General features: G+C 42.2%; 2 protein-coding genes and 2 long non-coding RNA genes across 4 annotated transcripts in view; all 4 read left to right on the top strand.

Annotated features, from left to right (window-relative positions):
- The first annotated feature begins 22,994 nt into the window (after positions 1–22,994).
- On the top strand, positions 22,995–24,718 carry LOC121755969. The gene is made up of 2 exons (XR_006040884.1): positions 22,995–24,332; positions 24,444–24,718. It is a non-coding gene; the product is annotated as an uncharacterized LOC121755969 (long non-coding RNA).
- A 7,750-nt stretch (positions 24,719–32,468) lies between these two features.
- Positions 32,469–34,197, top strand: LOC121755924. The gene is made up of 2 exons (XR_006040881.1): positions 32,469–33,811; positions 33,913–34,197. It is a non-coding gene; the product is annotated as an uncharacterized LOC121755924 (long non-coding RNA).
- A 14,601-nt stretch (positions 34,198–48,798) lies between these two features.
- LOC121754461 (glutamic acid-rich protein-like) lies at positions 48,799–50,650 on the top strand. Its single transcript, XM_042149818.1, has 2 exons — positions 48,799–49,500; positions 50,348–50,650. Exons 1-2 carry the CDS (start codon positions 48,799–48,801, stop codon positions 50,648–50,650), a joined length of 1,005 nt encoding a protein of 334 aa, XP_042005752.1.
- A 20,971-nt stretch (positions 50,651–71,621) lies between these two features.
- LOC121756112 (bifunctional UDP-glucose 4-epimerase and UDP-xylose 4-epimerase 1-like) overlaps positions 71,622–72,089 on the top strand; it is a 2,441-nt gene continuing 1,973 nt past the window's right edge. The window contains exons 1-2 of the mRNA XM_042151573.1: positions 71,622–71,954; positions 72,029–72,078. Coding sequence (XP_042007507.1) covers positions 71,757–71,954; positions 72,029–72,078 — 248 coding nt within the window. The 5' untranslated portion in view covers positions 71,622–71,756. The remainder of the gene's footprint in view (positions 71,955–72,028; positions 72,079–72,089) is intronic.

Raw genomic sequence — 72,089 nt, 5'->3', positions numbered from 1 at the left:
GATACTTTTGACAGCATGGATGATGGGAATAAGGACATCAAGTGCGGGAAGGTAGTGCATTACCCCTCTTTGGATAAGTTGGGTGTTCGAGAGCAGTTCCTAGCCTATTTGCATGCACTAGGGTTTGAGTGGTTGCTGCCGAATGGAAACCCAGATATTTGTGTTAGGCTTGCGAAAGAATTCTTCACTACATTCAGGTTTAGGGTAACTACAGATTTAGATGAGGTGTCTATAAGTTTTAGGTTATTTGGAGGAGAGATCAGTATGAGTCTGATCGAGTGGACGGTACGGCTGGGGATGTGCAGTCTTGAGGAGGCCATAGGGCCAGATTGGAGAAATAGGGAACGAGGAATCCCCCGCAGACATGTAATATCCGAAAATGTTGTTTTTTTTAAGGAATGAAATTTTTGTGTATATCTTGTTTAAGATATGGTTTGTAATTGAAATAATTAATTAAGCTATGAATTTAAATATCCTAATTAACTAATTTTCTCGCTCTCTCTCTCTCTCTCTCTCTCGATCTCTCTCCCTCACCCCCATTATTTCCTCAACCCCTCCCCACTCCTCACAACCGATCCAAAGAAGAAACCATTTTCTCTCTCAATCTCTCCCTCCCTCATCACTCAATCTCTCATCTCTCTCGAAGGGTTCTCTCATCGGTAAGCTTCTCTCCTTCCTCCCTCTCGGTTCTCATCTTTTTCTTTCACTCCCTCTCATCGAATGGTGGATTATTCAAGGTGTTACGCACTCTCGTTGTGAATCGGAGTCGGAAGAAGAAGTAAAGCGTGTGAATTACGTTGAACTATCCGGGAAAGGTAACCCGATACCCTAACTCTTGATAATTTCGAAAAACATGCATATAGGACGTTTTTGGATGGTTTAGATGCTGAATAGGTTTTGTGATTATGTGTTGTTGTCGAGCATGTTTTGATAGTAACTGACAGTGGGTTCCGACCCCTTTTTGACTGAGCAAACGATCTTCTTTTGGTACGAAATTTTAACTGTATAAACTTGGATGTGTCTTCGGTGTGGTGTGTAAATTTCAGCTTCTTTGGAGGTCGTATGATTTTATTATGATTTTTGCAAGTAGACTGCGCAGTTCTGCGAGTTGTGTGTTCTGGGTGATGTATGTGTGTGCAATGGGGGTGTTTCTGAGTGTTTCGTTTTTGTGAAGTCTGTGGGTGTGTTTGGCCAAGAGATGGCTCGGAGGAATCAGCGTTTGGTTCGAGGGTTTCGTGTGTGTTGGCTGAGAGTTTTAGGGTTCGGCCTAGGGCAGTGTGGTGGAGAGTGTTGAAGGGTCGATCCCAGGTGTTTGGGTGTGTTTTGGGATGTAGAATGCGTGGTGTGTTTGTCGTATAGGGTTTGAGAATCGGGGGTCAGAGGAAAAGGGGTGTAAACTAGGTGCCGAGCAGACGGCCGAGATGGTCGGCCGAGGTGCCGAGCAGGCGGCCGAGATGGTCGGCCGAGGTGCCGAGCCGGACGGCCGAGATGGTCGGCCGAGGTGCCGAACAAGCGGCCGAGACGGTCGGCCGAGGTGCCGAGCTAGGCGGCCGAGACGGTCGGCCGAGGTGCCGAGCTAGGCGGCCGAGACGGTCGGCCGAGGTGCCGAGCTAGGCGGCCGAGACGGTCGGCCGAGGTGCCGAGCTAGGCGGCCGAGACGGTCGGCCGAGACACCGAGCCATGCCGAGACGCCGATCCTTTTCCGAGTGTTTCCAAACCTTTTCCGAGCCAAGTGAGCCGTTGCACAGTAAGGGTTGGCCAGGAGTTTGAGTGTTGTGTGTGTGTCGTGTGATCGTTTTGGGTACGTCGTATGCGTGTCGGGTGCGTGCGGGGTGTGTTTTCGGGCGTGTGTTTTTGTGTGATTGGCTTATGAGATGTTGTTAAGTGTGTGTACGTGTAATGTTCTAGATGTTGAAGTCATCCACGTAGGAATCATGCATTGTCGTTTAAACCTCGTCTTTCCTGACTCTAATCATTACATTTATTTATCTTTCAAAAAGGGTGATCTTTTGCGAGGAAAGTGTGGTTGAAGGGAACTATTTTAAAAGCTAAGCAATCGAGGTGGGCTTTTCTACCCTACTATTTTGTGGGTTATCTTTAATACGGACTATGTTCCGGAAATGTTTACGGAGGTGAATTGTTTGTCTTGCCAACTGTTTTGCTTTGAAACCTATCTGAAGTGGTTTACCACATATGTTTAATCGAATTCGGGTCTGTTGGGCTGCGAACCCTCAGGCTAGTGTACACGAGATCGGGAGCCATCTGAGAGCAAGTTGGCCGGTCTAGTGACCTGGGGTGTGGCCACGCCCCTTGTCACCGTTGGATCAGATAGTGTATGATGGTGGGAATAAGGGTGGCAATATCTGAAAATGACTGCGCAGTCGAATTTATGAAATATATTTTGTGTACTTGGGTTATTTTTCTTACACTTAAAACCCCAAGGTTACACTGATGTGGCATGACAAACTATGATTTTGGCGTGTGTCCACTGAGTGCAATAAGTACTCAGCCCTGCATGTTGTTTTCTTAATGTGCAGGTTGAGCGGCGATGGGGATGACGGATGTTGAGCAGTGAAAGCCAAATGAGTGTTTTACTTGGTCTTTTGGATGGTGTCGTGTCGTCATACCCGGCATCATCTGTCTTTTGGTCGTTTCCGCTGCTTTGTAATCCGATACATTGTTTTTATTTAACTCTGGTTACATTAACTTTAGTAATGTCTTCTTAGTACAATGTTTGAAGTGAACTTCTTTTAATAAATGTTTTTGGGTCAAATATTCCTGTTCTCCCCTTTCTTCCCCGCTTCCTTATTCCTCCCCTAGTCGCGGTCCACCGTACTTCCTATCCTTAGGAAATGCGGGCGTGACAGAGTGGTATAAGAGCCTAGGTTTTCTTTCTGCTCTGGATCCAAGAGTCTTTTTCTGTTTTGAGTAAGTTTTCAAAAGTGTCATTGGCTCAACATCCGACTCATCGCACTCAACCTGAAATGAGGTAGTGAAAATTTTGAATTTTTGGAAAGTATATGGAAGTGGAGGAAATTGTGATTTTGGGTTTTGAAAATGATTTTTGGAAAGTTTAAGTAAATATTGATGCATGTGGAAGGGTACAAAGTGATGTGAAAAGTTGGAAATTATGAGAGTTATGAACTGTTATAGTATGTTATGAACTGTTTTTGTGTGTCGAATGTACTTGAAAGCATGTGGTTGATGTGTGATGATATGGTGACGTAAATGTTGATGTGAGCTTTTATGTGAGTATGTGTTGGCCTTTTGAATGTTTGAACTTAGACGTGATAGGATTTCACTAGTGCTTCTTGGACCTATAGTAGATAAGAACGTTTGGCCTTTGAACACCAGCGGGTTGGGAGTTAGAACATCGATACGTCTGCATACACATATCTCTCTCTTCTTCGGTTATGCACTCTGTTTTTATACGCGAGGCGGTTGTTTCTGTTTTTCTATAGATGGCGCGTATGTTCCGAACCCCGCGACGGAGTGATCGCGATAGACTTAGGGCACAGAGGGTGCTCAGAGATTATAGAGTGTACCGGAAGAAGGATCACGTACCGTTGATCGAGTTCGTGGCACACTTCGATACCCTCTGGAGGGCAGCTCAGGAGTTCGGAGTGACAGAGCATGACGGCATTGAGAAGCTAATAGAATTGCTCCCCGACAGCTGGAAAGAGTGGGCCGAAAGAACGGCGAGGAGGTACACGTGGCATGAGCCCGCTACCGATGACATGGTGGGTGACATGGCTGGCTTTCGGAAGGCCGTGTATTGTGCACTGGTAGACTCTCGAGAGGAACAGCCCCCACAGGATGTGCAAGAGAGGATCGTGTATCAGGACAAGTATGTGAGCATGTACGAGGGTGAGCAAGGGTTTGAAGATGACTACGGGGAAGAACCCGAGGAGGCTCCGCAAGGGAACCCCGAGGTGGCTCTGCAAGAGAACCCCGAGGAGGACGATGACGAAGACCCGGAGGAAGGGCCTATGGATGAGGATGATAGAGTCGTAGTCGAGAATTAGAATAGTTCGTTGTCTTTTCAGTTTTTGTTTTCAGTACGATCTGCTCTTGAGAACAACGTTTGACCTCCTTTCTTTTAATGAGAATTTGGATTTTGATATATCTATCCTATGTGTTGCATCTTATACTACATGAAGATTTTATAAGAAAATTTTGAGAAAGTGGTAATTTTGGATGAGAATTGTAGTAACACTTTTTGGATATTGAATCAGAATGCCGCCAAGACGTGCACGCCAACCACGACAAGGACCCAACGTGGAGGCACCACCTCCACCACCACCGCCACCACCACCTCCACCCCCGCCTCAACAAGAAAGATTCATAGTTACGTTCTCCAGGCAGAATCCTCCTAAATTCGATGGACAAGGAGATCCATCAAAAGCGGAAGAGTGGATACGCGGCCTCGAGCGTATCTTCAGGGTCATGGAGTGCACAGATAGGGAGCGCATTGCTGGCGCTACCTTTCAACTATCAGGTGCTGCCGATTACTGGTGGGAGACTCGGCAGAGAACTATGGATCCTGCACGCCTGGAAGCGCTAACATGGGAGGAGTTTAAAGTAGAGATCGATAACAAGTATGTTCCAAAGACGTACAGACGGGCCAAGGTGGTAGAGTTCCACACACTAAGCCAAGGCCGAATGACTGTAACCGAGTATGACCGAGCCCTCGCGCAGATGGCACGATATGCGCCCGAGTTGATGGACACCGACGAGAAATGGGCGGTGAAGTTCCGGGCCGGGCTCAGAGATGAGATAAAGGCCGCATTGGCCTGTCGAGGAGAACTCTCCTACTCGGAGATCTTGACTTGTGCACTGGACGTGGAAGATGCACTCCCTAAGCCAAGAGTTGTGGCAACAACAAACGCGACACCCCTACAAGCTCAGTCAGGCCACCAAGAGAAGAGGAGGTGGGATGGTGACCAGGCTCAGTATGGTGGTAAGAGGCCACAACACATGAGGAACCCACCCTACAATGGCGGGAGACAGAATACTTTCCAACCGAGGGCAAACTTTCCGCCGAGGAACCCTCAATGTGGAAGGTGCTTCAAGTACCACGCCGGGGAGTGTCGAGACCCTAGGTGCTTCAACTGTGGTGGAAGTGGCCATTACTTCCGAAGCTGCCCAAATAAGAACATGGGAACGGGAACGAGACAGAACCAGCTAGGTTTCCGTCCACAATCCCAGGCACTACCTGCACCTCCACCGCAACAACGCCGCCAAGGATTACCATCGCAAGCAAGGGCCTACGCCTTGAAGGGGAAGCAGCCGGCAAACGGGAAAGAAACCTTTGGGCAAGGAAACTTGGCAGGTATGGGCACACTTCTCAATATGCCTATAGTTGTCTTGTTTGATACGGGTGCGTCGCATTCCTTTATATCAACGTCTTGTGTGGATACTTTGGAATTACCTACTGTTAAGACCGAACCCACTATGAGTGTGACCTCACCGGTAGGCGGGACTATAGATATATCCCGATCTTGTGCATGTGTGAACTTTGGAATAGGTGAACTCAGTTTAGTGGCTCATAATTTGCAAATAATGACGATGGGTAGCGTAGACATAATCTTGGGTATGGATTGGTTAGCGGAGAACCACGTTACCCTTCATTGTAGAGAAAGGGAAATCACGTTTGAAACCCCCGGAAAGGAGCCGACGAAGTTTCACGGAATCCCATTGAACCGACGCAAGTCCATTGTCTCTGCGCTGCAAGCCACTACAATGATGAGGAAGGGATGTCCAGCGTACCTTGTTTATTTGAATGGGGAGGAGAAGAAAGACAGGAAGATAGAAGATGTGGCGATAGTGAGTGAATATCCCGATGTCTTCCCCGATGCATTGCCGGGACCCCCACCCGACAGGCAGGTAGAATTCACGATCGATCTGAAGCCCGGATCGGCACCAATATCCAAAGCACCTTATAGGATGGCGCCAAAAGAGTTGGAGGAGCTTAAGGTGCAACTACAAGAGCTACTGGAATTGGGATTCATTAGACCTAGCGTGTCGCCATGGGGAGCACCAGTGTTGTTTGTAAAGAAAAAGGATGGAACGATGAGGATGTGCATCGACTATCGAGAGCTAAACAAACTGGCGCTGAAGAACAAGTATCCGCTACCAAGGATAGACGACTTGTTTGACCAACTTCGAGGGGCAGGAGTCTTCTCTAAGATGGATTTGAGGTCTGGGTACCATCAGCTGAGGGTTCGGCGAGAAGATGTACCCAAGACGGCTTTTCGAACAAGATATGGTCATTATGAGTTCGTCGTGATGCCTTTTGGACTGACGAACGCCCCAGCAGTGTTCATAGACCTTATGAACCGCGTGTTCCATCCATTTCTGGATCGGTTTGTCCTAGTTTTCATCGATGATGTGCTTGTTTACTCAAAGAACGAGGAGGAGCACAAAGAGCACTTGAGAACCGTCCTAGCAACTCTAAGGGACGAGAAACTATATGCCAAGTTCAGTAAATGCGAGTTTTGGCTCAAGGAAGTGAATTTTCTGGGACATGTAGTAACCTTAGATGGAATTCGTGTGGACCCGGCCAAGGTGGAAGCGGTGCAGGAGTGGAAGTCACCTTCTACACAAAACGAAATCCGAAGCTTTTTAGGACTGGCGGGCTATTATCGAAGATTCATCGAGGGATTCTCGAAGATAGCAAGGCCAATGACGCAACAACTGAAAAAGGGAGTCAAGATGATTTGGACACCAGAATGTGAGGCGAGCTTTCAGTTGTTGAAGGAGAAATTGACCACCGCACCAATCCTAGCCGTGCCAGAGCCAGAGACTGACTATGCGGTGTAAACGGATGCGTCAAAGGTGGGACTTGGATGTGTGCTTATGCAGAAGGGGAAAGTGATTGCATATGCATCGAGACAATTGAAGCCCCATGAGCTGAATTATCCGACGCATGACTTGGAACTGGCAGCCGTGGTACATGCTTTGAAGATCTGGAGACACCATCTCTATGGAGTCCGTTGTGAGATATACACGGACCATAAGAGTCTAAAGTACTTCTTCGAGCAAAAGGAGTTGAACATGCGCCAACGTAGGTGGCTCGAGTTGGTGAAGGACTACGATTGTGGTATAAATTACCATCCGGGAAAAGCAAACGTAGTGGCCGATGCTCTTAGTAGGAAGTCTCAATCTCAGCTGGCCACCTTTCTTACTATCGAGGAGAGTTTAATCCGAGAGTTCAGTAAGATGCGGTTGGAAGTAGTGAGAATGCCCGAGACTGTGGAAGGAATAGTAGCCACGTTGGTGATGGAACCCGACTTAAGAGCCAGAATTGTGGAAGCTCAACGGCGAGATACGTTACTAGAAAAGATTCGCTCAGAAGTGAGGACGGGTGAACCCGGAAGTTTCCGTGAGGCAGCGGATAACGGTCTCACCTACAAGGGAAGGTTGTGTGTGCCTAAGGATGAAGGCCTGAGGATGGAAATCATGAGAGAAGCACATGAAACCCCATACGCTGCTCATCCAGGGAGCACCAAAATGTATCAAGACTTGAAAAGACAGTTTTGGTGGAACGGTATGAAAAAGCATGTTGCGGCATTTGTGGAGAGATGCCTGGCATGTCAACAAGTAAAGGCGCTACACCAACGGCCCTATGGGAAATTGCAACCCCTCGAGATTCCGGAATGGAAGTGGGAACATATTGCAATGGACTTTGTGGTAGGACTGCCAAAATCCCAGCGAGGAAACACTGTGATTTGGGTGATTATAGATCGTCTCACCAAATCTGCTCATTTTGTACCGATTCGTGCTACTTATGGGTCCGACCAGTTGGCTAAAGTATATGTACGGGAGATTATACGCTTGCATGGAGTTCCAGCGACAATCACATCTGATCGCGATGCTAAGTTCACTTCTAGATTTTGGACGAGCCTGCAACGCGAGTTGGGGACTAAGTTGAATTTCAGTACAGCTTTCCACCCACAAACCGACGGGCAGTCGGAGAGAACAATACAAGCCTTAGAGGATATGCTACGAGCCGTGGTGCTTGATCGAGGCTGGGGTTGGGAAGAAGTGTTGCCATTGGTTGAGTTTGCGTACAATAATAGTTACCAGGCGACGATCAAGATGGCTCCATATGAGGCATTGTATGGAAAGAAGTGTAGATCGCCACTTTATTGGGATGAAGTGGGTGAGAGAAGAATTCTCGGACCAGACTCTGTAGAAGAGATGATAGAGATTGTCCGACAAATCCGTGGGAGGATCAAGGAGGCACAGGATCGGCAGAAATCTTATGCGGATGTTCGAAGGACCGATTTACAATTCGAGGTCGGAGAAAAGGTCTTTCTGAAAGTTTCCCCTTCTAAGGGAATAACTCGTTTTGGAGTAAAAGGAAAGCTGAGACCCCGATTTATCGGTCCATACGAGATTTTGGATAGAGTCGGCGTGGTAGCATACAGATTGGCCTTACCACCAAGCTTTGGGAATGTGCACAACGTCTTCCATGTGTCACAATTGAGGAAGTACGTGTTTGACCCCACACACATCGTTCACCAAGAAGGATGATGGTCCTAAACCCCGATCTAAGCTATGAGGAGAAGCCCGAGGCCATTTTGGATCGAAGAGTGCAAGAATTGAGGAATAAGTCAATTGCTTCGGTGAAAGTACGGTGGAGGAATCATGGAGTCGAAGAAGCAACATGGGAATTAGAAGATAAGATGAGAGAGAAGTTTCCAGAGCTGTTTGAGTGATCTAGGAAATTTCGGGACGAAATTTCTTTTAAGGTGGGAGGATTGTAATATCCGAAAATGTTGTTTTTTTTAAGGAATGAAATTTTTGTGTATATCTTGTTTAAGATATGGTTTGTAATTGAAATAATTAATTAAGCTATGAATTTAAATATCCTAATTAACTAATTTTCTCGCTCTCTCTCTCTCTCTCTCTCTCTCGATCTCTCTCCCTCACCCCCATTATTTCCTCAACCCCTCCCCACTCCTCACAACCGATCCAAAGAAGAAACCATTTTCTCTCTCAATCTCTCCCTCCCTCATCACTCAATCTCTCATCTCTCTCGAAGGGTTCTCTCATCGGTAAGCTTCTCTCCTTCCTCCCTCTCGGTTCTCATCTTTTTCTTTCACTCCCTCTCATCGAATGGTGGATTATTCAAGGTGTTACGCACTCTCGTTGTGAATCGGAGTCGGAAGAAGAAGTAAAGCGTGTGAATTACGTTGAACTATCCGGGAAAGGTAACCCGATACCCTAACTCTTGATAATTTCGAAAAACATGCATATAGGACGTTTTTGGATGGTTTAGATGCTGAATAGGTTTTGTGATTATGTGTTGTTGTCGAGCATGTTTTGATAGTAACTGACAGTGGGTTCCGACCCCTTTTTGACTGAGCAAACGATCTTCTTTTGGTACGAAATTTTAACTGTATAAACTTGGATGTGTCTTCGGTGTGGTGTGTAAATTTCAGCTTCTTTGGAGGTCGTATGATTTTATTATGATTTTTGCAAGTAGACTGCGCAGTTCTGCGAGTTGTGTGTTCTGGGTGATGTATGTGTGTGCAATGGGGGTGTTTCTGAGTGTTTCGTTTTTGTGAAGTCTGTGGGTGTGTTTGGCCAAGAGATGGCTCGGAGGAATCAGCGTTTGGTTCGAGGGTTTCGTGTGTGTTGGCTGAGAGTTTTAGGGTTCGGCCTAGGGCAGTGTGGTGGAGAGTGTTGAAGGGTCGATCCCAGGTGTTTGGGTGTGTTTTGGGATGTAGAATGCGTGGTGTGTTTGTCGTATAGGGTTTGAGAATCGGGGGTCAGAGGAAAAGGGGTGTAAACTAGGTGCCGAGCAGACGGCCGAGATGGTCGGCCGAGGTGCCGAGCAGGCGGCCGAGATGGTCGGCCGAGGTGCCGAGCCGGACGGCCGAGATGGTCGGCCGAGATGCCGAACAGGCGGCCGAGACGGTCAGCCGAGGTGCCGAGCTAGGCGGCCGAGACGGTCGGCCGAGGTGCCGAGCTAGGCGGCCGAGACGGTCGGCCGAGGTGCCGAGCTAGGCGGCCGAGATGGTCGGCCGAGGTGCCGAGCTAGGCGGCCGAGACGGTCGGCCGAGGTGCCGAGCTAGGCGGCCGAGACGGTCGGCCGAGGTGCCGAGCTAGGCGGCCGAGACGGTCGGCCGAGGTGCCGCCGAGACGCCGATCCTTTTCCGAGTGTTTCCGAACCTTTTCCGAGCCAAGTGAGCCGTTGCACAGTAAGGGTTGGCCAGGAGTTTGAGTGTTGTGTGTGTGTCGTGTGCGCGTTTTGGGTACGTCGTATGCGTGTCGGGTGCGTGCGGGGTGTGTTTTCGGGCGTGTGTTTTTGTGTGATTGGCTTATGAGATGTTGTTAAGTGTGTGTACGTGTAATGTGCTAGATGTTGAAGTCATCCACGTAGGAATCATGCATTGTCGTTTAAACCTCGTCTTTCCTGACTCTAATCATTACATTTATTTATCTTTCAAAAAGGGTGATCTTTTGCGAGGAAAGTGTGGTTGAAGGGAACTATTTTAAAAGCTAAGCAATCGAGGTGGGCTTTTCTACCCTACTATTTTGTGGGTTATCTTTAATACGGACTATGTTCCGGAAATGTTTACGGAGGTGAATTGTTTGTCTTGCCAACTGTTTTGCTTTGAAACCTATCTGAAGTGGTTTACCACATATGTTTAATCGAATTCGGGTCTGTTGGGCTGCGAACCCTCAGGCTAGTGTACACGAGATCGGGAGCCATCTGAGAGCAAGTTGGCCGGTCTAGTGACCTGGGGTGTGGCCACGCCCCTTGTCACCGTTGGATCAGATAGTGTATGATGGTGGGAATAAGGGTGGCAATATCTGAAAATGACTGCGCAGTCGAATTTATGAAATATATTTTGTGTACTTGGGTTATTTTTCTTACACTTAAAACCCCAAGGTTACACTGATGTGGCATGACAAACTATGATTTTGGCGTGTGTCCACTGAGTGCAATAAGTACTCAGCCCTGCATGTTGTTTTCTTAATGTGCAGGTTGAGCGGCGATGGGGATGACGGATGTTGAGCAGTGAAAGCCAAATGAGTGTTTTACTTGGTCTTTTGGATGGTGTCGTGTCGTCATACCCGGCATCATCTGTCTTTTGGTCGTTTCCGCTGCTTTGTAATCCGATACATTGTTTTTATTTAACTCTGGTTACATTAACTTTAGTAATGTCTTCTTAGTACAATGTTTGAAGTGAACTTCTTTTAATAAATGTTTTTGGGTCAAATATTCCTGTTCTCCCCTTTCTTCCCCGCTTCCTTATTCCTCCCCTAGTCGCGGTCCACCGTACTTCCTATCCTTAGGAAATGCGGGCGTGACAGACATGTCGATTTTGACCCACAGGAGGCTTGGGCAGAGTTGACTCATCCAAATGCTGGAGAGTTTGTTTTAACCAGCTCTTGCGCAACCCATTTCAATGACCCCATTTTACGTCTAGTGCAACTCCATCTAGATTTCAACTTGTTGGGCCAGTCAAACTCAGCCGTCCGTACCTCAATGACGGAATTGTATCTGCTGTGGTGTGCAAAACATGGACGGAGATTGCATCTAGGTTTCTGGACTGTATACCAATGCCATTTGATCGCCACCCATCCTGCCCGAAATCTCGCCCTATGCAATATTCTGGGAATATTTGTCAGGAAGAACATTATCGTCACAGAAGCTGAGGATTTGTCCCCGCTGACCATTGTACGCTCTCCTGGGTTGTTTGACATTCCACTCTTCGTCCGCACTAATGGGGTTCCGCTTTTCTACGCAATGGGACAAGAGGCTATACCAGCTGGTCGAGCTTCTGCGGGACAGGGGATGCAAGCTCAGAGGATGGCGACTTTGGAGAGGACCGTGGCAGAGATGGGAGAGGAAAATCGACAAATGAGATCGGAGATGACCCGTTTAGCGTCAGTTATGGAAGGAATTCTAATGGAGTTACTGCATAGAAGGCAAGAGGAAACGACTGGACCGAGTGGCCATGGAGGCCAGAGTGACGAACCACAGGTACCCGAAACAGAAGCTGCAGAGAAAGATGAAGGAAAGGCCGAGGTGCAGGCGGATGCCGAGGAGCCGGCGAAGTCTGATGAGAACCCGTCTGGAAGTGAGAAGGAACAACCGGAGGAACCACCTGCACCACCTGCGCCGCAAAGGAGCAGGCGACACCAATAGACCCCCCCCATGACAAGTTAGTTTTCTTTTTAGTTTTTAGTTTTTAGTTTTTCGTTTTTAATTGTGTTTTGCTTTGTTAAGGTAGTATAATTTGTGTATGTTCGTAACCCCCATTCATAACAGTTAGCCTATTCTATAGTCTAAGTGTGCGAAGTAAATGGTTTGCTAATTTTGGCGCATGTGTTTGTGTTTTCTATTTTCTTTTTTGTAAGCATGTTGGCTCACACTTAGCCCCACTTTCTAGCCATACACATACCCAGATATAACCCCTAGCCCCTGGAATTGTATGTGCAAGGCATAAGGCAAGAAGGCAACTGGCCAGAGGTGTACAAGAAAGCAGAATCCAACTGGGCAAGAGTGATTGAAGGCCCAAGGAAGAAAATAGACCAGGGAGTCATCCCAGCTCCCAAAAAAGAAGGAATAAGGGTGGCAAAGCCACAAAGAAAAAAAAAGAGAAGAATATGAAGAAAAATGGTCAGGAAAACTTGACCACAAAAAAAGAAAGAGAAGGAATAAGGGTGGCGAAGCCACAAGAAGCTACTGACCAGTTGGAGATCAAAGCCAGAAGCGCAAGCCAAGAGAAGCAACAACCAAGAGCCCAAATGCACACGGTTCCCCCACATCAAATAAAGTAGAAGTTTTTGAACCTTAGAGCCTTAGAAACATCCACCCAAAACACTATAAACCAATAGCCGTGTTTCAAGCCTTTAAGCCCTTAAGTAGCTGCACGTGAAATCTAAGTCCGAAGCAATTGTGGTCGAGCAATATGAGAGAATACAGTCCTAACATTCCCGGTGAAGGTATGAGTGACTGATGAACCTAGTGTTCGGCCGAGAGTTTGGGCGATCTTGACGAGCGGATATACTAACTGGAAAGAAAGGGGGGGCGGCGGAAGTTCAAGGTTGTCTAAGGCCGGATTGCACCTGATCCCGAGGGGAGGGATGGTTGAAAATATAGCCCGATTACTGTGTTAATGTGTCTAAGTGTTTTAGTTTTCTTTTATGTGTTTGTCTTTGTTATTTGTTTTTCTTTGCGTCATAGTTAGAGACTAAGGTAGGATAGAGTCGGTCAGGGGAGTAACTAGGCTATAATTCCACTTATTTCTTTTTGTTTGTTCTTCACGCTTGAGGACAAGCATGTGGTAAGTGTGAGCAGTTTGATAAGTCGTATTCTAGGCCTTGGTTACTGGTCAGTATGATGTGTATAATTGGATTATATCTGCAAAAGAACAGTCGCTTAAGTGTGCATGTTGAGTGTTCTAGCCAGTAGGCAAAGCTTCGGATACTTCAGGTGGAAAGGGCGTCAGGATGATGTTATCCTGACCAGTATGCATGCCAAAAATGCTCGAGATGGAGAAGAAGGATAGGTGGGAAGATCAGCCGCAAGCAAGGGGGCAAAAAAATCATTTCATGTTTGAAGTCTACCCTAAAAATCAAGGGAGACCTCCCTATAAAAGGAAGCCACTTGGAGAGAGAAAAAAAATCAATTTAGTTAGTTAACTCCTACGCTTAGTTAGCATTTTCTCTTCGGTAGATCCCTCCTTCAGCATTATCCTTCGTAATTATCGTTCCTCGCCACAGCCATGCTCACTTGAAGATCATCAGTTTGCCGGAGTTTCATTCTCTCTTTCCAGTCAGCACGATCGTAGTTAGCAGTTCCATCGCCCGGAGTGGCAAAAACAATCTTTATTTGCTTTCTAGTTAATCTTGTTTGTTTTCTTTACGTTGGATCTTTCGCATTTCCAGTATTTTGCTTACTTTGAAGTCTTAGTTGTGATCCAAATGTTTTATTGAATATGAAGTTGTTTTCCAGCATCGGTTCATGTTTGCTTTCGCTTCTTTCTGCCTAGATAGCTTAGATCTAGCTGTTACGTTAATTTCCAGTGTGGATTCGCATGTTTTAACTTCTGTAGTTAATATCTCTGAGTTTGCAAGTCTAGATAGCTGTTAGATTTTAGATCTGATTTAGTTAAGTGTGAAAACCCAGTTTACGTGATTTCTGCCACCCTACATGTTGACCAGTAAGCTTAGTTGCAGTTTCAGTGTTTGATCTTTTGATTTGAAGTTTTAATTGTAGATCTGTGTTCTTGAAGTTGTTAATCTGTGTTTTTATGGTGATGAATCTGGTTTGCTGATCTGATTTGATTTATGTTGAAGAAGACAACATCTCCATCCAAGTTTTGGACCACTTTTGCTTTTTAACAACTTTTTACTTTTGTCCTTACTTTTCAGCTGTTACTTTTCAGATCTGCAGGTCTAGTCGCCTAACTACCTCTTTTCCTCTGATATTCCGTTTAGCCTTTTATAGTAAACTAGTACTTTCCATATACTTCCTAAAAATCATGTTCCCCATTTTCCACGTACACAGCCGCCTGTCCAACACCTTTCCCACCTCCTAGTCAGTAGAGTACCACCTTAAATTCCAGCCCACATAAGTCTCAACCCAAAGCGTGGTAGTTAACCAAACCTTTCCAGAATATCACCACAATTCCCAAAACGCATTCATCTCTGTGGGATTCGACCCCTACCTTCACTATACTACCCAGTAGAAGAGGGTTGAAGAATTATTGATACCAGGTTCAGGTTTAGCAGGGACTTCCATACTGATCAGTAGGATACACCCTTTGCTTGAAACGACACCTACACAAACCTGCTCTTTCAATGTGATACGAAAATTTTTGGTTTTAAGGTTTCAAAGAATGGGTAAGAGTGTATGGTCTCAAAGTGGCTAACGAAGGGGTGCCTTTAGTAATGAGGCGGGTTCGTGGAACGAAGGAAGAAAAACGGCTCAACTGGTTAAATCCTAATGCCTTTAGTCCTCACTACTTGTGCAATTTTCATCTCAATATTAAAAGTTAGCCTCTCGTAATTTCTCTTTTGTAAAGAGTAGTAGAAAGTGTTCTACTTTTGGCTTATAACTCACATATAGAGAGGCGTCACAGTTGGTTTAGAAATTGAGCGATTCCATCATACTTGCGTCATTCAAATTGATCAAGTTTTTGCAATCAAGTTTTACATGTGAGCGTACTGAATCCTTTCTTTAACTCTTCCACGAAGTAATCAAGTCTTTCATTTATCCGATTTCATGCATATTTCCTATCTTATTGCTATCTAAAATTTGTTATTTTTGAAAAATTTTAGCATGTATGAATTTTCTGTAACTAACCTGTCCCCCCTCCCCACTGCATATGAGCTCGTCCTCGAGGGACTGGATGCAGTGGAAAGAAGGGTTAGGTACAGGCAATTTGCACAAAAACAAACAAGGGAAACTTCTCACACTTAGACCAAGCATTGGGCTAAGTGTGAGGTGGTGCCAATAATCAAAACATGCTAAGAAACACAAAACACTTAAGCAAAACTAAAAACAATTTTCCATAAACTTCTCACACTTAGTCTCGACTTAGAATTAAGTGTGAGAGTGGAGTCAAAACGCAATTTGCACAAAGAAACATAGATGAGGGTGATACTGTTGCCTTCTGGATGGTTGGATCAGGGGATGTTGCACGCCTTCTTTATAGCCTCCATTTCACATGCCTTCCTTAATGCCTCCATGGTTCTTACGTTTATTGGAGCTCTTCCTCTTTGGAATTTTTATTTTTTTTCTCCTTGGGAGAGGAAGACTTATGCTAGCGGCGTTAGTGGACTTTCACACCTTGATTGGTATGGTGGTCCTTCTTCGGAGGAGGAAGAACACTTCCTTCCTCTGCTCTAATTTGGCTGCCTCCCACAGTCTTGCTTGCTTCTGCGGCTGGCATGGTCCCTCGATCTACTTGTCTCTTCTCATCCACCTGCTGCCTTGAACCCTCAGCTTCAAGAAGGAGTTGGTTCGGAGTCTGGTGACGCGTCCTTTGGTAAACCTCTATAGTCAAAGAAAGGTTACATTCTGTCTCCTTCCGTTACCATAGGGGATTACTAGGAAGAGGCACCCCTTCGTGAAGGAGCATAAGGTCCTTGCCACTGGGTAGTGACATGGTGTTCTGAGCAAGCATACCCTCCGTCGGTGGCGGCGTAGAGAAGTCCTTTGGTCGAGAAATTGTTTGGCGAACCTTGACGGCGATGTGTCTTTCCACGGGGTCAGCGCCGACGGGGAAACTTCTGAGTAAGAAACCCACACGCCTTATGTCAGTCGGGCTCATAACTGAGAGTGGGCTGATGACCCTAGGAGGTAATGAAGGGGTTCTGGTTGTTGGTGGGTTGGGCGGTAACAAGGATCTCTGATTATCACTGTTGATGCAGGCTCCTGAAGAAAACGAGGAGGTACTGGAAACTTCGAGTTGATTGTCCTTCATCTCTTCTGATTATGTTTGCAGGTGATTTGCATTGGAGAGAATTAGATAAGGATAGTAAAGAGGTAGCTGATGGAAAGTGAGATCCGAAAGATCCCCTTTTATGCTTGAGCTCCGACTGTTGAGATTCCTTCCTATCAAAGTCTCTGCGACCTTTCGCATACCGATGCGCCTTTTTAGAATGCTAGGTGGCAAAGCTTCCCCGACACGCTTCGTTCTTCTCTCTCCAGGGTGTCCTTTCATTTCAATCAGTCGACGCCGCCTGACACTCCTCTAATTACTGCAAACTTCTTATCATCTCCTGTTTTTAATCAAGTCAATCCCTACACCACTAATTGAACTCAACTTGCACTGATCACGTGGGCCATGACATCTCACATAATCCTACTTGATCAGTTTCTTACTTTTACTTCCGACTTTTGATTTAAATAAAACTAAACCTACTAAAGACTATTTACACTAACAAGGGGTTGACCGAGTTTTCTTAGAATGTCACTTGATCAGATTAAGAAATTTAGACATTATCGATTGATCAAGCAGACTATCCATGAATACTCGATCAATCATTTTACCTGTTTACTGGCGCGAGCTAGGCGTTGGTAGTGACATGTAGTCCACTACAAACGCCTCCCTTTTGTCTTTCCGGGTAACCCTTCTTCCTTCAATCCGTTGCTACTTGCGAGCCTTGCCTTCTTGGATTCAAGTCATTCCCAGCTATTCTGTCTTCCTTGATCAGTCCTCCCTTTTTGGTAGACCCGCTGTTTCTCAGACTTGGACTTGATCAAATACAAGTGCTTTTCAGGGATTCTGTCTGAAAGGCCCCCCTTTCTTTCTTCCTGCAGAGCTCGGCGCTGGTGATTCGCCTTTGTATTTTCACATCTGTTCCTATCAACTGCCTCCCACTCAAATTCCTGTAGGAAGAGTAACCATCTGATCAATTGCGGGTTTGACTTCTCCCTTGACGGTAGGTACTTGATGGCCGCACCGTTAGTCTACACCAGCACCTTCAAACCAAGAAGGTGTTGTCTGAACTTCTCAAATGCAAAAACTACTGCCAGCATTTCTTTTTTGGTCGCATCATAGTTTCTTTGCACCTGACCCAATGTTTTTGACGCGTAGAGGACCACATGACTCTTCCCTCGGATTCTCTGACTCAGTACTACTCTGATTGCATGGTCACCAGCTTCACACATCACTTCAAAAGAGTGGTTCCAGTCAAGACCGCGTATCATAGAATAACTCCTGAATCGATCTCTTAGAAACGGGAACGCAGTCTCGCAGACATCAGGATATCTAACGTTGCTCCGGGGCTCCAGCGCTTCTTAACGATGCCCTGACCTCCTCTTGGTCAATGGGGTATGGAAGTTTTGCCGTGTCTGCTCGAAGGTCCGACCAAGTTGAACTTCGCTTCTTAGGCATCAGCTGGGAGTGATGTTGGGGGAGTAGTTGCCTTGTAAGCGAGAGATCCCTTTTTAGCATTCCTTTTAGTGGGGCGGTTCGGTCTGGAGGTTTTTCGACCCTTCTCGGTTGGGTACCCTCTCCTACCACGGTGGGTCGGGATGGCTGGCAAAATTCCATAATTGCGCCCCCAACGGCTTGATCATCCCTTGCTCCAGTCATTGTCGCTTCAAGCCAATCTTCTGCCTCTCTCCTGATCAGTTTACTCTTAGTGGATACAGATGGAGGCTCCTTGAAGGACTCCTCCATCGGATGCTTCTGTCTCCGAGGGCCAATGACGTCTACAGTTTGTATGCTGTCTCTGTCCTACAACCGTTTTGCAGCTTTATTAATTTCGACTGTAAACCGCTCTCCTTTAAACTCCAAATTAATTGTTCCCTGGCGAACGTCAATGACCGTGTTGGCGGTGGATAAGAAAGGTCTCCCCAAGAGGATTCCAATAGACTCCTCCGCTGCTGGTTCCGTCATCTTTATAACAAAGAAATTCGCGGGATACATGAATCTATTTACCTTGACGACCTCATCTTCCAAAACTCCCTCGGGGTAAATGCAAGATCCGTCTGCTAACTGTATTTCCATATTAGTTTCGACGAGCTTGGCATTCCCCAGCTTCTTGAATATAGAGTATGGCATAATATTGATGGAGGCCCCTAGGTCGCACATAGCGTGCTCTATTTGGACATTTCTGACGGAGATTGGGAGCGTAAATACCCCTGGGTCAGTTCTCTTGGGAGGAAGATCACCAGGTCGGACCATATTGGTCACTTTTTCTGCTTCGATCCTCCTTCTCTTTTCAGCAACCTGTTTTCGGATGTCAGATTCTTCCTCCGCTGTGACTTGATCAGAGGTGACGGATTTAGAGTTTGCATTATGACTGATCCTGGGTGTCGGAAAACTTGTAGTTGAGCTTTGATAAACTCCTTCTGATTTCAGGGACACTGTGTTGACGTTTTCCCGCCCTGCTGGTGGTTGCGCTGTAGCCGAAATCTTTCCTTCATTACCTCTCAGCTCGCCCAGCGATATGGCGACTTGAGATAACTGCTTGGTAAGCATCTCTAATGCAGCCCTCGGTTCCCTCTGGGTTTCCTGTATTTCACCCACCGCATCATTAGGCTGATGTGGAATCGTCATATCCCCTGGATTTTCATTTTCCTTCCTGTTATTTCTCTGATTAAATCGGCCTCCTTCATAACCTTGCTGATAGAAACTGGACGATCCATACTGCTCTGGTCGGCTCTGGAACTGGTTATTTTGTTGGTTCCCTTGGAAGTACTGTGGAACATAACACACCATTTGGTTACTTGACTGCCTTCCCTGGTTGCTATAATGGGGGATTTGGTGTTGGTATCCTCTCCAGTCTCCTTCCTTTTGTCGGCTTGACCAATTGGATTGTCCTCCGCTTGACCCCCTTGCACTCTGTTTCCTCCAGTGTTTGGTCTATCCATGATTCGGGACGACCAGTTGGACTGCCCGTCAAAGGAGTGCGTCTGCTGTGGAGGGGGTAGTTGTGGTTGGTTCTGATTTTGATCGGTCCATCTGAAGTTTGGGTGATCCCTCCATGGAGCATCTCTCTGCTTCCCCTGGATCCAGTTGCCATTTGCATTCCAGTGGCCTGCGGCATTCACTTGCTCAACCTCAGGGGAAAACTCGCAGTAGTAGTAATGATGTTCCTCTGGTGGCGGTGGTTAAGGCACATACTGCGTTTCCTTGGGTGGAGTTGGTGGTGGTGGTCTGGCTTTCTCCACTACCTGCAGCAGCCTTTTCTCCATTTGCTCAAATCGAGCTTCTAGCTTTTCATCATTGCGCGCCTCTGCTGCGTGCACTGCTCCTCATCTGTACTGCCCTCGGGTTGTCTCATACGACCGCTTGGCCTCGATCAGCCTCTCCAGAATATTCTTAGCTTGGCTAAAAGGGGTTTTTGAGAAATCCCCTTGAGCTGCGAGGTTGAGGTCGTTCTTGCTGTCCACCGTGAGTCCGCCGTAGAAGATCGAGTAGATCTCCTTTTCTCCCAGCTTGTGGTTCGGGCATGCTTGAAGCAGCCCTTGAAATCTGTCCCAGTACTGGCCGAGGGGCTCGTCGTACTCTTGTCTGGCCTCTGTAATCTCCCTTTTCAGGGCACTTGTCTTTGATGCTGGGAAGAAACGGTCGAGGAATATCATACGGAATTCCGCCCAAGTCCTTATGGATCCCTCTGGTAGCCTTGACAGCCATACTCCTGCGTCCCTTTTCAAAACGAAGGGGATAGCCTTGAGCCTGTAATCTTCAGACGTGGATCCAGCCGGGACGGGCTGAATATCGCAGTATCGGCTGAACTCCTCCAGAAAGGTGTACGGACATTCCTTTGAGAGACCGTAGAAGTGGGTCAAGACGGCCAGCACTCCTGATTTGATAGCGATGGTCTGCATCCCAGGAGTGGCGGCAATAGCATGTGTGGGCTCCTTCTCATTATGAGCGTGCAAAGAGCCAATTCCCGAGTCGTCGATGACAACGACCATCTCTGCTTCTGTTTGCTTTGGTGGTGGTGGTAGTGGGTTTTGCTTAGCTGCTGCTGCTGCCTCTAAAGCTGCTCTGTAACGAGTAGTAACTACGCCGGCTTCCTGGACTCTCCAACGATTGTTAGTTCTTCTATATATCAAAGGATGATTCCAGTAATCGCCTTGGTGGTGCCTTCTCATCAACAGCAGGAAAAACAAATAAGAAAAGAAAGAAATAAACTATTTACTCCTACGCACTACACACAAACATAAAGTAACACTATGCTTCCCCGGCATCGGCGCCATTTTGGTGGGCTCGGAAATGCGCGGATTAAGATTGGATCAAGTTATATGGAGGATAACTGAATCGGTTGGACCAGTTAGTAAATTGTCGTTGCCACTTAATCGAATCAATCCTCGAACCGAAACGCGCCAAAGATAATATTTATAACTCCCGATTTTGCACTACTTTAACAGTAAAGCGGCAAGTTCGGGGTCGATCCCATAGAGAAGTTGGTGTGTCGAGTGTGTGAGTAGTGAACAGGGGGGTTGGCTACTGCCATGCTTTAACATGGGAGTTTTAACTACGGTTTTTATCTAGGCAGAATTCAAACTAGCTAGCTTGATCAACGGAAATTTAAACACTGGGTCAAGTAAATTGCAGGTAATAACAGAAAAGTAAATGCGCGATTTAAAAGAGAGAATAACTTCGATTAAACTAAGATACGATTACAGCGTGAAAATAAACTAAGCTAACACTTCGAAGATAAAGAAAGCGGTAAACTGAGAAGAATCTCAGTGGGAAACTTAAGTTACGCCGACAGAAATGGTTATTCTGCAGCGCTCCCTTCGGTCGCCCTTTTAACTACGCTATCTAAGCTAAACTAGAGATCTGAACTAAACTAAGCTAAGAGAGCAGAACTAAGCTAAACTAAGCTAGAGAGCTGAACTAAGCTAAACTAAGCTAAACTAGGCGAAAAGTAAAGTCTCAGATACTTTCTTGTGGTGGCACAGCCTCTATTTATAAGCTCGATTCGGCCTCCTGCTGGATAACGATCTTGACAGGGAATATTCACTCATGCAGAGGATGAGCGACTCATTGATTGCTATGTGCTCTTTCTTCTAGAATAACGACGCTTTTGGATAACAAATTTCTGATCGGTTCGTCCTGGCGTCTTCACAAGCTGGCACGTGTCCCCTTCTAGAACGTCGTCCTGGGTAACAGAATGGTGTGCCACATCCAGCTCATTTCCTCACATTTTCCTTCTAGAAACCAGCGGTCCCCAATTTAACTGCTTGACCTCGCCCCTTGATCAACTCTCCCGATTTTTGGCCTTTTTTCGCCTTTTGTACGTGCTTGATCAGTTCGGCCTTGCTGCCTTGGACAAGTAGCATTTTTGCACATTTTAACACTTGTTTGCGCGATAAACCGATCACGTAGTATATGTTTTACCCCCAAAACCGATGCATGAAATGAGCCTTATCACTCATCGGCTTTGACAACGATCAACCTGCACATTAAGGAAAAACAATATGCAGTGCTGAGTACTTGATGCACTCAGTGGGCTCATGCCGAAAACATTTCTCTTTTAGTTGTCAGCAAAGCTGAGTGAACGCGAGGTTTTTCTGAAAACAAGTCCCGGTCACTAAAACTGTATTTCTTTCTGACAAAGATTGTAGTCATTTAAACTTCTAATGATATACCATATCGGATCTGTGTGAACCGGGAATCTGGCCACATTCCAACGGTCATTGGACCGGCCAACCTTGCGCTATAACACGGTCCCTATGTGTACACTAGTCCGAGTAGGGTTTGCGGCCTTACTTGGACCCGAATTCGATTAAACTGGATTGGCATAGCCAACAGATAGGTAATCATAAACAAAATGTGGCATGACAACTCATTCAAAATAAATCATGTGTTCACATAAAACACACTTTAAAAGAAAGAAGAGGAGCCCACCTCGTTTGCTTAAACTCTTTCAAACGAGTGTTTTTCCTGTCCTGAGATTACACTTCGTGCGACGACGTTCCTTTACAAAAATTAATATACTTAAATTAGGCTTTATGTAATTATTCATCTTGCATGAATGCATGCCTAAGCGTGTGCACTTTATTTTATTTTTTTCTTCTTTCTAAAATTTAGAAATCCGAATTCTTTAATTAAATCGCCGATTTAATTTATTCGGGAACTGGCCGAACTATTTGGGTGCGATAAATTTCCGAATTATCTTAAATATTTTAAAATACTTTCTGTGACCAATAAAGGTCCGATTTAATTATTTATTAAATACTATTTCACACGGCTTAACGATTTTCCTTTCTTTCGTGGCTAAAGAAATTAATGTCATTATAATTTTGAAATCATCTAAGGTAATGACTTCAACCAAATTAATGGTCCTAATAATTAAATTCCCAGGCCCAGCTAAGAATTAATTATTTCTTAATTAAATCGGCCCAGCCCTCTTTGCTGTGGCCCAATTTAACTTAACCATTTCTAGCCCAAAACCATTCTCTTCTTCCTCTCTTTTTTCTATTCTAGTGAGGCCCAAAGGTTTTTTTTTTTAAATTTGCAAAGGCCCAAAACCTTGCCTATTCCCCCAACCGTCGACACCTCTCTGCCCCCTTTCTCATTTCCAAACTTTAGCAAACCCTAATTCTCTTCCTCTCTGAATCGGCGCCGGAAATGGCTTGCTTCGCTGTGGAGTTGACCTTGCGTCACCGTTGTTGTCGCCATCACTGGAGCTCGGCTGGTTCGAGTCATCGTCGGAACGGAGGTGGAGGTGTCACCTCTGTGGTTTCCCCCCCTCTCGGCTGCTTTGCAGTGGTGTGCATCGCCATCTGCCGCTAGCCAGTAACGCCGATGTGCCACGCTGTGGATATCTCGCCGACGACCGGCAGCCAGCTCCGATTCGCCGTTAGAGCAGCGGTTCTGCCAGCGGCTAACTCCGCCGGCGTGCTCGCTGTCGATCTAGCCTCGCGGTGTCACTCGGCTTCCATCATCCATCGTCGGACAGCCTTCCCTAAGCTAAGTCACCCTTTTAACCCCTTCACTGTCTAGTTTACCATTTATGCATATCTGAAAACGATGTTTAGACAGTAGTTGGGTTCAAGAGGTTGCTTATGGCTATCCTTGTTCTAAACATGTGCTTCAAAAGATCGCTAAATAAGGGCTTAGGGCAGTAGCTAAACCGAGTTTCCTTGGCAGTAAAGCTCCTACAAAAGTGGTTCTAGGTTCTTAGGTAAACATGAGCTCTATCATGCTTAAGTTCCTGGAACGATGGAGTCTTAACATGCTTGTGATGTATAACTGATGCTATGAGTGATATGAGCTTTAGATCTTGGTGTTGGATGGATTACCTGAGAGGTTTGTGGTTAGGTTGTAACACGTCCCTTAGCCTTTGGCTCTCGGTTCCTGCCCCTGGTCTCTGTTCCTCTCACTCTTTATCTTACCAGAATTTCAATAAATGGTTGTGGAGGAGGCAAGGGCTGGGGTTATACTCTTTTATAGACTATTGTGTAACTGAAAGCTGCACAATGTCTGATGTACTTGGCTAGAAAAGGATTTCACAGGCTGTGCAGTTTGTTACTCTTCCTGCAGCTTTGCAGAGCGTGTACTTTGAGTCCTTGTTCCTTCCTAACTGATCTTGGGGCTGGTGTACTCGTGGTTTTAGTGGAGTTGCTGAGTCCATGCAATGCTCCACACCCGTTAACTGCTTTTGGCCTATTGTGTAGTCTAGTACTGAACTCATTTATGAATTCTCTGTCCCTTGTTGCAGGTGCACTCAGGAGATGGCACTTTGTGGCTGTTTTCCTTGACCATAGCAGGTCTAACGGACGTGGTACGGGCTGCCATCTGTGGCCTTGCAGTGCAGCAGTTGGAGGGGAGAAATTTGTTGGCTGATCTTGCCCTTCTCGGCCCAGCTCTTCCTCACATTTCTGAAAGGTATTGTTCTCCTTGCCTTTTCTAAAACATGGTATTAGTTGTCTCTTGTTCATGCATCCAAACTCCCCAACTAATGTGTGTTCCGGTCCGTTTCTGGCTAAGCATTGGCAGCGTCACGCGGCTAGCTGCGGAGAGGGTGCTCCCTTGATGCCTCGCCCATTCGGGCTTTCTGAAATCTGGGCCGAGGCGGCCTATTTGATGAAGATCGACATAGTTGCTAGGAACTCAACCATGTAGCTAGACTTAAACTTGTTTCCCAATTGTACGAAAATTCGATGATAGTTGGTGCATGTTTCTTTCTAGAAATTGTAATTTATTAGTTTTGAAATTCTAGAATTTGTATTTATACTTTTATTCAAGGAATAAAAATACTCATTCATTCTTTATATAAGATTCTAGTATATTATTTTTATAATTCTCGAGAATCTAAGTCTCGGCTATTACATTCTACCCCCCTTAACAAAAATTTCATCCTGAAATTTTGTCTCGGTTAGGCAAAAAACTGTGGGTACTTCTATTTCATCTGATCCTCGAGCTCCCAGGTCGCCTCCTCGGGGCCGTGGTCCTTCATAGGACTTTCACTGTTACAATTGTTTTATTTCTCAACTCTTTCACTTTTCTGTCTAGAATTTCTTCTGGCTTTTCTTCATAAATCAAATCTGGTTCTAACACCATTTCTTTTTGGTGTACTATGTGTTTGGGGTCGAACACATACTTCCTCAACTATGATACATGAAACACATTGTGTACATTCCCGAAGCTTGGCGGGAGTGCCAATCTGTACGCCACAGGGCCGACTGTTTCTAGGATTTCATAGGGTCCGATGAAATGCGGTTTTAGCTTGTCCTTGAGGCTAAATCTAGTTATCCCTTTCGACGGGGATACTTTCAGAAAAACTTTGTCTCCCGCTTTGAACTGTAGATCGGTTCTGCGAGCATCTGCGTAAGATTTCATTCTCTCTTGAGCCTCTTTGATCCTCTCTCAGATCTGTCGGACAATTTCTATCATTTCTTCTACAGAGTCTGTTCCGAGAATTCTTCTCTCACCAACTTCATCCCAGTAAAGCGGTGATCTACATTTCTTCCTATAGAGTGCTTCATATGGGGCAATATTTATAGTTTCCTGGTAACTGTTGTTGTAGGAAAACTCTATAAGTGGAAGTACTGGCTCCCAGCTTACTCCACAATCGAGCACTACGGCTCTCAACATATCCTCTAATGTCTGAATCGTCCTTTCGGATTGTCCGTCCATCTGTGGATAGAATGTTGTGCTGAAATTCAGCCGAGTGCCTAACTCTCGCTGTAGGCTTATCTAAAATAAAGAAGTAAATTTTGAATCTCGATCCGAAGTGATCGTCACTGGTACACCATGCAGGCGCACGATCTCTTGTACATAAATCTGTGCCAATTTATCTGACCCGTAGGTGATACGAATTGGTATGAAGTCTTTTGGTTAGGCGATCTATAATCTCCCAGATGGCAGTATTCCCTCGCTGAGATTTTGGCAATTCTGTCACAAAATCCATGGCTATATGCTCCCATTTCCTTTCCGGAATCTCGAGGGGCTGCAACTTCCCATAGGGTCGTTGATGTAAGGCCTTCACTTGCTGGCAGGCCAGACATCTTTCTACAAACGAGGCTAGGCTTCTTTTCATGCCATCCCACCATAATTGCCTCTTCAAGTCCTGATACATCTTCGTACTTCCAGGATGGGCAGTGTAGGGCGTCTCATGAGTTTCACTCATGATCTCGTTCCTAAGTGCCTCATCATTGGGTACGCACAGTCTTCCTTCAAAGGTGAGGGCGTTATCCGCCTCTTTGCGGTAACTGTCCCCTTTTCAGGTCCTCACTTTGAGGCGGATCTTTTCTAACGCCTCATCGCATCTCTGGGCATCGATGATTCTGGCTCTTAAGTCTGTTTCTATGACCAAAGTGGAAATTATGTTGTCCACCATCTCGGGGGCTCTGACTATCTCCAGTCGCATCTTAGCGAGTTCCCAGATAAGTTCTTCCTCTTGTGTGAGGAAGGTAGCCACTTGAGGTGCGATCTTTCTGCTCAAAGCATCTGCTACCACGTTGGCTTTGCCTGGGTGGTAATTTATACCGCAGTCGTAGTCCTTGACAAATTCCAGCCATCTGCACGTCTCATATTCAAATCCTTATGCTCGAAGAAGTATTTGAGACTCTTATGATCTTCGAAAATCACACATCGAACTCCATAGAGATGATGTTTCCAGATTTTCAAAGCGTGCACTACTGCTGCTAATTCTAGGTCATGCGTCGGGTAGTTCAGTTCGTGCAGCCTCAACTGGCGTGACGTGTGCGCAATCACCTTGCCTTTCTGCATCAGCACGCACCTGAGTCCGACCTTCTATGCATCTGTATGCACCACATAGTCAACTCCCGTCTCTGGCACGGCTAGCACTGGTGTTGTGGTCAACTTTTCCTTTAGCAGTTGGAAACTTGCTTCGCATTCTGGGGTCCAATCGACTTTAACTCATTTCTTGAGCTATTGAGTCATTGGCCTCGCTATCTTAGAAAATCCCTTAATGAATCGTCGGTAGTTTCCTGCCAGTCCTAGGAAACTCTGAATTTCACTGGACATCGTTGGTGACTGCCAACGTTGCACGGCTTCCACTTTAGCAGGGTCCACTTGGATCCCTCCTATTGTCACTATGTGTCCAAGGAAATTTACTTCGTTAAGCCAGAACTCACACTTGCTGAACTTAGCATAGAGTTTCTCAGCTCTTAACGTCTCTAAAGTGGCCCTCAAATGTTCCTCGTGTTCCTTCTCGTTTTTCGAGTAGATGAACACATCATCTATAAAGACTAGGACGAACTTGTCCAAGTACGGGTGGAACACGAGGTTCATTAGGTCCATGAACACAGCTGGAGCATTTGTAAGCCCAAAAGGCATTACAGTGAACTCATAATGGACATATCTGGTGCGGAATGCATTCTTAGGTATATCATCTTGTCGAACTCTCAGCTGATGATAACCCGATCTCAAGTCCATCTTCGAGAAAACTCCAGCTCCTTGCAGCTGATTGAAGAGGTCGTCGATCCTTGGTAAAGGATACTTGTTCTTGAGTGTTAACTTGTTCAACTCTCAACGTTCTATCCTTCTTCACGAAGAATTCTGGTGTACCACATGGTCGCACACTGAGTCTAATAACGCAGGTCTAGTAGTTCTTGTATCTAGATCTTAATTTCTTCTTATTTCTTAAGCACCATTCTATATGGTGACTGAGATAATATGACCGATTCAAGTCATTCATTTAGAAATTTTATTTCATCTGGCTGATGAAGCCATTTCTCATCTTAACTTTCATCGTCATATATTGAGTTCTCTAATGCTTGCATCGATCGTAATCGTAGTCATTGCGCTGGCATAATGACCTCGTAACCTCTCGCTTAGCTGAGGTAGTCTAATTTCACCGCTTTCAATATGCTTTTGTGCTTACCGCGATTCTTTCGTCATGATTTAGTACAGACTTTGTTCTACTTGCGTTAATCCTTGAATACTGGATTAGTGCATGTGGAGGTGTTGGCTTCTTTCTCCCAACTCTACTGTTTCCATGCCCTTTTTGGTTCGACTGAGCGATTCGTGGTGAAATAATCTAGCATGACTTTCCAAAGTGATCTAGATCTCGTGTTTAGATAAACACAAAACTCTATCGACAGCTCCTTTCTGGGCCGCTTAATTAGGGCGTGGCATATCGTAGAATACTTCTTCGCGTTTTATTGCCAACGTTTGCCCTTGCTCTATATTATAGGGCTCTAAACCCGTTCTCTTGCGATAACTTTTTAAGGAAAAATTTTGATTTTTCCCTTCATAGTAGGGATGGTGAGGGTAGCGGTGCTATCACGCGTTCCTCTTTCCGAATGTCTCTCCAGCTTTAGCTTTTCCTGGCCACATCTCAGACGAATCCCTCTTGCTGATGGGATTCGTTTCGTCAACATAAGCTACGTATGTACTCACATTTTCTCCATGGCTTTCCTTACATAACCATGACTTAGTCTTTGTTCTTGTGGCTTACTTATCCTACTCGGAATAAGCATTTCGATCGATCAAACTGTTATATACATATATATAGGTCTTTTACGTCGTCGAACGTCATTTAAACCTTGTATATTCCTTGATGTTTTCTCTTCTCAAGGCTAGTTACTTCTCTACATAACATAATATTCTATCTTCTACCAGCTTGTTACAAGTGGTACGTAAACGTGAAATATTTAACACTTTGTGCCGTCGGTTATGCGACGCTTCTGGCTGGTGCCTCATCTTCTGCACGTGTCTCAATAGAGACATATTTGTCATGCGTATCTGAAAGAAACTGAGACCATGTCTTTTCTGATAGTATCGTATCAATAACTCGATGATTAATCTAATAGTCTTAACTTGGATTATTATTCACACAGGAGAGTATGACTGAAAATTTGAAGGGCTCCTGAATACCCAACTGGACAAGAATAACATCTCTTGTTCAACTCATATGAATTTTCGTCGATAATCAACCTTGAAGGTAAGTACTGAGTTCAATGGAGCTTATCTTGTCCATTCAAAGAACTACGTGGCTCAACTGGTTTCAAATGAACCCATAGAAGTTGAGGCTCACCCTTGATGGCAACTAGAAATAATCATGAGATAGGTCATGAAAACTGGATGTAAATGAATTAACTGTAAATTTCTATAGTGAGCTGCCAAGTAGGATTAAACTGAAAGGATCTGAGCATCAAGGATAGTGGTTCAAACATGTCACCTCCTAAGATGATCAACCGCAAAAATATAGTAACGTAGGCGATTGCAATGAAGGAACATTGATCATGTTTCAGAGGCATCTTGATATGGAATAACAAAATCACATCAATGATTTCATAGGCTCATTAAGGCAATACACTGAAATGAACTGTTCAGAAAATTCAGCTAGGCCAAGCTCGTTAGGGAAAAGTACAATATGATTGCCTTAACTTCAAACTGCAGAAAAATTTCGAGACTAGGAATAATACATGTACTGGAACTGAGGTAGAATAATTTCACCTCTGTAGGGTTTCAAAATAGGGAGGTGAACAAAAGTTCCAGCACCACATGAAATTCCCTGAGGAAAATTGTTTAAGTGTCATGATCATTCTGGAGATCACAAACGTAGCATCGTAAGAATGAAATTTCATTGCATGGGTCCAAGAAATCGGGGTATAAATCCCCTATATTGTGGCTCAAAAGAGACAAGAACAAATAACGATGCTTGAAACATAGGAGTATCCCAAATTTGGGAACTGAAACTGAATCACCGCTTTCGTGAAAAATGAAAGTGGCGTATTTCTTGCAAAAATTGTGAGTCAATCACAAGTCTTAAATAGACGAGAGGACATCGTTGTCCAGGAGATTTAGAGAATGTCTGAAGAATAAGCTCATTCTGAAGGTCATAGATATAAACAACTTTAGAATTTATGAACGGAGCTTACACAGTCAAAACTATACTCTTTATGAACGATGAGTCAAAGGACTGCAGTCCATAAACTGGAAGTGAGTCAAATCTCGCATAGAACAAGGAATACTGACATGTTACTTGCGAGTCAAACTAAAGTCTGAATAGACAAGGGTACCGTCCTTTGGGAGGACTCTCAGAAGGAATTTCATTGGGAATCCAAGTAAGTACTATTGATTATAATCATCGGTTCTAGTTATGTGACACTCCTTTGTCTGTTCTTGTGGAGCTCGGACATGTTAACTGTGTTCTAAGAAACCATACATTCCAAGATGGGCGTTCTCGTGTTGTTAAACTGATAACTGCAGCTGGAGGTCATACTTTCATATTTTTCTCGATAACTTCTGATTCTTGTAAAACATTGCATTCTCCATCGTGCTTCATAGCACGCTATAAGTATCGTTTTTGGGTCACGTAGCCACTAGGGCCTGTTATGCCAGCTTAGATCACTTTACTAGATCGCGATTACGATCTCTTTTCGTGTAGGATGTATCTCCCGAACAGGAAGGCACACTATTTTCGTTATGACTTGGTCTTTATAAAGACATTGGGAACTTCTTGATTCATCGTCTAGTATATATATATATATATATATATATATATATATATATTTATATATACTATCTGTGTGCTTAAAGGAAATGGACTTCCTTTCATTGCTGTCTATAGGTCGTACGATGGTACTCCCTGTTTCATTGTTACTTTCTCATAATTCCTTGGAATTAGGGCTTCTCCCTAACTGATGGGTTCAGTTAGTCTCGCCGCCCTTGAAGGCGGTAACAAATTCTTGTTCAGCTAGTACTTGGTCACATATGTCTCACCTATGGTACTTTACTAAAGCACTCTAGGTTCGCATACATAGTCCACATGACAGCTATACATTTCTGTCAAGCTCTTTGATAAAAATCATAGATACATTAAGCATATCTTATGCAAAGTATCAGCTATCACGTTGCATCACACAAACATTTCGAATACACATTTTCGTTCCCATATATGGCTGTGAAAATTCTTTTCTTTTCCTGGAAATCTCAAAGAAATTCATTTTCCTTCTCAAAACGGAAAAATATTTTCTTTCTTTAAAATTCTCTTTTCTGGACGAGCGGGCGTCGACCCCTTTTTCTGGTGCAGTTGATCGTGTCGAGCTGATGTGTTGGGATCTTGTACTTATCATTCTGTTCACTCCCTAGCCTAGTGATATTATTCTGGACTGAGGCTTAGAAAGAAGATTATTGGGTCAGAGCGAAAGAAAAGTGCTCTAATACCACTCTGTCACGACCACAACTCCCTAGTCAAAGAAAGTGTAGCTATTTAGCGACTAAAACTTACTAAAACTGTCTCAATTCATCATAAGATGCTTAGTTCAAGGGAAACATTGTCTGAAATGTGTTGAGGGTACAAATCATACTGAATCAGAGTAGTTATGGGACAATTGTCTTTACTAGAACAAGTTCTAAATTTGCGCCATGGAAGAGTACCACGACGAATGTAATATGTATGAAGACATACTACATCAGCTATCTATCTACTTATTCAATCTTCTGTCCCAATACCTCCTCTGCTTTGACAACGATCAACCTACACATTAAGGAAAACAATATGCAGGGATGAGTACTTGATGCACTCAGTGGGCTCATGCCAAAAACATTTCTCTTTTAGTTGTCAGCCAAGCTGAGTGAACGCGGGGTTTTTCTGAAAACAAGTCCCGGTCTCTAAAACTGTTATTTCTTTCTGACAAAAGACTGCAGTCATTTAAACTTTTGATGATATACCATATCGGATCTGTGTGAACCGGGAATGTGGCTACATTCCAACAGTCACTGGACCGGCCAACCTGGCGCTAGCACATGGTCCCTATGTGTACACTAGTCCGAGTAGAGTTTGCGGCCCTACTGGGACCCGAATTAGATTAAACTGGTTTGGCATAGTCAACAGATAGGTAATCATAAACAAAACATGGCAGGACAACTCATTCAAAGTAAATCATGTTTTCACATAAAACACGCTTTAAAAGAAAAAAGAGCAGCCCACCTCGCTTGCTTAAACTCTTTCAAACGAGTGTTTTCCCTGTCCTGAGATTACGCGTCGTGCGACTACGTTCCTTTACAAAAATTAATATACTTAAATTAGGCTTTAAGTAATTATTCATCTTGCATGAATGCATGCCTAAGCGTGTGCTCTTTATTTTTTTTTCTTTTTTCTAAGTTTAGAAATCTGAATACTTTAATTAAATCGACGATTTAATTTATTCGGGAACTGGCCAAACTGTTCGAGTACGATAAATTCCCGAATTATCTTAAGTATTTTAAAATACTTTCTGTGACCAATAAAGGTCCGATTCAATTATTTATTAAATACTATTTCACACGGCATAACGATTTTCCTTTCTTTCGTGGCTAAAGAAATTAATGTCATTATAATTTTGAAATCATCTAAGGTAATGACTTCAACCAAATTAATGGTCCTAATAATTAAATTCCCAGGCCCAGCTAAGAATTAATTATTTCTTAATTAAATCGGCCCAGCCCTCTTTGCTATGGCCCAATTTAACTTAACCATTTCTGGCCCAAAACCATTCTCTTCTTCCTCTCTTTTTTCTATTCTAGTGAGGTCCAAAGGTTTTTTTTTTAAATTTGCAAAGGCCCAAAACCTTGCCTATTACCCCAACCGTCGACACCTCTCTGCCCCCTTTCTCATTTCCAAACTTTAGCAAACCCTAATTCTCTTCCTCTCTGAATAAGCGCCGGAAATGGCTTGCTTCGCTTGTTTTTGTCGCCATCACTGGAGCTCGTCTGGTTCGAGTCATCGTCGGAACGGAGGTGGAGGTGGAGGTGTCGCCTCTGTGATTTCCCCCCCTCTCGGCTGCTTTGCAGTGGTGTGCATCGCCATCTGCCGCCAGCCAGTTCCGCCGACTTGCCACGCTGTGGATATCTCGCCGACGACCGCCAGCCAGCTCCGATTCTCCGTTCGAGCAACGGTTCTGCCCGCGGCTACCTCCGCCGGCGTGCTCGCCGTCGATCTAGCCTCGCGGCGTCGCTCGGCTTCCATCATCCATCGTCGGACAACCTTCCCTAAGCTAAGTCACCCTTTTAACCCCTTCACTGTCTAGTTTACCATTTATGCATATCTGAAACGATGTTTAGATAGTAGTTGGGTTCAAGAGGTTGCTTATGGCTATCCTTGTTCTAAACATGTGCTGCAAAAGATCGCTAAATAAGGGCTTAGGGCAGTAGCTAAACCGAGTTTCCTTGGCAGTAAAGCTCCTACAAAAGTGGTTCTAGGTTCTTAGGTAAACATGAGCTCTATCATGCTTAAGTTCCTGGAACGATGGAGTCTTAACATGCTTGTGATGTATAACTGATGCTATGAGTGATATGAGCTTTAGATCTTGGTGTTGGATGGATTACCTGAGAGGTTTGTGGTTGGGTTGTAACACGTCCCTTAGACTTTGGCTCTCGGTTCCTGCCCTGGTCTCTGCTCCTCTCACTCTTTATCTTGCCAGAATTTCAACAAATGGTTGTGGAGGAGGTAAGGGCTGGGGTTATACTCTTTTATAGACTATTGTGTAACTGAAAGCTGCACAATATCTGATGTACTTGGTTGGAAAAGGATTTCACAGGTTGTGCGGTTTGTTACTCTTCCTGCAGCTTTGCAGAGCGTGTACTTTGAGTCCTTGTTCCTTCCTAACTAATCTTGGGGCTGGTGTACTCGTGGTTTTAGTGGAGTTGCTGAGTCCATGCAATGCTCCACACCCGTTAACTGCTTTTGGCCTATTGTGTAGTCTAGTACTAAACTCATTTATGAATTCTCGTCCCTTGTTGCAGGTGCACTCAGGAGATGGCACTTTGTGGCTGTTTTCCTTGACCATAGCAGGTCTAACGGACGTGGTACGGGCTGCCATCTGTAGCCTTACAGTGCAGCAGTTGGAGGGGAGGAATTTGTTAGCTGATCTTGCCCTTCTCGGCCCAGCTCTTCCTCATATTTCTGAAAGGTATTGTTCTCCTTCCCTTTTCTAAAACATGGTATTAGTTGTCTCTTGTTCATGCATCCAAACTCCCAAACTAATGTGTGTTCCGGTCCGTTTCTGGCTAGGCATTGGCAGCGTCAAGCGGCTAGCCGCGGAGAAGGTGCTCCCTTGATGCCTCGCCCATTCGGGCTTTCTGAAATCTGGGCCGAGGTGGCCTATTTGATGAAGATCGACATAGTTGCTAGGAACTCAACCATGTGGCTAGACTTAAACTTGTTTCCCAATTGTACGAAAATTCGATGATAGTTGGTGCATGTTTCTTTCTAGAAATAGTAATTTATTAGTTTTGAAATTTTGGAATTTGTATTAATACTTTTATTCAAGGAATAAACATACTCATTCATTCTTTATATAAGATTCTAGTATTTTATTTCATAATTCTCGAGAATCTAAGTCTAGGCTATTACATACGGTGCTCCTGAGTCAAGAATCAACACATCATTACAGTGTGGTTGTTCATCTGCAACCAGCACCAGGCTTTCTTCAGAATTTGTGTCATCAGTTTCTACCATAGTTGTTGAACCACTGGCATCCTATTTCTTGCCCTTTTTCTTTTTCTTCTTCGTGCAATCATAATACCAGTGCCCTACTTCTTTATAATATCTGCAAATGTCTTCGGGCTGTGAACCTTTCGAACCTCCTTTTGAGTTCAACTTCTTCTGATCCGTAGCAGATAATCCCGATGCTAGACTTTCTGTGGCTGAACTAGTTGCTTGTTGCCGATCTTCTACTTTAACATCAACATGTGTAATCGGGACAGACGTTGCTTCAGAAGGGCAGCCGCAGTTTCCTGTCAGCAACTTTGATGATAACATCGTCAGACAGGCAGAATATGATTGTGAAGTGGGTCTTGATGTGATCTTTGCTGAAGCATCAGGGGTTGTGGGCGCCACTAATAGAAAAAGGAAAAGCAAAGAAGGCAAACGAGAAGGATGACGAGTGGGTAACCCTACATATGTAAACTAATAAATACTATTATACACATTAAAAGAATAATTATAATATGTATAAATCTAATGATAACTATTATACAAATAATTATTTTTCTATATACAAATCATATTTCTCAATAATTATTTATTTTTATCAGTCAAGAATATATTCAAATAATAATTTTGTTTATATGTATTATACAAAAAATGAAGAAAAGTAGAAGACAAAAGAAAGTTTTGTATCCCACATTGAAAAAAGATAAATGAATGATCTAAACATGTAGTTATAAAAGAAAATATTTCAACGTATTTTGTCCCACATCGAAAGTGAAACATAAAACATTAAAGGATGTCTCTATAAAAGAGAAATAGTAACCAAGAATGGTTTCATGGAATTCACAAGCCCATCAAATATATATGGGCTATTATGAATTTCTTGTGTTCTGAAAGTTTGCTTTCTTTGTGTTGTGGTCTGCTCTCTTCTCTTTGTCTACTGACGTTTTGGATTACTCAAGTTAAATCATCAAACTGATCCAGCTGGCCAAATGCATGTCTTCTACCTGCAAAATGCCGGCGTGTGGATCTAGTGGAAAATCATACTGGTCAACTTGAATTATATCCGACTTGAGTGAGAGCTCAAAAATGATTTCAAAACCTTAACCCACAATACTATTAACTAGTATAGGAAAGTAAGGATCGATCCCACAGAGATGATGTGTTTTACATTGGTTGCGGACATGAATAGGAATGGTTTCGGCCACGCTTTCTAGGGGTGGGTTAAGTTAAACTACTTTACTTGAGAGACTAAACTGATCCACTTGCTTAAATGAAATAAAATCTACTTGATCAACTCATTACGTAATTACCTGAAATGGACAAACAGAATAAAGTGGATGATTGTCAGTCTCCTGCAAACCGTACTATAAAGTAAAACTTTTCTAACAACTTCATCTTATTCACAGAATCAACATAAAACACAGCATAATCAGATCTGAACATTCTAAAACTACAAATCTTATCATAACAATTTGTAAATTTAAATCTGCCCCCAAGAAGTAAACTACACTCACGTGAATAAGAAACTAACACATAATCATGCAGAAATACCAACTCATCTATCAGATCTAAACATCTTACAGCACTTCATCCATAATTTTCTTCGCAACTAGACAAAACATAAATCAAAGACTCAGATCTAACCAAATTAAACCGCAACAAAATACTAGAGCTAAGATATGCATCGTAAATAGGAAATCAAAAGTAGATCAGAGAATTCATGCATAATAACAAACTTCCACAAAACATTGATCAATAAACTGAAATCACTGAATCAACATATCCAAGTCTGAACGTCAAGCATAAACTAGAAGTAAACAGAACTAAGAGTAGAAATTGTTTCATCGCTTATTCTCTAAGCGGAATTACAGAACCAAAAGATAGAGCTGATAAAATTAACACCACCACACTGCTAAACTAAACTAAGACCAAGTGTGTGAATGACAGAATTCAGGAGTGTTGAGGATGGGAGCTCCCATTTCAGCCCTTGAAGAGAGCTGAAATCAGGAATGTGTTTCTCTCTATCTGCGCCCCCCCTTCTACTCGCGCTTGGCTTGCTATTTATAGAGAGACGTAAGCATCTGATCCTTAGGGTACCGTCCTCTTGAAATGTCATTCATGCCTTTGGCTTTTGGTAGAGGTTTTTAGCTCCATCTTCCATGCGGGAACTCCTGCTGACTCCGGTTGATCTGACTTGATCCGTTCACGCAACAGTTTCACTCCTTTTCCTCGATTCGTCTGTCCGCCTAGTTGATCTGTTCATCCTTTGAATATGGCAGACTTTCACACACACCTGGCTCATATTCGCACGTTAGATAGTAGAATTTGGTGCAGTTTTATCATGGAACACATGCATGAAATGAGCATTATCAAACTGCTCACACTTAACCCATACTTATCCTCAAGTATGAAAGTAAAGACAAAGAAAAGAGGCAAGTTTCAATCATGGTTCTTATTCAAAAGCATTATAAAATAAGAGGAAAAGTAAAAGACCTAGAAAGGAAAAACACATAAGTAAACTAAACACATTGTCATGAAGAAATAAAAGACAAAACTGGTTTATGTTGTTTGGCAATCATCCCCACAAGCTTAAGGTCAATCCAATCGTTTACAGTCTCAGATTTCTTTCCCTCCATCTGTCTACCTAATCATGTTTGTTCGTTTGTCAAGATAGCTTCTATCCTTTCCAACTGTTGGATTTACTCAGTCGCTCATTCCTCACCATAAATATTAGGACCTATTCACTCATTCATTGTGCCATATCATTGATGTTGCGAGAATCACCAACTTAAGACAGTTCTTAAGGTCTTTGATCAGGTTGTAATGGGGCTAATAGGGTGTTATGTGAGATTAGGTAAGAGTCCTAAGGGTTCTAAGTTTATAACAGATAATAAACTCAACTTATGTGAACATGTGAACTAGAGATAAAACCAGGACAACCTCCCTGTTTATTCCGACTATTTCCCAAAGGATGATCATATATTTTTTTTCTTTTCTGTCTTAGACATTCTAGCTCTATACATTCTTTATCTCTCTCTTTTTTAAGGATCAGGTTATATGATTTCTGCCCCCTTTTTCTTAAGGTCTCTCTTTTTGTGGGTTAAGTTTGCAAGGAACCTTCCCTTTTTGCTTAAAAGCTCATTCATTCTCTCTATTTTTTTTATGGTTACATATTCTCCTCACTTTTTTTTATCAGATCAGCCTATTCTTTCTACCCCAATTTGGTGAGTTGCCTCATCCCTATCCATCTGTTCACATGTAGGTAAAACATTGGCTTACATAGGAGAGGTTAAGTGTTTAGGTTTCAAGTGTGCAAATTAGAGGGTGCCCTTACAATGAGGCTGGATACGATTCGAAAGAATTTGGCTCAACTGGTTATTCCTAGTGCCATTAGTCCTTACTGCCTTCAGTCACATTTCTCATAGCATCAATGGTATGCACTCTTATTTATCTAACAGTAGAAAGTGTTTTACTCTAGGCCTTCAACTCACATTTTAGAGGGCTTCACAGAAGATCTAGATTAAAGCATTTCTATCGTTCTTACTTCATCCAAACAGATTTCGATTTATTGAAGGAGAGAATCTCACAAATCAACATGTATCATCTCTTCAATCACTCTTACTAAGAGAATCTTTCCTTTATTTATCTAAACCAGTTCATATCTAAACATGCATGCTTCAAAAACTGACTACACTGACTTCCTCGCCCCCCCACTATTGGGGTTTGGTGCCCCTTGCACAGCGGAAGACTTGTACAAAACAAATAAATCAGATAAGGATATATTTGACCGATTATGCAATTAATCAATTTACATGTTAAACATATAATTGCATGCTAGAACACAAATAATTCATGATCAAAGAAAGTAAATCCTAAACATGAATACTACGGTTTAGAGTTACCGATTTGATTCTCCAAAGAATCATCGATTGCTGATAATTCGTATTCTAGGCCTTGATTACTGGTCAGTATAACGTGCATAATTGGAATATATCTGCAAAACAGTTGCTAAAGTGTGCAGGGAAAAGGTTCCAGTCAGAAGGAAAGGTATCGGATAACTCAGGTGAAAAGAGCGCCAGAAGGGTTCAATACTGATCAGGATGCATGCCAAAAAAGGCTCGAGATGGAGAAGAAGGATTGATGGGAAGGATCAACCACAAACAAGGGTAAAAGAGTCATTTCACGAAGAGAGTCTACCCTAAAAATCAAGGGCAGGCCTCCCTATAAAATGAAGCCACTTGGAGAGAAAAAAGGAGATCGCCATTCACACTTAGTTAGAGTATTCTCTCTCGGTAGATCAGTTCCTTCAGCCTAGTCTTTCATATTCTCATTCCTCGCCACAGCCATGGTAACCTGAGAGTTTCATCAGTTCGTCGGAGTTCCCATTTTCTCATTCCAGTCAGCGAGTTGTGTAGTGTCAGCAGTTCCATCTCCCGGAGTGGCAAAACAATCTTTATTTACTTTCTTAGTTAATCGCACTTTGTTTTCTTACGTTGGATCGGTTACATTTTCAATATTTGCTTACTTTGAAGTCTTAGTTGTGATCCAAACATTTTTATGATATGAAGTCGTTTTTGTGCATCGGTTCCTGTTTGATTCTGTTTCTTTCTGCCTAGATAGCTTAGATCTAGTTGTTACGGTAATTTTCAAGTGTTGCGAGCATGTTTTCATTTCCGAATTGATAGATCTGAGTTCATGAGTTTAGATAGCTGTTAGATTTTAGATCTGAAATGGTTAAGTGTGGAAGCCTAGTTTACGTGATTTCTGCCACCTTGCATGTCACCCAGTAAGCTTAATTTCAGTTTCGTTAGATTCATCTTTTGATTTGGAGTTTAGATTGCAAATCTATTTTTGTGAAGTTTGTTAACCTGAAATTCTCGGTCATGGAATCTGATTTGTTTGATTTGTGTTCATACTCGTTGGAGAAGACAATGTCCACATCCAAATTTGGGACCACTTTTACTTTTTAGTTACTTTTTGCTTTTGTCCTTTACTTTTCTCTACTTTTTCTGCTGGTACCCTACAGATATGTCAGCCTAGTCACCTAACTACCACTTATTCTCTGATATTCCGTTTAGCTTTTTATAGTAACCCGTACCCTCCAGATATTTTCTGAAACATAATGTTCCCTCAATCTCACGTACACAACTGCTTGTTAATCATCTTTCACACCTCCTACTCAGTAGAGTACCATCTTTAATTCTTGTCTAGGTAGAATCTCAACCCAAGCGTGGTAGCTAACCAACCATTCCAGAATATCACCACAATTTCCAAAGCGCATTCATCTCTGTGAGATTCGACCCTTACATCCACTATACTAGTCAGTAAAAGTGGGTTGAGGAATTATTGATACCAGGTTCAGGCATAGCTGGGATTTTCATCCTTATCAGTAGGATCCATCCTTGGCTTGACACGACACCTGCACACAAACCTGCTCTATCAATAGCTTACGCCTTCTCCACGTGATGATCTTCAATACCAGACCATGGATCTTCTGATTGGTTCCCGAACTGTATCTCGATATCAGGGTAGGCTGATCTTATCAAAATATTAGGACTCGAATAAAGAAGACAGAAACATTCTCACGGAAGAGAGCTGAAAAACTCACGGAGGAAAATAATAATGAAAAATTTGTCCCTCACCATCGAAGCATTGATGAAGAGGTATGGAGTTCATCACAGACTGTCTAGCCCCTACCACCCGCAAAGCAATGGTCAAGCTGAGATCGCAAACATAGAGATAAAGAACATCCTAGAAAAAACAGTCAACCCTTATAGGAAGGACTGTAGTGCAAGGTTGGAGGATGCTCTGTGGGCTTACAGGACAGCCTACAAAACGCTGATAGGAATGTCCCCTTACTACATCGTTTTCGGAAAGATGTGTCATTTACCAGTAGGGATTGAACACTGATAAGGCTAATTTCATGCATTGATTAAGGGGTTGAAATTATGCATTTACGGGGTCTAACACATTTGTTTAAGCTAGGTGTGTAGAAAGTTTCGCCAGGTCCAGTGAAAACTCGCTTTGGAAACGTGTGTGCTTTTAATGCTAGGTCAAGTTTCTCAGATCCATAGAATCCGCTAGATCACGAGGTCTAGGAACTCAGAGGATATCAGAAATCTCAGTCGTTGGATACACTGATTCCGCGTTCAAAACCCTCAACCCGCTATACTATGAATTAGTACAGGGAAGCAGGGATCGATCCCACGAAGATGGACACGTAAGAAAGCATTTAGAACACCTTGGAAATGGTGAATGGCTGCTGCCACGCAATTTTGGGTTGAGGTTTAATTACTACTAAACCTAGGCAGGAAATCAAATACTAGACCTAGGAAACTGTAAACATCATGCTGACATCGAACATCCTCATAACTACGAAATATTAAACTAACTTCTTAGACCGAGCAAATAACTTCCTAATATAGCTAGACAGAAAGTGAGTAAACAGCGGGGACCATCGTCCAGAGTCAGCAAGTACGGAATAAAAGCTGTAAATAACAAACTAAGAATTTAACTAACTCTGACATGCATCTCATCAGCTGATTCAAACGCGAACATGAAGAAAACAGAGCACATACCCAGATTCAAACAAGATATAAAAATTCGGACGTCGGAAATTTGCAATTAGCCAGAAATTAAACAGATCTACATATACTAGACGGAATGAAATGAACACACGAAATCTAGGCATCAATCACGAATCCTCTGTTTTAGATCCAGTCGTCGGATGTTTAATCCACTCCGGATCTAAGCATTCCGAACCCAACAATCTACAACATCCACTCCATAACTTTCAATTTCACCAGATCTGCCCCGATCAACACAAGCTTCCAATAATTCCACTCAAACTCAGTAAACCAACGCAAAAATCACAGTAACTACGGCAAACTCAAAAAATTTGCATCCATAATCGAAATCAACAGCAGCTCAAATATGGAAAAGAGAAATTGCATAAACCAATGAAAATTCAACAGAAAACTAGGCCGAGCTTCGAACAACGAAGCTCGGTGAAATTCACGACAGCAAATTAAAACGAAAGCAATTAAATTGTATCTTCGTCCTCCACAAGGACGGTGTTACCCAAGTACTGACTACCAGTGAAATGAACCGAACCCCTACAAATTCCCGAACATTCCCCCTAAGTGTGTAAATGTGAGTGAGCTACGAGCTATAATCTGGTCACTAGTCCTCCACCGAGTCCTCTTTATATAGGCGCGGAGTTGATCTTCTAGAAGACGTCGTAGAAATCTTCATTCTACCTTTCAGCTTCGTTGTCTCCTCCGTCTAGTCATTTTCTGTTAGTTGTTGGGTAACACCGTCCTTGCGTAGGGCAAAGATACAATTTACCGCTTTCATTTCATTTCCGTTGCTGTGAATTTCACCGAGCTTCGCTGTTCGAAGCTCGGCTCTATTTTTTTCTGTCGAATTAACCAGGTTTTATGAAATTTCTTGGCGATGTTTATTTTGAGTATGAATGATGTTTATTTATGAGTTCGTCGTCATTTACTCGATTGGGTGCTTTTTGCATTTGCTTGTTGAATTGGAGTAGAATCGTTGACGATTGTTGTTGATCGGAATAGATTTGCTGAATTGGAGTTTATGGAGTTGATTTTGGTTGTAGTTGGGTTCTGATTGCTAGGATCCGGAGTGGATTGAGCATCCGACGTGTGGATCTGAACAGAGTAGTCGTAATGGGGATGCATTTTTCAATCTATACACTGAACCAGGGGATCTTGAGAGTACTCAATTGAAAGTGTAAATAGTTTAATTGCTTTTCAAATAGTAAAAATTACCAAACAAAGAAAAAAATCTAATCTTCCAAAAATATTTTCGAAACACCAGACTTCTTAGGGAAATTGTTTTGTCACATGTGAATCCTTGACCTGGGAGTCTGGCGTTTCATTTTTTTTCCTAAATATGGTATTGCGGAGAGTAGCGTTTACATGTGGCAGAGAGATTTTAGTTTGGGAGGGAAGTGGTGAAGTTTCGAATTTCAAATTTTTACTTTATGGAAAGGCGTACGGTTGCTTACATCATGCCTGCAACCGCCTGCAACCGTTCCCATCCTTACTCAATATACCTAATTCCCTCCTTTTTCCTTTATTTTCCAAAAACCTAAATCTCTCTCACTCTAAAATCCCCAAATTTTCTCTCGCTATACCCATAAATGTCTAACCCTAATCAAAAATTTCACCCAAGTTCTTGAGAAATTTGCAGATTCAGGTCATGAAGAACACATCCAAAGCAGAGAACCCCACCACATTCGCCGATTCCGGTGCGGCGGCGTTCATGTCAGATTTGGTGAAGAAATTCGGAAGTACAAAGGAGGCAATGAAGGCCTTCGCCCTCTTCACGGCAATGATGGAGCAGCACAAACCTTCCGCCGCAACGACCGCAGCACCACCATCACCGGTGGTTCCGAAAGATTTGACAGCTCAACCCGCGATTGTAAATGCAGAAGCCGAACCGACTACCAGCACGCCGGTGAGAAACGCAGCGGTAGGTGAGGAACATGAAGGCGAGGGCGGTCCGGCCGTGGAACTCGTGCGCATGGCGGTAGGTAATCAGAGTACAACACAGGTTGTTGAGGGGGAAACCCCTGTTACTAAAGGTGTAGTGACTGGGGGGGAACCCTGGGTTATTTGGTGATTCGGAGGGGGAAACCACTGTTGTTGATGAAAAAATTGCTGAAGAGGAAACCCCAGAAAAGTTTGTGGGTTTTGAAGCCCTTATTTCTGACCGGTTATTTGCTGAGGGGGAAACCCCTGTTTACATCAAGGGGGGACCCCTGGGTTGTCTGAAGGGTGCGAGGCCCCCGTTACTAAGGACGTTTCGATGCTCAAGGGAAATGGGCTACAATTGATGGTAGATCTGGTAGAGATTCTGGAGGCCACAGATTCGCCGGTGGATAAAAGGGAGGCCAGACTTAGGGCCAGGAGAAGCTTAAGGGATGAGTTCGAAAATCTCACCCTACCCCCAGAGGAGGAGTGCTTAGCCTCGGGAACAGAAAGCGGACAAGGGGAGCAGATCCCTGGTTCTAGAAAGAAGGAGGACGAAGCAGAGGAGTGCCGCCTGGCGGAGGAACGCAAAAGAAAAGGCAAGCATGCTGCTACCTCCCGGACCAAGAAGTCCAAGCAGACTACAGCGGGCAAATCTGCTGAGGCTCCACTCATAGCCCCTACTAAAGTTCCTTTCGCCAAGGAACGAGTTGGCCCTACTCTAGATAGTGAGTCTGATGAAGAAGAGATGGATGAAAAAAAGGAGGAGTTGAATTTTGAGCCAGCAGAAGTCTGGTTGACGAAAGGATTGTTGGAAGCAATAGGGAAGTTCTTCTCTCCAGTAGCCCCCATCAGCGTCCAAGCCCCTGATAGCCCCGTTTGCATCTAAGCCCGTGTCAGTGAAGAAGCCAGTATCGAAACTAAGTGAGAAGGAAAAGGAGAAGCCGGAGTCGCCGGCCAGGAAGAAAGCGAAGGTGACCCCAACCCTATGTTCCACCCCAGTTTGGCCCCCGAATCGAGACCCCCCATGACCAAGTAACTTTTAACTTTTAGTTCTTCTTTCTTTTTCTTTCCGTTTTTTATGCGTTTATATGTTTGTGTTTGTGTTGTTCAACATGCCTTTTGTTGTAGATATTTGTGTTTGTTTTATGTGTGTCTTCTCCCACTTAGCCCAATCTTTGGTCTAAGTGTGAGAAATTTATGTTGCTTTAGGGCATGTTTTGGTTTTTATTCTGTTGTAATTTCTCCCACTTAGCCCGTTGCTCGGTCTAAGTGTGAGAAGTTTGTTTTGTTTATGTGCATTTGTTGTTTTGTATGATGTGCGTTTTGTGTTTTGTTGTGGTCTGTTATTACTTCCCTGTTTCCCCCCTTCACTGGGATAGCTCGGGGACAAGCTTGAGTGAAGTGGGAGGGGGAGAGAGTAGTACAATTTGTGTTTAATGTCGATAGGAGTCTTTAGGTCTAAGTTTTTTTTGTGTCGCATGAGCTAGTGAATATAATAAGACAAGATTCTCTTAGTGAGAGCAATTGAAGATAGGAAGCATGTCAACTTTGAGACATTTTTCCTTAATAAGCTGAATTCAGTTTGAATGACGTAAGGACGATGGAGGATGCCTTACATGACCTAGTTGTGAAGCCCCATCATAAATGTGAGTTATAAGCCATACATTTAGAGCTAACTTGTATAAAAAGGGGGCCACCACTTGATTGCTTAGGGAGAAGAGTCTGGAGGAACAAGCTGGAGAAGTCCAGGAAAATGAGGTATAAGCTAGACGAAGTCCAAGAAATGAGGTATAAGCTGAACGAAGTCCAGGGGAAAAGAAATAAAAGAAAAAAAATGGTAGCAAAAGAAAATTTCCAAAGGGCAGGAAACAATAATAACCTGACCAAGGAAGTAAAAAGGAGGACTGTAGGAAAGAGAAACTCTCATAATCCGATGCATCGGTGGTGTACCATTAACTTAAGAGTGATTCGATCCTAGCATCCCTGGTGAGGAATGAGCGATCGAGTGAATCCAACAATTGGGAAGTCGATAGGCTATCTTGACGAACTGACGAACCGATTAAGTAGAGGAAGGAAATGGGAGGATTTGGAGACTGTAGACGAATCGGATAGACCTTAAGCTTGTGGGGACGGCTGCCTAAAAGTTGAAACTAGTCCATGCCTTTGTGTTTTTCTTTAAGCGTTTATTTTCTTTTTGTGAGTCTGTAGTATGTCTAGGTCTAGGAGTTTGTGTTTTGTTTGTGTCTGTAGAGTCGGTCATAGGATAATCATGCGTTGAAATTCGCCTTATTTCTTTTTTTTTCTTGTCTTTATACTTGAGGACAAGTATGGTTCAAGTGTGAGCAGTTTGATAAGGCTAATTTCATGCATTGATTAAGGGGTTGAAATTATGCATTTACGGGGTCTAACACATTTGTTTAAGCCAGGTGTGTAGAAAGTTTTGCCAGGTCCAGGAAGAAAGAAGGACGATTGCATGGCGAAGGGAATCGGCGATAAAAGTGAGCAATATGGACAAAAATGACTAGACGGAGGAAGCAGCAAAGCTAAAGGGAAAAACTGAGATTTCTGCGAAGGCTTCTAGAAGATCCTCCGCGCCTATATAAGAGCAAGACCATGCAATCAGAACGGGACTTTTAACCTTTTTTTTTGGGGGGAGACACTGGGGTTTTTGGCTCTTTTAGCTCATTTACTTCTACACACTTGGGGGGATGTCCGAGGAGTTGTAGGGGATTTCGGGTTTCATTTTCTGTTAGTTGTTGGGTAACACCGTCCTTGCGTAGGGCGAAGATACAATTTATCGCTTTCATTTCATTTCCGTTGCTGTGAATTTCACCGACCTTCGCTGTTCGAAGCTCGACTCTATTTTTTTTCTGTCGAATTAACCAGGTTTTATGCAATTTCTGTTTTCTGATATGGCGATATTTATTTTGAGTATGAATGATGTTTATTTCTGAGTTCGTCGTCATTTACTCGATTGGGTGCTTTTCGCATTTGCTTGTTGAATTGGAGTAGAATCGTTGACGATTGTTGTTGATCAGATTAGATTTGCTGAATTGGAGTTTATGGAGTTGATTTTGATTGTAGTTGGGTTCGGATTGCTTGGATCCGGAGTGGATTGAGCATCCAACGTGTGGGTTTGAACAGAGTAGTCGTAGTTTGATGCCTCATTTCCGTATATTTATTTCCTTCCGTCTAGTATATGTAGATCTGTTTAACTTCCGGCTAATCGCAAGTTCCGACGTCCGAACTTTTACATTCTGTTTGAATCTGGAAATCTGCTCTACTTTTCTTCATGTTCACGTTTGAATCAGGTAAGGAATGCATATCGTTGTTAGTTAAATTTGTAGTTTGTTATCTGCAGCTTTTCATCCGTACTTGCTGTTTCTGGAAAATGGTCCCCACTGTTTACTCGCTTTCTGTCTAGCTATATTAGGTAGTCGTTTATTTGGTCGAGGAAGTTAGTTAGATATCTCGTAGTTACAAATATGTTCCAAGCCTGCATGATGTTTACAGTTTCCTAGGTCTAGTGTTAGATTTAATTCCTGAGTCTAGTAATAGTTCCACCTCAACCCAAGTTTGCATGGCAGCAGTCATTCACCTTTCCAGAGTCTTCTAAATGCTTTCTTACGCGTCCATCTTCGTGGGATCGATCCCTACTTCCCTGTACTAATTCATAGTATAGTGGGTTGAGGGTTTTGAATGCGGAATTTGTGTATCCAACGACTGAGACTTCTGAGATCCTCCGAGTTCCTAGACCTTGTGTTCTAGCGGATTCTCTGGTTTGAGAAGCTTGACCTAGCATAAAAGCACACACAGTATTTCTATCAGCACTTCAAACACCGAGCATACTGGGTAGTGCAACAAGTTAACATGGATGCTAGAGCTTGTGAGGAGGAAAGGAAGCTGCAACTGCATGAGTGGAGGAATTCAGATTGGAATCGTTTGATTCAGCCATGTGGTACAAGGAAAGAACAAAATTATGGCACGACAAAAATCTGAGGACCAAATATCTCCAAGTTGATCAGAAAGTACTACTCTTCCAATCGCGATTAACGCTAATGCCTGGGAAGCTCAAATCAAAATGGACAGGACCATACATCATAACTGCCATTCGTTCTAATGGAGCAGTGGAAATTTCAGGGAGTACCCCTAACTCTGAACCTTTTATTGTAAATGGACATAGGCTGAAGATATTTAGGGAGAACACGGAGATGTGTGTAGTGGAAGAAATTCCACTGCACGCACACCTTGATGTATCCTAATGATCAGTAGGATAAGAATTTGGAATTCCACTCGGTCAGTTTTTTTAAGGATAAGGTTTGCATATACTGACCAGGTAGAATTTCAAATTGCCTAAGGTGGAAGTGTAAATATTGTAAATATTTGATAGCCTAAAATTTAATGTTAAAAAGGTACCAAATTTAAAAATTCAAAAATATTTTTCGGAACTTAAATTATATTCGGAGTGCGTACTGACCAAGAAAGTTTCCCATTTGGTGAAACTCTGAAAATATATATAAAGCGTCCTTTTTATTTTGTTTCCATACTTAGCAAATTGAGGGGAAAATTTGAATTAGTGAAGTAATTGAATGGGAAGGAAATTTGAATTGGGTGTCCTTAGGTGCAGCTTTGCAGGCGTAGGCTGCGACTGGGAGGGCGCGTGAGGCAGTGAGGTGACAGGCGCCATCCAATCAGTGGCGAGGATCTTCAACCGCTTTCCACCCGAAGCGTCGCGATCTGGAAACCGCCTACCACCGGTCAAAACCCAACTGCCTTCGCCAATATATAATCCCCCCAACCGCCTATTCCATTCACTTTTACAAACCCTTACCTGTATTCTCTCTCCCAAGACATAACCCCCATCGTCGATTTCAAACTTTCCAGAAACTTCTCAATTTACCACCGGGAAAACCAAGACCAACCACCAATTCCAACCATGGGGTAAAAATACCAACCCAGAAACAAGCCTCAGCCAAACCCCCATCGCCCAACCGAGAAGAACAGCCGGAACTCCAACCATCGGCGGAAGCACAACCGACAGTTCCACAACCACAACCGCAGACATCAGCCCCACCGACGGCACCGATGGTCTCTCTCGACGTTCTGGCGGCATATCTCAAACAGGAAAACCCTAACATGGATTGGGGAACAACGTTGGCGGGCCTGAGTCAACTAGGCGGTGTAGCAAGCACAACCAGCGGCGCCTCGATGATGCCTACCCCTCCAGAAATTCCAACTGCTGCAATTCATCCGACCACCGTCCTGACTTCATCAACCCCTACACCCGCCGATGCTTCTCAAAAAAGAAACCACACCCTCAGAAACATCAAAACCCTCCCCAAGGCAGCCCCAAATTGAACCGCTGGACGTTAGCCCTCTATCAGCCTACCAAGATCCAGGAACGGAAGAGGAAAGCACCGAAACAGAAGGGTCGACCGAGGAGGAAATGATAGTGGAAGAGAAGGGGATGGAAGAAGGGAAAGAGAAAATGGAGGAGACGCCGAACGCGGAACCTGTAACTGAAGGTGAGAAGAGGGACGAAGCGAATCTAAATGAAACGGCCAGGAAGCAAGGTCTAATGACTGACGAAGAGTTCCAGTCAATTCTGGATGGAGTAAACGCGAGAAGGGATGATACTGCCGAGATGGATGAGGGTCTGGACCTCGCATCGAAAGCAGTAGAAGACAGCAGCACATCGGAACTGATTAGAGAACCATAGGAAATAGTCCCCTAGTCAGTAGCAGGGGTGGGCGTTGAGAAACAAGTGGAGTCGGAATCGGAAATTCCAACCTGTGAAACGGAGGCAGTAGCGCCCTCAATGATCAAACCAAAAGTCGTCAAGAGAAAGTTGGTGCTGAAGGACGATCCGAAGGCGGAAAGGCAGAAACCCAAGCATGTGTCGCAAAGATGCTTAGGGCGGAGAATGGCCAGGAAGGCATGAGCCAACACTGCGTCTGATGCAATGGTAATTTCCAGTGAAGATGAGAGGACTACTCCTACAAAACCTGATGAGAAATCCCTATCGGCTGCCAACCTAGACGACACCCCAAGGGAAACAGAAGTGATGCCACCTACCCCTACTGACCGGGAGGTCGAAACTCCTACAAGACCGGAAAAGGATACTGCCGAGATGGCTAAGGGTCTGAACCTTGAATCGAAGGCAGTAGGAGACAACATACCAACAGAGAAAGAGTCTATCACAACCCTTGAGACCGAGCCTACCAACACAAGGGAACCTGCGACATCGACGGTGAAGAAGCCAGACGATGATACTGAGGAGGAAAGATACCTGCAAGAAAGAAAGAGGAAGGGGAAAGCCCCTGTGAAAGCAAAGCAAGACAGCAAGAAACCCTGCACAACTAACACCGGAATAGTGATCCGAGATCCGGAGAGAAGAGATCCACAACGTCGACGAGAGGCTTGCGATGACGAATACACCTCGAGTGAAGAACCGGATTCAGAGAGCGACGTATCGTTGGAGGATGAGGAGTTCCAGGAGCAGCAATTGCCTGAGAACCACCGCGAGTTAATCCACCCCCTGGTGGAGAGGCTGGAGTACTTGCCCTGGCAGGTCGATCTCAATGATGACCTGACGAAGGATATAAAGCATTACAACACCAAAAAGCTTCAAGATGTCTTCGATGATAAAGATGACAGCAAACAGGTAAAATGAGGCAAGGTACTCCACTTTCTCTACCTCGATGAATTGGCTGCTCGTGAACCTTTTCTGTCATACATACGTGCGTTAGGATTTAACTGGTTGTTAGAAAATAGAGACCCCAATATACCCATTAGGTTAGCGAAGGAATTTTTCACCACCTTCAGGTTCCAAGTCACTACTGACCTGGATGAGGTGTCGATAACCTTCAGGGTATTTGGGAGGGAAGTGAGAATGAGTCTGATAGAGTGGACAGTTAGGCTTGGGATGTGCAGCCTAGAAGAGGCCATATGGCCTGAATGGAGGAGTAGGGAAAGGGGGATCCCTCGGAGGCATATAGATTTCAATCCCTAGGAAGCGTGGGAAGAGTTAACCCACCCTGCTGCTGGGCAATTTGCATCTACCATATCCCACTCCATCCATTTCAACAACCATATTCTACGCCTCGTTCAACTCTACCTGGATTACAACCTGCTAGGACAGACAAACTCTGCCGTCTGAACTTCAATGACTGAATTGTACCTTCTATGGTGTGCTAAACGCGGAAGGAGGGTGCATCTTGAGTTCTGGACCACCTATCAATGCCACCACATCGCCACTCATCCTGCAACAAATCTATCCCTCTACCATATCTTAGGGGCCTTCGTGGGGAACAATATAGCCATAGTGGAGATGGAGAATTTGTCTCCCATCATGGTGGACCCTCCTGGCCTATTTGATACGCTCTTTTTCACCCGCACAAACATAGTGTATATATACACAAGGAAGGCGTCCCGCGTTTTTACGCCATGGGTGAAGCTGCGATCCTACGGGAAGAGTACTGGCTGGCCAGGGAGTCTAGGCCCAAGAGCAGAGGCAGGCGAACCTGGAGAGGGCGGTGGCGGAATTGGCAGCTGAGAACAGGGAGGCACGGGCAGAGTTGGCATGTCTGGAGGATGTGAGGGAAATCATATTAAAGGAGATGGCAAGAAACAGAATGAGCAGTGAGGCCGGGACGAGTGGCCTAGCTAGCGGAAGAAATGATCCAAGTGAATCGGCTGAGAAAGAGGAGGAAGACGAGGAGTTTGAAGATGACGGAACTGAACAACCGGAAGATTTACCTGAGGAAGCACCTGCACCAAACTCCACTCCGAGAAGGAGTAGGAGGAACAAATGACCACCACCCTTAATGACCAGTAAGTTTTCTTTCTAATTTTTCTGTCTTCTTTTTAATTTTGTTTGATAGGTTTCTATTTAGGTAGATAAATTGTATATATGTGTTTTTAGTTTTTGTTGGCGCAAACTCCAATTCTCAATACTTAGCCTAGTCAATAGTCTAAGTGTGAGGAGAAAGAGTTTGCTAAATTGGCGTATGTTTAATTATATATGTTTTGTTATGTGTTTTCCGTTATTTAGTCTAACATTCTCCCACTTAGCCTATTACATAGTCTAAGTGTGAGAAGTTTCAAGACATAGTAATTTTTCTGTTTAGTTGTTTTGTCTGTCATACTAGCCATCCTATTTTCCACTTCACAGCTCGTACCTGAGGGCAGGCACTAGTGAAGTGGGAGGGGGAGGAAATAGCCAGTACGACATGTATATATATGTTAGTTTTGTTTTATGTGTTAGTTTGTTTTTAGGATTTTGTGCTAGGTCCTTTTAGAATAGTTTTTTTAGGATATGTGTTTAATGAACGGGCTTAAAACTTAACTGTTTCGAACTGACGGTGAGGGGAATTGATGGAAATAAAGTATGCTAAACAATGGAAACCACCCCTCCCAGTAGCTCATAGTCAGTATAGATGATGCAAGTATGAGAGAAAAGCTCAACCTTAGAGCCAGACACAAAAGCCCTCTTAAATGGTGAGTTAAAAAGCTTAAAGTGGAACCACTTTCCGCTAAACACATAAAAAAGAAAAGTGACTGCCACATGATGTCTACGGTAAAGTGACTGCGTGTAGAAAAATCCTAAGGGCATTAGGAAACCCCCCCTCCACACACACAATATATATATATAGAGAGAGAGAGAGGAGTGATCAAAGTCTAACTAATTTTAAGTGTATAACTAGAGAACAAATCTCAGCCACATATTATGGGTATTTTTGGAAATAAACTTCGTTCCCATATTCTCACATACACATTCCATTCACACATTATCTCTCTCTATTTCTATTATCATTCTCTCTCTCTCTCCCTGTGTGCCGATCTCTGGCCGCCACCGTGATGCGTCGGAGGCGCTTCGGCGGAGGAACGTGGAGCTAGAGAGGGAGCTCCGGAGCAGCCTGGAGGGAGAGGAGAGGGTGGAGGAGGAGTTGCGGATTTTGATGCATCATCAGCAGCAGCGCCGTCGCCAGTTCTGCGGTCGCCGTGGCACTCGCCGGTGCCATACCTGTTCGGCGGGCTTGCGGCGATGCTGGGGCTCATCGCTTTCGCTCATTTGATCCTCGCCTGCTCCTACTGGAAGCTCTCCAAAGACGCCGAGAGGTACCTCGAGGCCGACGGAGGAGGAGACAGAGCTTCTAAGGCGGAGCCGCCGGTGATGGAGGAGAAGTTTTTGGTGATCGTTGCAGCTGTTGGAAAATTTCGATGGATTTCTAAAATGTTTTTCGTGAAATTGTTTTTGATTATCTGTAAATTTTGTTATTGTTTTTTTTATTTTCTTTAAATCTTTTGGTTAGATTCATTGTAAGATAAAGAAGAATAGATGTATATTAATATGAGCACAATATGTGTTTGATGAAATGTCACAATGAGTTCATTATTTGTTGCTCAACATATTACTACTGCTCTTTCTTAGTTTTTGCACAACTTATTACTTGCGTCATTTCTTGATTGTTGCTCAACTTATTACTACTACCATTTCTTGATTGTTTCTCAACATATACAATAATTCGTGATATTAATGGAGTGATGTATTCCAATGTTAGAGTGATGTTTCTATGATATTTTCTTATAGTGATCTATTTGTTCACATCAGTGAAGTAAAAACATGCTTAGAGTGATGTTTCTGTGATATTTTCTTATAGTGATCTATTTTGTTCACATCAGTGAAGTAAAAACATGCTAAGAGTGATGTATTTCATGGTTAGAGTGATGTGTCTGTTTTATTTTCTTATTGTGATCTGTTTTGTTAACATCAGTGAAGTAAAAACATGCTAAGAGTGATGTGTTCCATGGTTAGAGTGATGTTTCTGTTATTTTTCTTATAGTAATCTGTTTTGTTCACATCAGTGAAATAAAAATATGCTAAGAGTGATGTGTTCCACGGTTAGAGTGATGTGTCTGTGATATTTGGTTATAGTGATCTATTTTGTTCACATCAGTGAAGTAAAAACATGCTTAGAGTGATGTATTTACAAGAAACATTCTGAAAAAACGAAACATCATATTTACAAGAAATTCTATAAAATATGTGTACGTAGCCAATCTCAAAACTCAAATCAGTAGAAGTTATGCACTCGTAGTTTGAGAAATTGAAATGCGGATCTGGTAGCTCGGAATTGCTTTAATCCGATCTCGTGGCGCTTGCGCAGCTCTACAATTCATTCGAGGAATTCAGCCGGAATAAATTATCAGGAGTCGATGGTGTTGATCAGAAATCGATGGAGGAATCTCTGTCGCGATCGGTGGATCTGCTCGACACGTGCGGCGCCGTCAGAGTGGTGCTTCAGATGATGAGAGAGAACGTCCGCGCGCTTCAATCGGCGATGTGGCGGAAGGGAACTGATTCCGATTCCACGGTGCAAAACAACGACGGAGAGGTCGCTGGTTTTGAGGCGACGACGACGGCGACGAGAAGGTTGAATCGCGCAAATTTTGCAGAAGAGAGAAGAGAGGTTGAATCACTCGACGAGGTTTTTTCAAATGAGAGCATTTTACTTTCTAGCCTAATTTGTCTGTAAAATGACCATTATACCCCCGCCTTGTTATAGTGAAGTAAATTTGTGATAAGAGTGAACTGATTCTCCTTTAAATTCAAAAATCACATGTATTAATACTAGCCCTTGATTTTCTTGATTTTGTGGCTGTGATTTGTTCTCTAGTTATGTACTTAATGGGCACTTGCCCTAGATCACTACTATATATATATATATATATATATGGAGATGATCAAAGTATAACTAATGTTAAATGTATAACTAGAGAACAAATCTCAGCCACTCATTATCTTAATCTCTAATGACTAAATTAAGTATTCATTTTCTATTAATACAAATTGCATGGGGTATTTTCTAAAATACATTGTTCCATATTTTGACATACACACCACATTCATGCATACTCTCTCTACGAACAAGTGGAGAGATAATCCGTCGGCGACCTTGTGCGAGAGGAGGATCCCAACGGAGAGGAGTGGGGATTCCGGTGGTCAGCTCTGCCCCCAGCAGTTCAAGTACATGATTTGCCAGAGAGAATCGTCGGCCTGCCCCCTCCTCTCGCCAGATCCGGCGCGGTGGCGATTCCTTCCATATCGGTGCTGGAGAAGGGGCGGAGATCGGCGCCGGAGGAGGAGAACAGGCGCTTCTTGCCGTGGTTGAGGCAAGTGAGGCCGGATTTCAGCTTCTACCCTTGCTCGGAGTGGACAGAAAAAAATTAATTGTCAGAGAAACGAGACAGGAAAAATTGTCACTGCACAGCAAGTACGTTGAATATTGCTCATGGCTATGCTTTTATAATAATATATACAAAAAGTAGGAAAGGATCCTTAAGACATTTAATTTTAAGAAATAAAAGACATATTCTAAAGAAGCAGGGAAAGACACATACCACGGAGCAAGGCATCATGTTATCTAGGCCATACTTAGTTATTACATAAGAGAATGTCCTAGAAGTAACAACATATAGTCTAAGATACTACTGCAAATGTCATACTAAATTGATATTAAAAAACAAGCAGTATTTAAACCTCCTCTACGAACAAGTGATTTATTTTGTTAACATCAGTGAAGTAAGTACATGCTTAGAGTGATGTGTTCCAAGGCTAGAGTGAAGTCTCTGTGATATTTTCTTATAGTGATCTATTTTGTTAATATCAGTGAAGTAAGTACATGCTTAGAGTGATGTGTTCCAAGGTTAGAGTGAAGTCTCTGTGATATTTTCTTATAGTGATCTATTTTGTTCATATCAGTGAAGTAAATACATGCTTAGAGTGATGTGTTCCACGGTTAGAGTGATGTCTCTGTAATATTTTCTTATAGTGATCTGTTTTATTTACATCAGTGAAGTAAATACATGATTAGAGTGATGTGTTCCAAGGCTAGAGTGATGTCTCTGATATTTTCTTATAGTGATCTATTTTGTTAACATTAGTGAAGTAAGTACATGCTTAGAGTGATGTGTTCCAAGGCTAGAGTGAAGTCTCTGTGATATTTTCTTATAGTGATTTATTTTGTTAACATCAGTGAAGTAAGTACATGATTAGAGTGATGTGTTCCAAGGCTAGAGTGAAGTCTCTGTGATATTTTTTATAGTGATTGATCTATTTTGTGAATATCAGTGAAATAAGTACATGCTTACAGTGATGTGTTCCAAGGCTAGAGTGAAGTCTATGTGATATTTTCTTATAGTGATATATTTTGTTTACATCAATGAAGTAAATACATGATTAGAGTGATGTGTTCAAAGGTTATAGTGAAGTCTATGCGATATTTTCTTATAGTGATATATTTTGTTCACATCAGTGAAATAAATACATGATTAGAGTGATGTGTTCCAAGGTTAGAGTGAAGTCTCTATGATATTTTCTTATAAAAATGCTTTAGCTTCTACTCCACTCCTTAGCCGTTATCTGCAAGTATTTAATCACCAAATAAATTCTAATCATGGTGATTAATCAAAATTTATTTCAGATCAATTTAATCCCAATTAAATTCACCAGATTTTCTACTCTACTCATATTTCTATCTTACACTCCACCACCACCTGAAAGAATCGATTCCATCATTAAACAGCCAACAATTCAATTAAATTGAAATTAACCCAATTAAATTGTAATTATCACCATTAAATTGCTCTTTTAACCTGAGCTTTCTTTCTGCCCATTCTCTCTTTCCATCTCTCAATTACACAAGTAGAGGAAATAGAGAGAAGTTCACAGCAATTCCATACACAATCTGCCTCTCCGTTTCTGTGTTGAAACCAAACTTTGTGACAGAAACTTTAAACAAGAGTGACACCTGCCCCATCCTATTCTGCCAATTCTTTCAACACTCTGTCGCGATCGGTGGATATGCTTGACGCGTGCGGCGCCGTCAGAGAGGTGCTTCAGATGATGAGAGAGAGTCCGCACGCTTCAATCGGCGATGCTGTGGAAGGGAACTGATTCCGATTCCGCGGTGCAAAACGACGACGGAGAGGTCGCTGGTTTCGAGGCGACGACGACGGCGACGAGAAGGTTGAATCGCGCGACGAGGTTAATTTTCAAATGAGAGCATTTACCTTTCTACCCTAAATTTGTTTGTGAAGTGACCATTATACCCCCACCTTGTTATAGTGAAGTAAATTTGTGCTAAGAGTGAACTGATTCTCTTTTAAATTCAAAAATCACATGTATTAATACTCCCTTGATTTTCTTAATCTTGTGGCTGTGATTTGTTCTCTAGTTATGTACTTAATGGGCACTTGCCCTAAATCACTACTCTATATATATATATATATAGGTGTGTGATCAAATACTAACTTTTTACAGTAATAACTAATAACTAAATATCAATTTCGTATGTTAAAAATATCAACACAAAGACATAAATTTATCAATCTTTCTTGTGTTGATAAAATATGTATTTGTGTTGATAATTTTAATACATAGAATTGAAAGTTATTAATTATTACTGTAAATTAGTTAGGACACTAACGCAACCATATATAGATGTGTGATCAAATACAAACTTTATATATATATATATATATATATATATATATATGAGCACTATGGTGACACCATAGTTAAAATGACAAGCTAACACCATTTTAAGCCATCTGATATCTTAAATAGATGGACGAGATTGAATTATAGAATTAGAGTACAAATTGTTTGCCTATTAACGTAATATTGCTTGCATGGGTATTTTTGTCATTTTCACATTAAAGAAACTCATATGGGATTTGAAAATCCCGGTTATTTTGCACTTTAATTTACAATTTTTCTCCCACTCAGCAATAACTCTCTTCGGTCTTTCTCTCTTCAATTAATCGACTCTCTCTCAATCTTGAACCCTAGGGAGAAATCTCCAATTAAGCGTCTCTCTTCTAGCAGTTCTCCCCGTCACCCGTTTTCGATTCTAGCGTCGACGGAAGAAGGAGTGTCGCTGCTGATCAATTCCAGCTTTTCTCTCTCATCTTTTCTCATCCGATTAATTTTACGAATTGGTAGTTTCTTTTAATGGTTGGGTAATTGTTATGTGTGCATTTTTGGGATTTGGTATTGACGTGTGTCAATTTGTTTGAACTCATGTAAGCAAATTTTTCATTCCGATTCTAGTGGTCTTGGTTATTTAATGATTCATTAGTTGCTTATGCGTTGATTGTTTCACTATTGCGTAAGTGGTTGTTCGTCGGGTCAGTCGCGTTGTTGTTGTCATCGGCAGTTGGCCGATTTGACTGACACAATGCACTGTCGAGGTCAGTTCGACCTCGTTCTATTGCTTACATTTCGAATTATCTATCCTATGGTCTCTTTTGCTTGGTATGCCTATTAATTTTTCAATACAATTAATTAGATTGATAATTTATTGTTCAGTATTTTAGAATTGCTTGTCCAGTGTATTAAAATTGCTTGATAAACGTATTGCTTGTCTAGTGTATTAAAATTGCTTGATAAATGTATTGCTTGTCCAGTGTGTTAGAATTGCCTGATAAACGCATTGCTTGATAATCATTCAAAATGTGGGTCAAAAGGCATTTCTTGTTCAGTGTGTTATAATGGCTGGGAATGTGCTTGTTAATACATTAGTATTTAGCTATTTTGAATTGTATGCCCGTTGGAATTACTTGATAAACGTATGCGTGGTAGAATTGCTTGTTCAAAGTGTTAGAATTGCTTGATAAACAGGTTGCTTGTTCAAAGTGTTCGCATTTCTTGTTCAGTTTGTTAGAATTGCTTGTTCAAGCTTATTAATTGTTCCTTTAATATTCGCTTTAATTACTAATTAATGGTTGAGAATGTGCTTGTTAATACATGATAAGTGTAATGGTTTTTATCGTGCAACACAGGACTCAATTAAAGAAACGAGTCGTTGATGACGTAATGAGAACGACAACACACCACTTTGAAGAGGTGCAAAAGAAATGACCCGTTGATGTTGAAAAGATGGTTGCAGAATACCCCAGACCTTGAATAGTGAATGATATTGTTTTAGGAGAATGAACATCACTGTGTTTTGTTTAAAAAAAATTTGAGTAAACTAACTCTTGATGGGCAATGAGTAAACTAACTCTTGATGGGCAATGACTTTTGATTGGTGTAGACATTGAATGTTAAACATGCATAAGGCAAGATTTACAATGGTAAGCAAATTCTAACACATTGGCCAGCAAAACAAACTCTTGTAGCAAATTCCGACACAATGGCAAGCAAATTGCGATACGAATTTTGAGTTGAGTATAAAAAACTTCAAGCACTAATCTGTTTAAATCCTTGGTGCTACCAAGCACTAAATTATAAATTGATATGCAATACATTTTAAATTGTCATGCAATATGTGATGCAATTAAATTATAAAGAAAAATATGGAATTAATGATAATATATGCTATTTCGAATTACGGAGCAAGCAATCCAATGCATTCAACCAAGCAATTACTAATTCTGAGGCAAGTGCTAATTGAATTTGTATGAGAGTATGTGAAAAAAATTGTTACAGACAAGCAATGCCGATGAGTTGTTCTCAACTCTTTCGTTGTCTGATCTTCAGTTGCATACGGTCTTCCAATGAAATAAAAATCTCCTTCCACTCTTAACCTCTTTTCTGTATCAGGCAAGGCTGGGGAGTTGCTCTCAACTCTTTCCCAAAATCTAGCATTACAGTTGAAACTAACATCCAATTTAATACATATAAGTAAGCAATGCCACTTATTTAAACAAGCAATTTGGCATACAAATTTGTATGGAGAAATAAAAATAATCAATCAATAAATTACAATCAATCTGGCATAAAAACAATCAATCAACAAATTACAATTAGAGAATTTTTTTCAATTGGTCGATCATCGGGGAATATCGGACACTGACATGCAATTTAGTAAACATGAGCAAGAAATATAACATATTTAGTCAAGCAATCTGACAAACGAAATCTGTAAGGCGTGATACAAACAGTCAATCACTAAATTGCAGTAAGTTATAAAATATAAACCCCCACGATTCAATTCCCGAGACATATATTTCAATTACAAGAGAAGATACGAATCCGTAAGTTCAATTGCATATCAAATTCACGAAATTCAATCAATATCAAAATCCATTAACTGTAATAAGCAATTTAACAATCACACGATTATAAGTAAATATTAACCGTTTGCGGAATTAATGAATTGGACGTCAGCAGGATCATCATTCTCCATGGATTCAATGAAGATGGAAGATTTTAATGAAGAATTACAAAGATTGAATACAGAATAACATAGATGAATATCTGCGGAATTGAAAAAAGAGATTGAAAGCAGCAGCCAGCGATTTGGAAGAATTACACAGATTGAAATTAGCAGAATGAAAGTAGCGCAAGCGATTGAGAGAATTACAGAGATTGAAGGCATTTTTCCCCTGAAGATTTGATGGATTAACGGCTTAAATTGAAGAAACAAATTGAAGAAAGAGAGAAGGAGGAAATACCCAGATTTACGTTTGGAGAAAATCTGCTATAATTTTATTTCCATTAATAGCCTTCTGCATTATTTTTAATTTTTTTAACATTAAATCAAGACTGCCACATGGCAGAATAAGGATGAATCTGGTTTAGAATCCAACGGTTCTCATTACTAGTACAATGTCATTTAAATAAGTGTTGTCATTTTAGTATAACCATATATATATATATATATATATATATATATATGGGTTGTGTTAGTGTTCTAACTAATTTACAGTAATAACTAATAACTTTCAATTCTGTGTATTAAAATTATCAACACAAAGATATAATTATATCAATACAACATGTAAATTTAAATATCAACACAAAGACATAAGTTTATCAACATAAGAAGATTGATAAATTTATGTCTTTGTGTTGATATTTTTAATATACAAAATTGATATTTAGTTATTAGTTATTACTATAAAAAGTTAATATTTGATCACACATCTATATATATATATATATATATATGGAGATGATCAAAATAAAAATGCATTTAAATCCAAAAATGCAGCTCAAATCTTGGCCCTAGGATTAGATAATCTAATGGTCAATAATTAACCAAAAACACAGAAGGTCATAATTAAGCAATTTTAGGTCATATTATAATATTTGGGTTTAATGTCATGCTAAGATCATTTTAGGTCATGCTTTGTTAGCATGACCTAAAAATTAACTAACTATGACCTAAAAGTGCCCTACGTATGATATTGTTCTGCGTTTCTGTATTTAAATTTAGTTTTACATAGATCAAATATATATATATATATATATATATATCATATATATATATATATATATATATCCTTCCCTTAGAACCCATTTTCTAGCCCCTCTTTTAACCCCTATATGGAAGACATGAGGCAGGGAGGCAACTGACCGAGAAGGAGAAACCGAAAAGCCAACTGCAAAAGAAAGGCAAGAAGAAAAGAGAAAATGGACCGAGTGAAACACTTGGTTCCCAAAAAGAGATAAAAGAAAAAGAAGAAAATGGCCAGAAAGGCATCCAGCCCAAAAAGAGAAGAAGAAGGAAGAAGAAAATCAAATAAGTGGCAAAGCCACCAAGAAGCCTACTGACCAGTTGAAAAATTCCAATCAAAGAGGATCAAGCCAAAGAAGGTCACCCAGCCTAGCGCCTAAGTACACAAAACTCCCTCGCATCAGAATAAAGTAGTTTAGTTTTGAACCTTAGAGCCTTAGAACATCCACCCTAAACGTTACAAGCCCACGACCCTATTACAAACCTTTAAAGACCCTTAAGAGCTACTAGTGAGATCTAAGTCCGAAACATCTGTGGTCCAGCGTGTTGAGAGAAGCAGTCCTAACATCCTTGGTGAAGAAGGAGTGACTGAGCGAATCTAGTGTTTGACCGAGAGTTTGGGTAATCTTGACAAGCGGATATACTGGCTAGGGAGGAAAAGGGGGGCGACATAAGTTCAAGGCTGCTTAAGGCCGGATTGCACTCGACCACAAGGGGAGGGATGGTTGAAAATATAGTATGTTCAATGTGTTTTAATGTGTTTTCTATGCTTTTTCTCGTATATGTTGGTTTGTTCCTCCACGCTTGAGGACAAGCATGTGTTAAGTGTGAGCAGTTTGATAAGTCGATTCTAGGCCTTGGTTACTGGTCAGTATGATGAGCTTAACGTACATATTTTGTAAGAAAAGTTGTGTAAGTGTGCAGGAAAGGGTGCAAGTCAGCAGTAAAGAAATCGGGAGGCTCAAGTGAAAAAGGACGGCAAAAGGGTGCAATACTGACCAGGATGCATGCCCAAAGGCTCGAGATGGAGCGGAGAGGATTGCTAGTAGACGACCAACTATTTAACGGGGGCAAAAGCGACAATGAACAATGAAGAACAACCCTAATTTTGGGGTAATCCACCCTATAAATAGAAGGTCACATGATGAATGAAGGGAGACTACTCATTTTTAGAGGCACACTTAGAAACCGCTCTCAGAAGTTCTAGTTCCGAAGCCGAGGCTAGCACTACACCTCTCGTTCCTCGCCACCAGTCATGATCACTTGAAGACCTCAGAATTCTACCGGGGATAGTTCACCGTCAACTCCTCCAGCCGTAGTAGTCGCCAGAATACTGTTTCATCGCCCGAGTGGCAAAACAATCTTTACTTGCTTTCTTAGTTTAACTTCGCATTTTGTTTTATCTTGTTAGATCTGCTGTTGAAACTTAATTCTCTTGTTGATTTGAAGTATCGTGTTGAGATCCAAACGCTATAATATGGAAGTTTGCTTTTGTTCATCTTTTCGTTGCTATCGTGTTACATTCTGTCTAGATTAGCTAGATCCAGTAGTCTGCAAGGAATTTCTAAGTGTTGATGTTTGATTTCGTTTGAGTAGGCTAGATCTGAGTTTATTTGCTAGGTTTCCAAGTGCTAATCGTTCAAATTTGAAGTTTAATGCATGAGATCTGTGAATACGTGATTGTCGTCACCTTGCATGTTAGTCAGTATGTTAAATTCTGGGATTATAGGTCGTTAATCGGTTGTTTTAGCTTTTAATTGTGGATCTTAATTTATGGAAAGTGTTGATTTGAGTTGTTATCCATGTAATCTGTGTTTATTTGAATTTTGGGCAAACTTGTTGGAGAAGACAACATCTACATCTGATTTGGGGACCACTTTTACTTTTCAGCTACTTTACCCTTTGTCCTTCCACTTTTGTCAGACTTTTGGCGGATCTGGCAGTTCATCAGCCAGTTCGGTCGGAGATCCATTTCTGTCATTGTCTACCTATTTTTACTAAACTTTCACTTTTCACATGCACCGTACCAGCCAGTAGAGTATAGGTCCACCCTTTAGTTTGTGTCTAGATAAAACCTCAACCCAAACGTGATAGCTAACCAAACCCCCTCCAGATTATCACCACAATCACAGAAAGCAATCATCTATCTATGTGGGATTCGACCCTTGCTCTCACTATACTAACCGGTAACGTGGGTTGAGGAAATTCTTGATACCAGGTTTTAGGTCGTCATGTCAGCGACACAACTAGGTTGGGAATCACCCCCTGATCAGTTGAATACACGAACCTGCACAAACCTGCTCTTTCAAGCATGCACCACATGAAATACAACTCTATCATGGTGATAATATTGTTTGATTGGCCAAGGAGGTTGTGGGCCAAAAAGAGATGTGTCATTCTCAAGACAGGATCAACTATCTCTTCCCCTGTTGATACACTGGTTTTGAAAGGGTCTACGCCTTTAGCCCCTATCAAATTCCACACTTCCTCAGTGTTAACCACCTTAGTACATTTGGGTTGGCCAATCTCCCGCAAAAACCAATCCCCTCTCTCGTCCGCCTCGGGACTTAGCAGCCCTAGTCTCAATGACCACTCTATGAGGGTCATAGCCATCTCCTAATTGAATGCTCGGAAATAGAAGGACTCCTTGTCTAAATCGGTAGTATAATCAAAGTGGAAGGATGTAAAGAATTCCTTCACAAAGTTAACTGGCACCTCATAGGGTGCATGTTCCAGCAACCAGCCAAAACCAATGCCTCTGATGTACCCAAAGAATTTCTCATTGACTCCCATCATGTGCAGGGACGGATAGTGAATCTGCATCCCGGATTGTGCTGGCCTTGACTCTGATACTCTTCCCGCACAGTTCCTCTTCAACTTTGGGTCCTCGAAATAGACCATAGCCTTCAGCAGCTTTTGGTCTAGATCGACCTCCATCCTCTTAAATGCCCCGATATGTTGCTCTTCCTTTTGATAGTGGGTTGCTTGGGTAGGATTGGTAGCAACTTCCCGGATCTCTACGCCTAGTGACGCCGATCTTGATTTTTTACTCTTGCTAGGGGTTGCTACTTGCTTCCCCTTCCTCCTCCTTTCTATCGCCTCTCTCTTCGCAGCTAGCAGAATTGCAGCTTCCTCTCGCAGGCTTACTAGTTCTTCTCTCTCCAGCCCCTTCTTGCACGGGAGCTTCTCCTAACCGCCCTCCGATCAAGGGTCTCCTCGTTATCGTCCGATCTTTCCTCGTCCTCATCCACCACTTCCTTTTCTCGTCCGGTGGATTTCTCCTCATCTGGCCTCCCTACTTCCTCTTCCATTCCTTCTCCGCCTTTCTCCTCCTCTCGGTCGCTTTCTCTTTCGCTTGACTTCACCTCCTCCTCGAATTCTACCTTCTCTTCGCGCTTATCGGAAATTCTTGGGGACTCTGTCACAGGTAAGTGAGTCTGAGAGGTTGTTAATGTGGCGAGGGCGTGTGCTTCGGCTGGGTCTGTATGGATCGGTGTTCTGGTTGAAATTCCGATTGCAGTAGGGTCAAGATGTTCCTCTTCATCTTTGAATTTCCTTGCTAGTTGAGAAAAAACTTCACTCATTTTACCACTCGGGCTGAATCTTCCCACTATGTCTTCACGAATTCTTAGGTACGTACTACCCACGGACGTCTCCGTTGGTTGAGATGTACCGGCTGTTGGCGATGTCATTGACTGGGGAGTTGGAGGTATCATGGTTTCTGGCTAAAGGCTTCTGGGACTGGCTAGAGGCGGGTGATTTGTCCATGGGTGATGATGGAGAGTGACTTCGCCTGAAACTAAGAAATACGAAATTAGGAATTCAAGAAGTAAGAGTGCAAAGGGTTTGCTAGAGTGTGAAAAGGTGAGAGAGAGAATGAAGTTTAATAAAATAGGGGTGAAAAAGGGGGAGAGGGAACGGTTGCCATGACATCAGCGACCGTTCGCCTTCTACGCCAGATTTTGAATTTCAAACTTTTCTGATTCCCCCCCCCCCTTTTACCTATTCCTGTTAAAAACAAAATTGCGCAGTAATTCTCTGTCTCTTACCTTTCCAATCAAATCCTTACTTATGAAAGAAACAAAATAAGAGATTTTTGTGGAGTACTGGTCAGAGATTTTCTACAAGAGTCTAATGACAACGCGTTGAAAATAAAAATACCTCCCAGATACATCCAAGATTTTTTCTTTTTCGAAAAAATATTTTTTCCATTTTCTGAAATAAAAACAAAAACTTTATTCCAAGTCGCGGGCAACTCTCGGAATTCAATTAATCCAATGCTTTGCTCATACAAGTGTAAATGAGTTGAGCAAATGAATTTCAAGAGTTGTGCTAGACCATTTATTACTTGATCAAGTTGAGCATGAGTGGCAGGGTTTCTCCCGCTACGCACATTACAGACTTATTTACAATTTTCTCGCCCAGATGGAATAGTAAGATAAGGTTATGGAATAGGACACTTCCCTGAAACATTGTAATTCCCAGAATGTGGTGGATCGATTCGCTTGCAAGTTGACCCTTGCTTGTTTGAGCTTGATTGATTTTGAATCCCACCAAGACTGGGTGAGTAGTACTTTCTACCCTGCTTGTAGCCATCGAAACTTTGTGCTCGTTAGCTAGCAGCTTCCTTCCCTCTTCACAATCTTCCATCCTTCGGTCCCTGCCGCCATTCTTGTAATTAGCCGGATCAAGTGATCCTGAGCTTTCTTTTAACTTGATCAGTTCATAGGTCGGCGATCCGTTGGGGAATTTCCCTGTTACTGGAGATCCTGAGACAACTTTTCTTCTAGTAGTTCCTTCTGTCCATCTGTTCTTTCGAGGGTACATCACCATCAAGGGTTCCCGTTTCTTCTTATGATTCTTGTAGGCTCCTTGCACTTTTCTCTTTTCCATGGGGCGTAGTCCAGGGTCAAGAGGCTTTCCCACCTTAGGCGGCTTAGGCCACTGCCTCAGTTGCTTACAGTGAATTATCTTCGCAGCTCCTTTCCCAGCTCTTTCATCTCCTGGGCTTGGCCCTTCCTCTTCGTAGCATCCATCTGGCTTATCTATAACCGGGGGTGGTCTCTCTCCTGGTGAATTTTCTGCCTTCACTCCGGTGCAATTTTCTTTATTCCATCTTCGAAGTCATGCCCTGTTCTTGTCTGGCGGTAGAATACTGTAGCGTCGAATTCTTCACAACGCTTAGGGTATCTTTTTCCTTCCCTTGAGGTTCATCACTCGCTTCCTCTGGAGTTTCGCATGTCATGCCGTCCATGAGAGGCGTGACGATTGACTTTTCTTTGGCTCGGGACTCCTCTCCTGTTGACTCGAACTCAACAGTTCTCACCTCTCTTCTCCTTTCCAGTGGCATTCTCGACTCTTGCTCTGCATTTGTCAGTCCCTTATCTTCAGAATTGAATACACCTTCTTCATCCTCCATCCGCTTGTTCTCAACAGACCTTGCTATGTCATCTTGTATCCCCTTCATGATATCAGCTAGCAGGGAAACTTGCTTAATCATTTCATCCATGCTGGATTTTTACTCATCATACGTCTGTTGCATTTCCAGGGTCAGCTCGGCATTTGACCTTAAGCAACGCCTCATGCTCTGCTGGGATATAATCAATCCCCCAATCCTTCATTCTGTAGAATTTGTGTGCAAACCCCTATCCAAGGGTGGTTCATAGTCTTGTTGAGGATGAGGGTTATATTGATTCTGACTGAGATAGACTAGGTCTTGGTGAGACTGGGGGCTTTGAGTTTGCCAGTCCTCACCTTGCCATGTTGGGAGATGATCTTGGGAAGGTGGATAATAACTAGAGTAGTCAGTTTGGTATTCTGGCTGACTAGATCCATAATCTTGAGAATCACGTTAAGGTTGGTGGTCTGGATATCCCATTTGCCATGTGGACATTTGGGTGGCAGTTGGATATGGTTCTGACTGGTATGGGAGAGGTGGATTGTCCTCATACCAGCTCCATTAAGGCGGGGCTCGGCTGCTCCTCTGTTCTCCGTAGGATTCCAACTCATGTTTGCATTCCAGATCTCACCCGTGCTCTGGCGGTGACTTACTTAGTCAGTCTGGGTTGGGTCTTGACTGAGGAAGCTTGTGGGTGATTTGGAAAAACTTCCCCCACTTGATGAGTTCGCCAGGTCTTTGTTTTTCGCATCCATCTCATCGTAGAATCTTTAATAGATCTCCACTTCTAACATGTTGTGGTTTGGGCATGCGTCCAAAAGACCCTTGTATCTTTGCCAATATTTACTTAAGCTCTCTTCACCCCTGAGTAGCTTCCCTGATTTCCCTTCGAAGTGCACTTGTCTTTGATGCTGGAAAGAAGTGGTTGAGAAACTCCTCCTTGAATTCCGGCCTTGACTTGATGGTGTTTGGTGATAACCCTCTGAACCAAGTATCTGCTTCATCCTTCAAAGAGAGAGAGACGACCCTTAGCTTGAAGTCCTCCTCACTTGACCCATTTGGCCTTTTCTGCATCCTACAAATTTTGTCGAACTCACGCAAGAACTTGATTGGCCTTTCGGTACTAGCTCCCAAGAATGCGGGTAAACCGACCAGCAAGTCTGGTTTGATATATATTGCTTCTTGACCGGAGGTGTTAGAGATAGCATGGGCTGGTTTGTTCTCATCGTGGGCATAGAGTGACCCTATCTCTGGATCATCCTCCTGATCACCAACAATGGTAGTTTCTACCTCCTCTAGGCAGGCAATTGATCCTAGCGGACTCATGAAGATGATGTCCTGACTTTCTTCACGGTTGGCATCTGAGTCAACTGGCTGACTAGAAGGTAGTCTAGGTTGGACAACATTTGGTTCTTCTTCTTCTTCTTCTTCTTCTTCTTCTTCTGTCTGCCTCCTGAACTCGGTGTCGTCGAATTGGGGAAAACAAAAAAAAACAACAAAGAGTTTATTTACAAAATTTACACTAAAATTCTTAAGCAAAACCAGAGACGCTCCGCCCATCTATGTGTTCTCTTGCTCCAGTAGTTCCTTTGGTCCACAACAGCAGGGAAAACGCTTGATCCACATAGATAAGGACATTGATTCTCTAATGTTGTTTCCATGAGCTCTCTCTCAATTGAAAACAAAAGGAAGAAAATATTAACAATATGTACACCAAAGTGTCTTGCAACAAATGTAGGATAAACGTCATCATCCCCGGCAACGACGCCATTTGAAAGTTTGCTTTCTTTGTGGTGTCGCCTGCTCTCTTCTCTTTGTCTACTGATGTTTTGGATTACTCAAGTTAAATCGTCAAACTGATCCAGCTGGCCAGATGTATGTCTTCTACCTGCAAAATGCTGGCGTGTGGATCCAGTGGAAAATCAGACTGGTCAACTTGACTTATATCCGACTTGAATGAGAGCTCAAAAGTGATTTCAAAACCTTAACCCACAATACTATTAACTAGTATATGGAAGTAAGGATCGATCCCACAGAGATGATGTGTTTTACATTGGTTGCGGACATGAATAGGAATGGTTGCGGCCACGCTTTCTAGGGGTGGGTTAAGTTAAACTACTTTACTTGAGAGACTAAACTGATCCACTTACTTAAGCGAAATAAAATCTACTTGATCAACTCATCACGTAATTTCTTGAAATGGACAAACAGAATAAAGTGGATAACTGTCAGTCTCCTGCAAAACGTACTATAAAGTAAAACTTTTCTAACAACTTCATCTTCTTCACGGAATCAACATAAAACACAAAGCATAATCAAATCTGAACATTCTAAAACAACAAATCTTATCATAACAATTTGTAAATTTAAAAATCTGCCCCCAAGAAGTAAACTACACTCACGTGAATAAGAAACTAACCCATAATCATGCGGAAATACCAACTCATCTATCAGATCTAAACATCCTAAAGCACTTCATCCATAATTTTCTCCGCAACTCATCCATAATCATGCGGAAATACCAACTCATCTATCAGATATAAATATAAATCAAAGACTCGGATCTAACCAAATCAAACCGCAACAAAATACTTGAGCAAAGATATGCATCGTAAATAGGAAATCAAAAGTAGATCAGAGAATTCAAGCATAATAACAAACTTCCACAAAACATTGATCAATAAACTGAAATCACCGAATCAACACATCCAAGTCTGAACGTTAAGCATAAACTAGAAGTAAAAAGAACTAAGAGTAGAAATTGTTTCATCACTTCTTCTCGAAGCGGAATTACAGAACTAAAAGATAGAGCTGATAAAACTAACACACCACGCTGCTAAACTAAACTAAGACCAAGTGTGTGAGTGACAGAATTCAGGAGTGTTGAGTGTTGGGAGCTCCCATTTTAGCCCTTGAAGAGAGCTGAAATCAGGAATGTGTTTCTCTCTATCTGCCCCCCCTAACTCGCGCTTGGCTTGCTATTTATAGAGAGGCGTAGGGCTCTGATCCCTAGGGTACCGTCCTCTCGAAATATCATTCATGCCCTTGGCTTTTGGTAGGGGTTTTTAGCTCCATCTTCTATGCGGGAACTCCTGTGGCTCCGATTGATCTGACTTAATCCGTTCACGCAACAGTTTCACTCTTTTTCCTCGATTTGTCTGTCCGCCTAGTTGATTAGTTCTTCCTTTGAATATGGCGAACTTTCATACACACATGGCTCATATTCGCACGTTAGATAGTAGAATTGGGTGCAGTACTATCACAGAACACATGCATGAAACGAGCCTCATCATATTCATTTATTTGTAAAAATTGTTTTTTAATATAAAAATCAAATTTTATAAATAATTTTTTTTTAATTTTAATGATCTGCCAGTTTAACCGTTGAACCGGCGGTTCCGGTTTCACATTTCGTTGAACTTGAACCGGACAGTGTGAACCGCCGAACCGTCCGCCGCCGCGCCGGTTTCAGTTCCGGTTTATGAACCGGCGGTTAACCGTCGGTCCCATTCGGTTTGTGCATGCCTAGATGCGGAATTCAATACCCTAGTCCGAAAACCAAGCTTTGATACAAGTTTGTTGTGACAGAATAGAATAATTGTGTAGTATAGATAAACAGAAACGTAAAGAAACACATAAACATAAAGAGAAACCATGTTATAAATTATTTTTGAATTTCATCTTTAAAATCAATGTTTTAAAAACCGGACCGGACAGGCCAGTTCGACCGGTCAGACCGCGAACCGGTAGGTAGTCCGGTCCGGTTCACCCCTTTAAACCACCATTGCATTGAACCGCCGTGAATCGGTGGAACCGACCGGTCAGACCGGTTGGACCGTGAACCGGAAACCGGTTTTCTATTTTTTTTCAAAATTCTTTAAAATTTGTTGTTGGTAGAGGTTGAACTCATGACCTCTCTTCTAGTTAAGAAGACCACTACCACTCCACCACATGGGCTCATGGAACAATTTGAACATTAAATATTTTTATACATTAACCATTAATTTTATCTATAAAAACTAATAATTCATTTTAATTTTATTATTCTTTAATATAATTGTTAATTATAATATATATAATTATCATCCTTTATATTTTAATGATGCTCTACTTACCACCTATATTATTATTAGTACCATATAAAATTCATTATTTACTATAAATAAATTTTTTATATTACATACTTAATTTATATACCTAGCTATTGACATTAATGAATAATCTTATCTAAACTAATTAATAAGTACTTAATTCGTATTTAATTATATATTATTTTACGAAATAAATTTTCTTAAATTAATATAAACATTATCTATTTTAATACATGAAATATTAAATTTTTTATCTAGACTAACTAATATTAAATATATATATGTGAATATATTTACTAAATTTTAATATTATTTATATTTATACATCACTAATTATCTATAAGGTTTAATGTTTTGTGATATATTATTAATTGTAAATCATTTACTAAATTTAATATATTTTTATATATATTTGCAACAGTAAAATAGTTAGACCGGTGGTTCGACCGGTTGAACCGTGAACCAGTAACGTCGCCGGTTCGCTTGCCGGTCCGATTTTTAAAACATTGTTTAAAATCATGAAGTCGCAACTGCACCTTATAAACTTATTATAATCAAAATTCTAATTTAGAATATTATTATATGTCACGAAAATAACAACTGGAGTACATTATTATTAGTCGACAAAATTAATGATGAGGTGAGAGAGACGTAACGCCGAAATATGACGTGTAAGATAAGATACGGCAGACATTTAACAACCATCCCATGCAATGCATATGCTGTTTTGTGTTTTCTCTCTCCACCCATAATTTCTCGCCCAATCCATACACTCATCACAACTGGTTTTATTTACTTTTCCTAATTTACATTATAATGTACTACTATAAATTTTAGTAATAAAAATTACTCAACGTAGATTGGGATTTGAGGTTATTGATTTTATAGATTAGGAAGAATTCAAATTCCTTTTATAGATTAGGAAGAATTCAAATTCCTTACTTTGGCTGTGCATTAAATCTAGGTTGCATATTTTCAAAAGCAATAACTAAAACGAGCTACTTGTTTTTATAATGTAAGCGTACATGTTTGTGAAAATAACTTGTTACATATGTATAGAAAACTGATAGGCTACATGTAATACAGAAAAATGATAGGCTACATATAATATGTGCAATCACTTTCATTATTTATAATTATTTATTTAATTTTATATATTTCATTTTATTATAATAAATTAAAAATATTATTGATATTTTTAATTTTATGAAATTCATAAAATTAAAGTTCAATTTATTAGTTTTTTCTTTAATTTCAAATAAATATATGCTAAAACAATAAATAATGTTAAATGTACAACGGGGATGATGATCATATAAGCTAAAATTACACTACCACAATTTAGGAAATAAAAAAAAATTAAACAGTGTAATTAGACGGAATTTAACTAATACTCCCTCACTCAACTAAATTGTTTTGTAGAATCATTTTCTTTTTTTGACAAAAAACAAAACGTCTAATCTTTCTTATTTTATTCCATCATCTATTTTTTTCCTTCTTTTTCTTTTTATTTTTATTTAAATTCATTTTCTAATTCTTAATCTTCATGTTCAAATGTTTCATCGTAAGAACATCCACAGTAGGACGGACATCCCAATAGCCTAGCACTAGGACATTCCAAAAATATCTCCTGCCACGTCACTAGGACATCCAACTGCACAATAATAGCCTAGCACTAGGACTAACCAATAGTCAAGCACAATAATAACAAATTCACAAATACGGAATTAAAAATTCGACACGAATACAGACGGAGAAAGTGCAATAATAATTTCATTAAATAAAAAAAAATGCTCTCGTCCGTCGCCTGACCACAATAGCGGACGAGCGACCGGCTAACGCCTCCCCACCACGAACAACCTCTCGTCCGTCATCCATTCGCCGGCTCCAATAGTGGACGTCCGCGATGGACGAGCTGCTAGCTGGTCGCTTATCAGCCCGGACATCCGGATGCTCTAACTTACTATTTGGGACCCTGAGGGAGTAGTAAAAAAGTTTTACGGGGATTAACTTTGTCACTTAAAATAAATAAGAATCCATAGCATTCCGTGAAAAAGAGCGCAAGTTAGATTGTGTTCCGCTTTCTACTCAAAACTCTGACACTGACTCCTCATCCTATTTTGTATTTAAAATCCCAAAATCGGGAGCTTTGTTGATCTGATCACAATTGAGAAGCAGCAGAATGGTTTTGGGCAGGAAAGAATCGATTTTGGTGAGTGGTGGCGCGGGCTTCATCGGCACACACACCGTGCTGCAGCTGCTCAACGCCGGCTTCGCTGTCTCCGTCTTAGACAATCTCGACAACGCCGTCCAAGAATCCCTTGACAAAGTCAGGGAGCTGGTCGGCCCCCAACTCTCCAACAATCTCCATTTCCATTTGGTATATTCACTTTCATTAAAGCACTTCCGTTCTCATTGATGTTTTTGTGTTGATTGCATAATCTGCATATGCAGGGGGATATCACAAACCTGGATGATTTGGAGATATTGTTTTCTCAGACCAAGTAAATTTTCT

Source organism: Salvia splendens, chromosome 11 (genome assembly GCF_004379255.2).
Source record: "Salvia splendens isolate huo1 chromosome 11, SspV2, whole genome shotgun sequence".
Classification (NCBI taxonomy): Eukaryota; Viridiplantae; Streptophyta; class Magnoliopsida; order Lamiales; family Lamiaceae; genus Salvia; species Salvia splendens.
Note: the sequence above shows the minus strand (reverse complement) of the source record. Positions and strands in the feature narration are given on the sequence as shown.

Coding starts and splice junctions, on each gene's coding strand:
- LOC121754461 (XM_042149818.1), top strand. CDS start 48,799: ATGGTAATTTCCAGTGAAGATGAGAGGACTACTCCTACAAAACCTGAT. Junction 49,501..50,347: donor ATAAAGATGACAGCAAACAG/GTAAAATGAGGC, acceptor GCCCAAGAGCAG/AGGCAGGCGAACCTGGAGAG.